General features: G+C 39.7%; 1 protein-coding gene, 1 long non-coding RNA gene and 1 pseudogene across 5 annotated transcripts; 2 read left to right on the top strand and 1 right to left on the bottom strand.

Annotated features, from left to right (window-relative positions):
* The first annotated feature begins 34,754 nt into the window (after positions 1-34,754).
* Positions 34,755-35,526, top strand: LOC145713797 (dynactin subunit 6 pseudogene; annotated as a pseudogene).
* A 12,211-nt stretch (positions 35,527-47,737) lies between these two features.
* LOC145714478 (uncharacterized) lies at positions 47,738-57,651 on the bottom strand. Of its 3 annotated transcripts, none has more exons than XR_014136867.1 (5): positions 57,566-57,651; positions 55,773-55,862; positions 52,857-52,963; positions 51,809-52,106; positions 47,738-50,330 (listed from the first exon to the last, which is right to left on the bottom strand). It is a non-coding gene; the product is annotated as an uncharacterized LOC145714478 (long non-coding RNA). The 3 variants fall into 3 exon arrangements; XR_014136865.1 differs by lacking the exon at positions 57,566-57,651 and adding an exon at positions 57,241-57,399; XR_014136866.1 differs by lacking the exons at positions 47,738-50,330; positions 57,566-57,651 and adding an exon at positions 57,241-57,400 and having other exon boundaries at positions 51,704-52,106.
* Positions 57,450-64,797, top strand: LOC145714477 (diphosphoinositol polyphosphate phosphohydrolase 3-beta-like). Of its 2 annotated transcripts, none has more exons than XM_081793995.1 (2): positions 57,450-58,704; positions 63,071-64,797. In XM_081793995.1, exon 1 carries the CDS (start codon positions 57,531-57,533, stop codon positions 58,464-58,466), a length of 936 nt encoding a protein of 311 aa, XP_081650121.1. In that variant the 5' UTR covers positions 57,450-57,530; the 3' UTR covers positions 58,467-58,704; positions 63,071-64,797. The 2 variants fall into 2 exon arrangements, with proteins under 2 accessions (XP_081650121.1, XP_081650120.1); XM_081793994.1 differs by having other exon boundaries at positions 57,455-58,465.
* The last annotated feature ends 7,292 nt before the right edge of the window (positions 64,798-72,089 follow it).

Below are 72,089 nucleotides of genomic sequence, written 5' to 3'. Positions count from 1 at the left end.
GATGCAATGCAAAGGAAAGGAAAGTGAAGCCCAGAGGTAAGAAGTTTCCACCCTACCTTGCTTACTTCCACAGAGAAGCTGATACAGGTAAAGAAGGAAGACATGCAGCATCAGCTGAGCCAGCTGTTTTCCAAGAATAGCTACTCTGCACTCATCAAAAGACTCTTCTTCCACAGCACGATGGAGGGAAGCTGTAGGGAGGAGTTGTGGGATGGACTCATGACCCCCAACCCTTGTGGCTGATCCTCTAGGAAGCTGTTTGAAGAGGAGAACAGGAAGACAAAGGCATTCCTGGAGGCAGCTTCCAAGCAACACCAGCAACTGCAACACAGGCGCCAGAGGTGGGCAGGGGGCACCCTTATAAGGGGCTAACTGTTGGGGAGGCAGGGAAGAGTCAGACTTCGACTTCTCCTGGAAAGGTGTCCTTGGAGAGAATGGACTGAAGTCCTCAGACTTACAAAAATCCCCACATATTTTTCAAACCCTCTTCCTTCCCTTCTGTTTTTTCTTCTTCCTCTCTTCCTCTTTTATCCTTCTTTTCACCTGGCTATGAGCTGTTTTTCCTCCTTCCTTCTCCTTCTTCCCTTCCTCCTCTATACAAAATCCTTCCTTTCTTCTCCCCCCTATTCCATCATCTGCTCATTCTTATCTACATCCTAATGTTGCTCTTCATTCTTAATCATTCTCTATGATCTTTTCCTTACCCCATTCCCTCACTCCTCTCCCTACCTTATCCTTCAACTACCCTCCACCCCTTTTTGCCCCTTTCCCCTCCTCTTATTCTTTCCCTCCCATCTCTTCTCTCTCCCCTCCTCCTTTTCTCTCTTCTCTTCACCCCCATCTTCTCCTCTTTCTCTATTTCCTTTTCTTCTTTGTAAAACCTTCATCTCTCTCTTCATCCTCCTCTATCCAATCATGTGTACAGGATGATGGCAGAATTGAAGAAGCTGGGTATACTGTTCCTCTCAGAAACTTGTATCATCTCAGAAGAAGGGGCCAATGAAGAAGAGGTAGGGAGGCCAAGGAAGGAGGAGGAAGGCAAAGGCAGAAACAGAGAAATGGAGACAATAGGGTTTTGTGCCCCTAAGTGCATGGATCCATGTGAAGGGGAAAGAAGACAAACATGGAGCTGCTACATAGGAGCAGAGGAGCTCATGAAAGCCTATCCAAGAACTTTTTCCAGAAAGGGCATTCCTGCAAGTGAGCATAGCTGGTGCAGAGGTACTGATGTGGAACCACTGAGGCAGTGGGAACACAGAGAGGTGCTAACTGAAGGGTGTGAGTGCTGAGATTCTGGAAGACTGGCACACCCCAGAGCCTAAGACTCCCACCCCACAACCTTCGTGTTCTCTAGGTACAGTGCCTTCCACGGACCATCCAATCCAGAAGCCCCCTCCAGGACCAAAGGAGACCAACTCAGAACCGATACTAGGAAGGGTCACTTACCTTCCTAGGAAGGGAGTAAAATAACCTTGTTTAAGTGTAGTCAGGAAATTAATGGCCTTTAAGCTGACCTGTAATGTACATCTATGGCATTTTTTCATATTAATGACAATGCATTCATTAATGACCAATCTTTTACTTCCATATTTGTAAACATGCCAATTTACTTCCTCTAGAATAAAGTGTTGAAGGGACATTGTTGATTCATTGATTCTGCATATTTAATCTTTTAAAAAGTTTATTTATTTATTTATTATGTATTTACTTATTTATTTATTTATGTTGAGAGAGAGAGAGTGCGCACGAGTGGAGAAGAGGCAGAGAAAGGGGGAGAGAGAGGATCCCAAGCAGGGACTCCAGTACAGAGTCCGATATGGGGCTCGAACTCATGAACAATGAGATCATGCTGTGAGCCAAAACCAAGAGTCAGATGCTTAACTGACTGAGCCACCCTGGTGCCCTGGCATATTTAATCTTTGACATGCCTGGACTTCCATAAACATTGAATCACTTCACAGTACTATTAGAAGTTTATAAGCATGAATGTTTCACCAAATCTACATCGTTTTAAAATTTTCATATAGGTGCCATCATTAGCTCCTTTCTACAGGTGAAGAAAGTATGGCTCCCAGAGATTTGGTAGCAATTATCAGATCTCTCACTGGTTAGTGGTGGAGCCATACTTTTCACCACAGAGATATTTCTGTCCAGTATCTATGAACTTCATTGAAATCCTGGGTATCATTAATCCTTGCTACCCTGAAGACCTAGACTCGCTCTTTATTCCAACACCTCATCTCTTTTTTCATGATCTATTAAGGGAATAAAAGAGCAAGAAGAGGGGCGCCTGGGTGGCTCAGTTGGTTAAGTGTCCGACTTCGGCTCAGGTCATGATCTCGCAGTTTGTGAGTTCGAGCCCCGCATCGGGCTCTGTGCTGATGAGCCTGGAGCCTGCTTCAGATTCTGTGTCTCCCTCTCTGTCTGTCTGTCTCTTTCTCTCAAAAATAAATAAACATTAAAAAAAACTTTAAAAAAATAAAAGAGCAAAAAGAAAACATAACTAAAGGTTTAAGCAGTTTTTAGCCTTTGTGCAAGTGTTTTTTTGTACTGATAGTAATTCTCCATTTGTTAAAATGACCAAAACAAGAAAACCAAGGCCATGTTTCTGATCGGAGAGGAGTCATTTTTATAATTTGGTTTGATGAATCAGGTTTGCTAGAGGTTTGCTGCTGCTTTCCCTATTATGTGAAAAACTTCCCTGGAGTCTTTCTGTGTACTCTGGACTTCTTGCCCTTGCTGTCACATCATTCTACCTCTGCCATTTCTGACGCTCATGATGTTCTTCCACAGGGCATTTTAGTTCCAGCCTGGTGAACCTCAGCCATTAACGCTCAGGCCTTAGTGGAGAGGATCCTGCTCTCTAACCTCTACCTCTTTACCCCAGGCATGGATTTGGGACTTTCCCAGATCTCCCACTTCACAGCAGATACCAGGCTGTGATATTTAATGAGATGTTATCCACACTTCTTACACTGTGGGGGAGAACTGTAATACAAATACCAGGACTTAAGACCAACTGTTCATAGACCTCAGGTCAATCAACCTATTCAGACAGGTCCATCCTGAGGTCTCTCACTATGCCAGTTTCTTGCCTGGATGCCAGCTTGCTTCCAAATGCCAGGGGCAGTTCCGAATCCCCACTACCAAGAGTTTCTATGAGACTCTACTTGGGGATCGTGGCCAATCTTGCTACCAACCCATAAGAGAATATTGGAAAACTTCCCTCATCTCAGTATAAGAAGGGGGGAATTTATAGTACTCTCATTTTAGGCTTGAGGACCCACCTTCATTTAGAATGTGTAACAAAAGATCATTCTTTTTCAGAAGAAACCCCATCCAGACACCACCTAGGAGGTGGTCTGAGATGTTTACAAAATAATCTGACAGTCTGTTTTCCCATAGTTAGGTTATTACCACTCTTAAATAACACAAAAGAGGTTGTTTCCTTCTTTTGTCTTTTTTCTATATATCCCGTTTATCATTCACTGGGATTCTATATAAATACCATGTGGTCAGCATGTTGTTTTCTTTTATTCATCCTCAGAGAAAATCAGAAGGCACATTATTATTATTAACATTCTCCATGCCCTTTGCACAGGATCGCACTAACCTTCCCCAAATAATAAAATAATCTGAGCAACATTCCCGTTCTAGCCATTGGAGTGGAAGCAGTGTGCCACAGCGGTTACAAGGTTGGGCTTTGAAATGAGACTGGGTGATAACCCTGCTTCCGCTATTTGTGTGCTGAATGGCTATCAGCATGTCACTGAATTTCTCTATCAATATCTTTGTTGATAAAACTGGGTAATCCTTATATCTAAACTAATAGGGACCTTGCTTTGATCATTAATTAATATAATTAGTTAATATAAGTAAAGTATTGAGAAGTGTTTGTCTTGTGGTTAAACATTAGCTATCACTGTATCACTGGTAAGCATATCTCAAATCTGTCATATTTCAACATTGCAGCACCATGTCCATACCTCTTGGAATTTATGTGACAACGACCACTAGTTTATTCAGTCCTTAGTCTTGTAATGTGAAGCCAGAATTACCCCATGTGAAAAAAGCTCCTTACATGAATAGGTATACATGTGGAAGCCTGAGAGAAAACCCAAGAATGTAAAACCTTTCCAATTAGTGTTCATGGTGGGGTGGCAACACTGAGACCTCAGGTAAATATATTTGTTTTCCAAGTTTGAACTACAAAACCAGGGAGGATATTTTCAAAAATTCTTTAAAACTTAAAGCTATTAAAATATTATGGTGTGCCTGGGTGGCTCATTCAGTTGAGTGTCTGACTCTTGATTTCAGCTCAGTTCATGATCCCAGGGTCGTGGGATCTAGCCCTTCTCAGGCTCATGCTTAGCGTGGAGCCTGCTTAAGATTATCTCTCCCCCTCTGCTGCTCTTCCCTGCTTGTGTGTTCTCCCTCTACAATAAAAAATAAATTAAAAATTATTAAAATATTATAATTACAGAAAAAGTTATCAATAAAAAGGTAATATTTGGTCAATTATCATCAGTACCCATTCCAGCACTGTTCACAGTAGAAAAAGTCTTACCAAGGGGATTATTCATATGTTAGATTCCATTTGCAAGGCTTTAACAATTGCTAGATAAATACAATGGGTTATCTTAGACTGATACCATCAAAAAGGTAAATTATATGCAAATTTCATGTTAGCTGTTCCCTGTTCCTTGAAATCTGCACTACTGGGACCATTTTCACTCTGCATCATCTTGATGGACCCAGGAACCAGACATTCACTAGGCATGGGCACATACGTATGCACACACAACTGCATTCCCTCTGACGAACACACCCACATATACACGTATCTCCTTTCTCAAAGACCTATGGCTTTGACGGATTTCACATTGTGCATGTGGCCCAGTGCTGGGCAATGCACACTGAAGGGAACTCTGCTGAGGTGATTTTTGTATATATTAATTTGTTTTTTTGTAATATGAAATTTATTGTCAAATTGGTTTCCATATAACACCCAGTGCTCATCCAAACAGGTGCCCTCCTCAATACCCATCACCCACCCCCCATCAAACCTCAGTTTGTTCTCCGTTTTTAAGAGTCTCTTATGGTTTGGCTCTCTCCTTCTCTAACTCTTTTTTTCCTTCCCCTCCCCCATGGTCTTCTGTTAAGTTTCTCAGGATCCACATAAGAGTGAAAACATAGAGTATCTGTCTTTCTCTGTATGACTTATTTCACTTAGCATAACACTCTCCAGTTCCATCCGTGTTGCTACAAAGGGCCATATTTCATTCTTTCTCACTACCACATAGTATTCCATTGTGTATATAAACCACAATTTCTTTATGCATTTATCAGGTGATGGACATTTAGGATCATTCCATAATTTGGCTATTGTTGAAAGTGCTGCCATAAACATTGGGATACAAGTGCCCTTATGCATCAGCACTCCTGTATCCCTTGGGTAAATTCCTAGCAGTGCTATTGCTGGGTCATAGGGTAGATCTATTTTAATTTTTTGAGGAACCTCCATACTGTTTTCCAGAGAAGCTGCACCACTTTGCATTCTTACCAACAGTGCAAGAGGGATCATGTTTCTTCACATCCTCGCCAGCATCTATAGTCTCCTGATTTGTTCATTTTAGCCACTCTGACTGGCGTGAGGTGGTATCTGAGTGTGGTTTTGATTTGTATTTCCCTGATGAGGAGTGACATTGAGCATCTTTTCATGTGCCTGTTAGCCATCTGAATGTCTTCTTTAGAGAAGTATTCATGTTTTCTGCCCATTTCTTCACTGGATTATTGGTTTTTCAAGTGTGGAGTTTGGTGAGTTCTTTATAGATTTTGGATACTAGCCCTTTGTCCGATATGTCATTTGCAAATATCTTTTCCCATTCCATTGGTTGCCTTTTAGTTTTGTTAATTGTTTCCTTTGCAGTGCAGAAGCTTTTTATCTTGATGAGGTACCAATAGTTCACTTTTTCTGTTAATTCCCTTGCCTTTGGAGATGTGTCAAGTAAGAAATTGCTGTGGCTGAGGTCAGAGAGGTTTTTTTTCCTGCTTTCTCCTCTAGGATTTGATAGGTTCCTGTCTCACATTCAGGTCCTTTATCCATTTTGAGTTTATTTTTGTGAATGGTGTAAGAAAGTGGTCTAGTTTCATTCTTCTGCCTGTTTCTGTCCAGCTCTCCCAGCACCAGTTGTTAAAGAGACAGTCTTTATTCCATTGGATATTCTTTCCTGCTTTGTCAAAGATTAGTTGGCCATACATTTGTGGGTCCAACTCTGGGGTCTCTATTCCATTGATCTATGTGTCTGTTTTTGTGCCAATACCATGCTGTCTTCATGATTACAGCTTTGTAGTAGAGGCTAAAGTCTGGGATTGGATTGTGATGCCTCCCTCTTTGGTCTTCTTCTTCATAATTACTTTGGCTATTTGGGGTCTTTTGTGGTTCCATACAAATTTTAGGATTGCTTGTTCTAGCTTTGAGAAGAATGCTGTTGCAATTTTGATTGGGATTGCATTGAATGTGTAGATAGCTTTGGGTAGTATTGACATTTTAACAATATTTATTCTTCCAATCCACGAGCACAGAATGTTTTTCCATTTCTTTATGTCTTCTTTAATTTCCTTCATAAGCTTTCTATAGTTTTCAGCATACAGATCTTTTACATCTTTGGTTAGGTTTATTCCTAGGTATTCTATGCTTCTTGGTGCAATTGTGAATGGGATCAGTTTCTTTATTTGTCTTTCTGTTGCTTCATTATTAGTGTATAAGAATGCAACTGATTTCTGTACATTGATTTTGTATTCTGCGACTTGCTGAATTCATGTATCCGTTCTAGTAGACTTTTGGTGGAGTCTATCGGGTTTTCCCTGTATAATATCATGTCATCTGCAAAAAGTGAAAGCTTGACTTCATCTTTGCCAATTTGGATGCCTTTGATTTCCTTTTGTTGTGTGATTGCTGATGCTAGCACTTCCAACACTATGTGAAACAACAGCAGTGAGAGTGGACATCCCTGTCGTGTTCCTGATCTCAGGGGGAAAGCTCTTAGTTTTTCCCCATTGAGGATGATATTAGCCCTGGGCTTTTCATAAATGGCTTTGATGATTTTTAAGTATGTTCCTTCTATCCCGACCTTCTCGAGGGTTTTTATTGAGAAAGGATGCTGAGTTTTGTCAAATGCTTTTTCTGCATCGATTGACAGGATCATACGGCTCTTGTCTTTTCTTTTATTAATGTGATGTATCACATTGGTTGATTTGAGAATGTGGAACCAGGCCTGCAGCGCAGGAATGAATGCCACTTGATCATGGTGAATAATTCTTTTTATATGCTGCTGCATTCAATTTGCTAGTATCTTGAGAATTTTTGCATCCATATTAATCAGGGATATTGGCCTGTAGTTCTCTTTTTTCCCTGGGTCTCTGTCTGGTTTGGGAATCAAAGTAATGCTGGCTTCATAGAATGAGTCTGGAAGTTTTCCTTCCCTTTTTATTTTTTGGAACAGCTTGAGAAGGATAGGTATTATCTCTGCTTTAAATGTCTGGTAGAATTCCCGTTGGAAGCCATCTGGTCCTGGACTCTTATTTGTTGGGAGATTTTTGGTAACTGATTCAGTTTCTTTGCTGGTTAAGGTCTGTTAAAGTTTTCTATTTCTTCCTGTTTGACTTTGGGAAGTGTGTGGGTGCTTAGGAATTTGTCCATTTTTTCCAGGTTGTCCAGTTTGTTGGCATATAATTTTTCATAGTATTCCCTGATAATTGCTTGTATTTCTGAGGGATTGGTTGTAATAATTCCATTTTCATTCATGATTTTATCTATTTGGGTCCTCTCCCTTTTCCTTTTGAGAAGCCTGGCTAGAGGTTTACAAATTTTTTTTTCAAAAAACCAACTCTTGGTTTCATTGATCTGCTCTACAGTTCTTTTAGATTCTATATTGTTTATTTCTGCTCTGATCTTTATTATTTCTCTTCTTCTGCTGGGTTTCGGCTGCCTTTGCTGTTCTGCTTCTATTTCCTTTAGGTGTACTGTTAGATTGTGTATGTGGTAATTTTCTTGTTTCTTGAGATAGGCCTGGATTGCAATGTATTTTCCTCTCACGACTGCCTTCACTGCATCCCAAAGCGTTTGGATTGTTGTATTTTCATTTTCGTTTGTTTCCATATATTTTAAAATTTCTTCTCTAATTACCTGGTTGACCCATTCATTCTTTAGTAGGGTGTTCTTTAACCTCCATGCTTTTGGAGGTATTCCAGACTTTTTCCTGTGGTTGATTTCAAGTTTTATAGCATTGTGGTCTGAAGGTGTGCATGGTATGATCTCAATTCTTTTCTACTTATGAAGAGCTGTTTTGTGACCCAGCATGTGATCTATCTTGGAGAATGTTCCATGTGCACTCGAGAAGTAAGTATATTGTGTTGCTTTGGGATGCAGAGTTCTAAATATATCTGTCAATTCCATCTGATCCAATTTATCATTCAGGGCCCTTATTTCTTTATTGATCCTGTGTCTAGATGATCTATCCATTGTTGTAAGTAGAGTATTAAAGTCCCCTGCAATTACCACATTCTTATCAATAAGGCTGCTTATGTCTGTGAGTAATTGTTTTATATATTTGGGGGCTCACGTATTCGGCACATAGACATTCATAATTGTTAGTTCTTCCTGATGGATAGACCCTGTAATTATTATATAATGCCCTTCTTCATCTCTTGTTACAGCCTTTAATTGAATGTCTAGTTTGTCTGATAGAAGTATGGCTATTCCAGCTTTCTTTTGACTTCCAGTAGCATGATAGATAGTTCTCTATCCCCTCACTTTCAATCTGAATGTGTCCTCAGGTCTAAAATGAGTCTCTTGTAGACAGCAAATGGATGGGTCTTGTTTTTGTATCCATTCTGATACCCTATGTCTTTTGGTTGGCGCATTTAGTCCATTTCCATTCAGTGTTATTGAAAGATATGGGTTTAGAGTCATTGTGATGTCTGTAGGTTTCATGCTTGTAGTGATGTCTCTGGTACTTTGTAGTCCTTGCAACATTTCACTCACAGAATCCCCCTTAGTATCTCTTGTAGGGCTGTGTAGTGGTGATGAATTCCTTCAGTTTTTGTTTCTTTGGGAAGACCTTTATCTCTCCTTCTATTCTGGATGAGAGACTTCCTGGATAAAGGATTCTTGGATGCATATTTTTTTTCTGTTCATCACATTGAAGACTTCCTGTGGTTCCTTTCTGGCCTGCCAAGTTTCAGTAGGTAGATCTCTCACTAGTCTTATCAGTCTCCCTTTATATGTCAGATGGTGTTTATCCCTAGCTGCTTTCAGAATTTTCTCTTTATCCTTGTATTTTGCCAGTTTCCCTATGATATGTCATGCAGAAGATTGATTCAAGTGACATCTGAAGGGAGTTCTCTGTGCCTCTTGGATTTCAATGCCTTTTTCCTTCCCCAGATCAGGGAAGTTCTCAGCTATTATTTGTTCAAGTACACCTTCATCCCCTTTCTCTCTTTCTTCCTCTTCTGGAATTCCTACAATACGGATATTGTTCCGTTTGATTGCATCACTTAGTTCTCTAATTCTCCCCTCATACTCCAGGATTTGATTTATCTCTATTTTTCTCTGCTTCCTCTTTTTCCATAATTTTATCTTCTAATTCACGTATTCTCTCCTCTGCCTCTTCAATCTGAGCTGTGGTCGCCTCCATTTTATTTTGCACCTCATTTATAGCATTTTTTAATTCATCACGAATATTTTTCAGTCCATTGATCTCTGTAGAAATAGATTCTCTGCTGTGCTTTATGCTTTTTTCAAGTCCAGCGATTAATTTTACAACTATTATTCTAAATTCATGGTCTGTTATATTGCTTAAATCAATTTTGATCAATTCGTTAGCTGTCGCAACTTCCTGGAGTTTCTTTTGAGGAGAATTCTTCCATTTCGCCATTTTGGGTAGTCCCTGCAGTAGCTCCAAACTGCAGGGCACTTCCCCTATGCTGTCTGGAGAAACTTGTGTTGGTGGGCAGGGCCGCAGTCAGACCTGATGTCTGTCCCCAGCCCACCGCTGGAGCCACAGTCAGACTGGTGTGTACCTTATCTTCCCCTCTCCCAAGGGCATGACTCACTGTGGAGTGGTGTGTCCCCTGTCTGGGATGCTTGCACACTGCCAGGCTTGTGGTACTGCTTGGATGGGATCTGGTGTATTAGCCAGGGTGGATCTGCAAGGTGCACAGTGGTGGAAGGGCAGGCTCCGCTCCCTTTGCTGCCCTGCTGTCTGGTGGTCCCCTGTAGGAGGGACCCTGCAGCACTGGGAGGGAGGCAGGCAGAGCCTTTTGGAGGGGTGGATCCACAGAAGCACAGTGTTGGGTGTTTGTGTGGTGCAAGTTTGGTGATGTGAACTGGTTACCTTTGGGATTTCGGCTGGGGGATGGGAGAGGGAGATGGCCCTTGCTAGCGCCTCTGTTCCCCACCGAGCTGAGCTCTGTCTTCCGGGGCTCAACAACTCTCACTTCCCAGTGTCCTCTCGCCCTCCCGCTCTCCAAGCAGAGCTGTTGATTTTTAACATTCCAGATGTTAAGTCCTGCTGGCTGTCAGTACTCAATGAGTCCGGCCACTCCGCTTTTGCAGCCAGACTTTGGGGGGCTCTACCTTACCGGGCGGACTGCCCCTGCACTTACCAGGCTCCCTTCCACCAGTCTGTGTAGCATGCACCTCCTCTTCGCCCTTCCTACCCTCTTCAATGGGCCTGTTGTCTAAGCTTGGCTCTGGAATGTCCCTTCTGCTAGTCTTCTGGAGGTTTTCTGGGTTATTTTGGCAGATGTGGGTGGAATCTAAGTGATCAGCAGGACAAGGTGAGCCCAGCATCCTCCTACGCCACCATCTTCCGAAAACCTTTCTTTGCTTTTAAAAAAGAGATGCTGTAAGAGAAAAAATCTTTCAGTCTTTGTATATTGCTCTGTCTGGATTTAGGACCAGAAATGCTGCAATCAAGCCCTAGTACCCTGGTGCTCAAAAGCACAAATGAAAATTATCATGGCAAGAGATTTACATGCAGAAACACTTTACTTTGTGTATAACAAAGATCATTATCAACACTGGCATACAAAGGTAGTTTAGATAGAACTATATAAAGTCAGAATTGAAATTCTCACTTGGCTTTCAGTTGAAATAACCAAGCCTAGTCAGTTGTGCTCCAAAGTCTTCACTGACACTTTATCTTAAAATAAGCTGTGCTACGAGTGTGAAGGACACAGAGATGATATATACGGGGTTTGTCCCTTGAGGAGTTCAACAATACAGAGGAATAACATAAGCATATCATTTCTACAATAATTTATATTGAATATCAACTGTGTGTTCAACTCTTTATTTGGCATTTTCCAAAGACCTAAGAGAAAAATTCTTATTCCTCGTCTTCAGTTGAAGACATAAGCTGAGATTTGTTTGGGTAAATTAGACAGTTAAGTGGTGGAACTTAGATTCGCATTCAGGCCTGTTAAACTCCAAAGTTGTGCAGGGATGCTTTTATCCATTCACCATGGAACCACTACTTATGTTTTAGTTGTTGAGATGCAGATGTCATTCCTGAGGAGAGAGTCACCTTCCTACCAACATAAGAGGACACTTGGGAAGTTGTGGCATCCCTCAAAAGACTAAGTCAGAGTCCAGAGAATCTATGCTGAAACCGACTAGCTTGAAGTCCAGCTACCTGACATTTTTATATATAAATAAGGATTAGGTAGCTTGGACAAAGGCAGAAGCATCAGAGTCCCACTCTGAGGATAATAGAAGTTTTACCTAGTTTGAAAAGCTTGGGAGCTTTTTGTCATTACTTCTTAAATGAGGTCAATGTCTAAGAGAAAGCAGTTCCTCTGGAAGCCAGGAAAGGGAAGGTGAAAGGCCTGCCTTAGATCCCTTTACCACTCACAGATGGGCAGAGCTTAAAATATAGAGGCTTCCAGCATTCCCCCCCCCTTCAAAGCTGCCCCCTGATCCAAGCCTTTTAACTTGTGCATATTTTAATAATTTATGGACAGAGGCAGGGGAGGTGAGATGAATTAAAATGGAGAAAATCAATTAAATTATTTAAAACAATTGCATTGGGTTGTACACTAGCAGGACTAAAGCAGACAATTTATTATTACCACTACTAGTTCTCTGGCCTTTAATAAGTAAGTTATTCTCTAGGACCTGTATGCTTATATGATTGCTTCTTTTACTAAGATATTCAATCTTTGAAAGGTAGGGCCTTGAGTGATTTGTCTTTACATATCCAATTTTCAGGACACTTCTTGAGATCTAGTAGGCATCAATGGATACTTAGTTGAATAATTAATTTATGGTGGTAACACTGGTTAGAGAAATAGCCTTCTTTCCAATTGGAGTTAGTTTAGTAGACCTTATCTGTGTAGGCAACAATATGTGAGATCTTTGTGTATCAAGCAATATGGTATTCTCACCTATTTTTCTACATCAACCTACACACACACTAGCAAAATTACCCATATAAATCATGACTTAAGCAACACTTTTTATACCTTATTTAGTCTTTCTTATATTACCTCGGGGTTTTTTGTCAGAGCCACACAGCTAATTACATTATATGCCTAATATTTTTATGTATATAAGAAAATTAATCACCGTAAAAGATAAAAATAAAAATAACTACAATGAAAGCAAAACATTAAAAATTTTTGAAAACTTATATTAACAAGAAATGCAGGGAATCTGAAATCTAATTGTGTCTTATGTAAGCTATTTCAATTAATCTTCACATTGTGTCGTCAATGCATGTATTATATGTGTGTGTGTATGTGTGTGCATATATATATGGCAATGCCATATTTCAAGCCTATGTCTATTTTATTCTAAAGCCCCAGTGTCATATAATATAGAAAGTCCCCAACTTACTCATGCCCCAGCAAGCCCCACGCTTTCCTTTTCTTTCCCTATCATAGTTCTTCACAATTTTCATTCTACTAACAATTTAAGGTACTTCCTTATTCTTGAGACTTCCTTCCAGAGCCATTAGCTAAATGCTGTGCATACCCAACACTGGTGCCTTTTTCCCCCATGTGATATATTAAAATACTGTACAGTAGATTTTCTAACTATTGGGAAAAGCAGTCCACCATGGACCCTGAGTGTCTCTGCATGTCCACACTATGGTGCCTAATTGGCCCCTGATATTGAGCAGTTTCTACCGCCAGTCACATAGGTAATTCAGGATATCAAAGTGACCTTAGCTTAGTTATTATGTAACTGCTTACTCCCTGGGAAAGGGAAGTAACCTGTTTGCTGCTTGCTACAAAAGGTGCAGAGCTCTTGATTTTTGGTTCCTCACCTGTGGTGCAATCAATTCACTGTATGTGAAGCTACCATCTGGGCCTTGTGGGATTTGGGGACAGGTAAACTTGTGCTACCATACCGACACTCTTGCTATTTCCTGTGCTGTGCATAATAAACATTTTGCTCTGATTCATTACGTCTGATTGTTTCCTTTTGACACCGACTTCTGGCAAGACAACGTGATTTCTTGCTTGGTTATCTCCACTAGAATTTTATTACTCCATGCCACTATCTATAGGGCTAAGTATATTCCCTGAAACTAACCCTCTGTAACAAAAAACTTCGCTTTTAACTATTTTTGAGATAAAGAGATAATTGCTATAATTTCATACCATTTACTAAGAATTGTGGCTTCTAAGGAGAGTTTTTGGTTCAAAGATGGCAACTTAGTGATAGAATGAAAACAGGAGCTGATAAAAAAAAACCAGATTTTCATCTTTGTTAGACAATATGAAGGATGACGGCTAGTAGCAGGATACTGGAGAGGCAACTGGAGTTAGAGGTTGTCAACAGGCAGTGGAAGCTCTGGACCCAAACATGGGGTGGTGGACATCCAAGGGAAGATCTTTATGAAAGATACTGATTTGTCTGTTGAAGTTTCTTTTTTTTTTAAATATATACTTGTCTTGTGTTTACCATATCTCAAGCACTATTCCAAGGACCTTAAGTCTTTTAGACCTAATTATAATGCAATGTGTTAGCTCCTACTATTACCTTCATTATATAGATGAAGAAACTGAGGAAGAGAGGTTAGTAAATGAAAAAATACATATTTAGTAATTAGTGAGAAGAGAGGAGAGACTCAGGGATGCTGTGTGGAAGGTAGAGTGTCAGAGATCTGACAGGGATGCTGTGTGGAAGGGTAGAGTGTCAGAGTGTAGAGTTTGATTGGACTTCTTTGCTTCATGAAGAACACTAGAAAGAGAAGTGTCATGTTTTAGAGGGGACTTTGTGGAATTTCCTCCTTGGGCCATGTTCTGGAAATGCTCTTGTTCATTTCCCCATAAAGCCCTACATGTGGATTAAATTTTGCTTTTTAAAATAATAAATATAGGGGCGCCTGGATGGCTCAGTCGGTTAAGCATCCTGCTCTTGGTAGTGGCTCAGGTCATGATCTCACAGTTTGTGAGTTTGAGCCCTACATTGGGCTCTGTGCTGACAGAGCAGAGCCTGCTTGGGATTATCTCTCTCCCTCTCTCTCTGTCTCTCCATGCCTCCTCTGCTCTCTCTCCCTCTCAAAATAAATAAATAAACTTTAGAAATTAAAAAAATAAATAATTATATTAGTATTAAATAATAAACACAGCAATTTTGCCCATCTACCAGTAATAACCTATGGAGCACCAAACATGACTGACATGCTGCATTTTAAGTAACATCGACTTTGTGAAAAGATGATGGCCTTTGATTTTAGGCAGAGCTAGGATGGAATTTCAAGTCTGCCATCTAATGCCATCCAATTTTGTAGTATCTATAAAAATGTTCACTCAGGTTAACTAGTGAAAATTCTTTGAAGGAAATGCATAAAAATCTATTAGCATATTGCCCAACATGCATTAAATGTGATTTTTACTATCTTTCTCTCCATTCTCCCTTATTTCCCATCTCACCTCAACCTCTTTTTCTCTCTTTAGCTACACTGAACTACTCTCTAGGATTCCTGAATCAGATGCACTCTTTTATCTCTGTATTTTTGTACATGCTGTTCCCCTTCTAAGAACTCCTACCTGCTCTCTGCCACTTTTTCCCTTGTCAATATTCCATTTCACCTCATAGAACTTAATTTTTCTCTCCTTTGAAGCTTTCCCTGATTCCCTGAAGCAGTGTGAGCTGGCTCTCATCTGTGCCCTCATCCCTATGTCTCTCATAAATGTCTCTTCCTTAGGTAGGGACCCCAACTCTAGTTATTTTACCCACCACATACCCTGTCCAAACTCCCTTTCTAAGCATGTGAGATTATAACTAGGATAGCATATCTGAAACTACAGCTGAGTCTGGGAAGTGCTAGACAGATTTTGGACATTGTCTACAAGTTGCATGCATGAATATTGGGAGAATCTTAGGTGTACTGTTCAACAGCAATGCTCTTTTGATGCCAAATAATTCTGTCAATGGTCAATTTGAAGGGTTAGGACATAGAAATAGAATTAAAATCGGGGTCTATGGTAAGCTAAGTAATAGCCTCCCAACGATATCCATGTCCTAATTACCAGAACTCAGGAATATACTTCCTTACATGACAATGGGGACATTGCAGGTATTGTTTAGTTAAGGATGTTGAGATATGTGAGATTATCCTGAATTATCCAGGTAGGCCAGTGTAATCACATAGGTCCTTTTGAGAGGGAGGCAAGGGGCTCAGAGTCTGATTTTTAGCCCAATAGGATCATTTCTGAATTCTGACCTCCAAAAATGTAGTAAGATAAATTTGTAAAGTTTTTAAGCCATTAGGTTTGTGGAAATTCTTCATAACAGCAATAGGGAACTCATTCAGGAACAATTGGGCATAGAATACAGGGTTTAAGGGTTAAAGATGGAGTCTGGTATGGGTCTCTGGAACCCTGTAGGTAGTAAAGTAGCTATAGTAGTTTGTATACTACAACTTGGACAACTGATACAGGCTATCCAAGGTCACTTTAAAATAAGGGCACACACACAGACACACAGAGTATATGAAAACCATGGGAAAAAACAAAATGTAATAATTGTCCCTAAATGGAGAGTGTATATTCTAGATACTATTAAAGGTTCCAGCACCACACATATGGACAATTTTGTTATATATGTATCTGTGGAATCCCTATGAATGACAGAGGAGTGATATAATAAAACTTAAATGAAAAAGAAACACACCTGTAATAGAGATTAATGATGGAATTGAACCATGACACCTCATGTGGTGGTGTTGGAGAGCTAGGTATACAGGGAAAGAATGGTTAGAAGCCTATCTCATTAAAGGGAACTTCCATCATAAGAGTAAGGATGTGTTGAGTATCCTGCCTAATGTGATGAGAAGACCCCAGTATGGGCAGGGCTGAGCAAATGTCTATCTTTAGTGGCAAAAACGATATAATTGTATGATTGTATGGGTGAGTGCTGGTGGTAGGCATTGGGTAAGATGGTGCATAGACAGTAGCTTCAAATAACCACCATTTTATTACCTCTTAGATTGTGTGTTGGTTGTTTCTTCTACTCCACTTGATACTGGTGAGTCATCAGTCATCCTACATACCACATACATAAACATGTGTATGTGGTATGTATATATATACATGTATATATGTGTATATATATATATATATATATACACACACACACATATACCATATATACATATATATACATATACACACACACACATGCACATATATATATACACACATATACATACCACATCTTTTTTATCAATGGACACTTGAGCTACTTCCATAATTTGGCTATTGTAGATAATGCTGCTATAAACATCAGGGTGCATGTATCCCTTTGAATTAGTGTTTTTTTTATCCTTTGGGTAAATACCTAGTAGTGCAATTGCTGGATAGTAAGGTAATTCTATTTTTAACTTTTTGAGGAACTTCCACGCTGTTTTCCAGCGTTTGCATTCCCACCAAAATCCCTCAACAAATAGGTTTAGAGATAACATACCTCAACATAATAAAAGCCATACTAGGTACACCTAACATCATTTTTATTGGGGAAAAACTGAGAGCTTTTCCCTAAGGTCAGGAAATAGACAAGGGTGTCCACTCTCATGACTTTTATTCAAAATAGTACTGGAAGTCCTAGCCACAGTAAGCGGATAACAAAAAGAAATAAAAGGAATCCAAATCAGTAAGGAAGAAGTAAAACTTCCACTATTTCCAGGGAGGAGGAGCCAAGATGGCAAAACAGCATGGAAGCTTTCTGTATGTCTCACGTCCATGAAATACAGCCAGACTGACACTAAACCATCCTACACACCTAGAAAACTGACTGGATGATCAACACAACAACCTGAACCACAGAATTCAACAGGTATGTGGCACGGAAAAGTGAACTTGGGGAGAAGGCACAGGAAGGGATGTGCTTTTGTGAGCAGAGAGAGGATGGAGACGGGGCAGGGGGAGAATCTGGGAAAAGCACCCCTCCCCAAAAGCAGCTGGAGAGAAAGTAGAAAATTGGAAACAGCTACAGGGACTAAACTAAAAAGGGAGAAAGGAGAAAGGAGAGGGTTTAAATTCCATTAAGACTGTAAACAAGGGGAGTGCAAAGCCTGCAACTCCACGCTTGATACCTGGTGGTGCTCTGGTGGGAAGGGCGAATCCCCAGGAGCAGAGTGGGGTCTGGCAGGATATCAGGCCACACAGGGAAAAGTGGTTCCACTGCTGGAAGGACATTTGGTAGAGATTGTTGAAGCCACCTGGTCCCGGCAGACCCCAGAAAACAGCCATGTTCGCTGGTGCTGGAACAAGGTTGTTAAGGGTGAAACCTGGTGCCAGATGTGTGTTGTGATTTTCCATAATCCCTGAAACGCGCTGCTACACTATCTCGCGAACATTTTCTGGGGCGGGCTACCACCTGGCCGCAGTCTCAGGGCACTGGCAGCAGCAGGATCCAGCAAGCGTTCCTGGGTGCAGTCGACATTTGGCCATTACTCATTCGGCCATTGCTCGGTGAGACCCTTCCATAGAGGGGTGGAACAGGTCAAAGCCGCAGTCCTTCAGAAGTAAGGGGCTGGGGAAAACAGCCGCATCTGAGACAAAACTCGGAAAAGAGGTACTGCCTGGGGCCTGGTCACAGAGAGTGAAAAAGCAGGGAGTGGACGAAAGCTGAAGACAGAGGATGGGTGGGTGACTGTTGATGCGGGAGAACAGACTGGGTGGCTGGGTGGCACCATTTTCATCGCTCCGGCGCATGGGCATATGCACATATGTGCACCACAACACTCAACCACAGTAGGCTAGCAGCGCCATCTAGTGGAGAGCAGAGCTGTTACACTGAACTCTGTCCAGCTGGGCCAACTTTACTCTTCAAGAACACAAGTCTCACCACCGGCTTACTTTATGGACTATAAAGCGCTACATAGACTGAATTCTAGGGGAAAACGAAGTAATTTCAGTCTTATTTCAATTTGTTAGCAGGTACATCTATTCAATTTTCTTTCTTTTTTTTCCCTTTTACACTTCTTTTTCTTAAATACAGAAAGAGAAAAAAATTCATTTTTATTTTCAATTTTTATTAAAATATTTTTATTTAACTTTTATTACTGTATTTTTTACTTTTGTGTAAATTTTTTCAAATTCTATTTTACTTCCATAATTTTACTTTAGTCTACTTCAGTGTATATACCTTTTAAAAATTTCAAATTATCTTTTTTCTTTTTATTTTTTTCTATTTTTTATTTCTTTTCTTTTTCTTGAATGCAGAAAGAGAAAAATTTCATTTTTACCTTTAATTTTGATTAAAAATATTTTTTTCTTATTTTCACATTTTTTGCTTTTATGTAAATTTTTTCAAATTCTATTTTACATCCATCATGTTATTTTAGTCTACTACAGTGTATTCACTTTTTCAAATTTTCAAATGATTTCCTTTTTTCCCTTTTTTTCTTTTTTCTTTCTTCTCTTTTTCCCCTTTTTGTTTCTTTTCTTTTTCTTGAATATAGAAAAAGAAAAAATTCATTTTTTAAAATTTTTATCAAAAATATTTTTCTTTAATTTTTTCTACTATATTTTTACTTCTGTGTATATTTTTTCAAATTCTATTTTACCTCCATCATCTCATTTTAGTCTACTTCAGTGTATTCATTTTTTCAAATTCTCAAACGATTTCCTTTTTTTTCTCCCCCCGCCTTTTTTTTTCTCTAATCTGTCAAACCACTTTCAGCACCTAGACAAAAACACACCAAGGAACTAGCATCATTTATTCAATTTGTGTGTGTGTGTGTGTTTAATTTTTTAATTTTAATATTTTTTTATTTTAATTTTTTTTAATTTTAATATTTGTACCTCATTAATTCCCTTTCTCCCTTCAAAATGACAAAACAAAGGAATTCATACCAAAAGAAAGCGCACAAAGAAACGACAGCCAGTGATTTAACCAACACAGATACAAGCAAGAATTTAGAATCACGATAATAAGAATACTAGTTAGAGTTGAAAATAGATTAGAATCCTTTCTGCAGAGATAAAAGAAGTAAAAAATAGCCAGAATGAAATTAAAAATGTTGTAATGGAGCTTCAATCACGGCTGGATTCAGTGGTGGCAAGGATGGATGAGGCAGAACAGAGAATCAGCGATATAGAGGACAAACTTATAGAGAATAATGAAGCAGAAAAAAAGAGGGAGATTGAGGCAAAAGAGTGCGATTTAAGAATTAGGGAAATCAGTGACTCATTAAAAAGCAATAACATCAGAATCATAGGGGTCCCAGAAGAAGAAGACAGAGAAATAGGGGTAGAAGCGTTATGTGAGCAAATCATAGTGGAAAACTTTCTTAACCTGGGGAAAGACACAGACATCAAAATCCAGGAAGCATGGAGGACCCCCATTAGATTCAACAGAAACCCACCATCAACAAGGCTTATCATAGTCAAATCCACAAAATACTCAGGCAAGGAGAGAATCATGAAAGCAGCAAGGGAAAAAAAAGTCCTTAACCTACAAGAGAAGACAGATCAGGTTTGCAGCAGATCTATTCACAGAAACTTGGCAGACCAGAAAGGAGTGGCAGGATATATTCAATGTGCTAAATCAGAGAAAAATATGCAGCCAAGGATTCTTTATCCAGCAAGGTTGTCATTCACAATAGAAGGAGAGATTAAAAGTTTCCCAAACAAAAATGAGTTTGTGACCACTAAACCAACCCTGCAAGAAATTTTATTTTATTTATTTTTTTTAATTTTTTTAACGTTTATTTTTGAGACAGAGAGAGACAGAGCATGAACAGGGGAGGGTCAGAGAGAGAGGGAGACACAGAATCTGAAACAGGCTCCAGGCTCTGAGCTGTCAGCACAGAGCCCGACGCGGGGCTCGAACTCACGGACCGCGAAATCATGACCTGAGCCGAAGTCGGACGCTCAACTGACCGAGCCACCCAGGCGTCCCCCTGCACGAAATTTTAAATTTTTTTTTAACGTTTATTTATTTTTGAGACAGAGCATGAACGGGGGAGGGTCAGAGAGAGAGGGAGACACAGAATCTGAAACAGGCTCCAGGCTCTGAGCAGTCAGCACAGAGCCCGACGCGGGCTCAAACTCACATACCGTGAGATCGTGACCTGAGCTGAAGTCGGACGCTTAACCGACTGAGCCACCCAGGCGCCCCATGCACGAAATTTTAAAGGGGACTATCTGAGGGGATAAAAGATGAATATATATATACCAAAAGCAACAAAGACTAGAAAGGACCAGAGAATACCACCAGAAACTCCAACTCTACAAGCATCATAATGGCAATAAATTCATATCTTTCAATACTCACTCTAAACGTCAATGGACTCAATGCTCCAATCAAAAGGCGTTGGGTATCAGAATGGATAAGAAAACAAGATACATCCATATGCTGTTTACAATAGACCCACTTTAGACCTAAAGACACCTTCAAATTGAAAGTAAGGGATGGAGAACCATCTATCACGATAATGGTCAAACAAAGAAAGCCGGAGTAGCCATACTTATATCAGACAATATAGACTTTAAAATAATGACTGTAAAAAGAGATGAAGAAGGACATTATATCAAATTAAGAGGTCTATCCACCAAGACCTTAAAACTGTAAACATTTATGCTCCAAATGTAGGAGAACCCATATATATATAAATCAATTTATCACAAACATAAAGAAACTCATTGATAGTAATACCATAAGAGTAGGAGATTTCAACGCCCCACTCACAGCAATGGACAGATCATCTACTCAAGAAGACAATGCCTTTGAATGACACACTGGGCCAGATGGACTTAACAGATATATTCAGAACATTTCATCCTAAAGCAGCAGAATATACATTCTTCTCCAGTGAACATGGAACGTTCTCCAGAATAGACCACATACTGGGACACAAATCAGCCTTCAACAAGTACAAAAAGATCGAGATCATACCGTGCATATTTTCAGACCACACGCTATGAAACTTGAAATCAACCACAAGAAAAAATTTGGAAAGGTAACAAATACTTGGAGACTGAAGAACATCCTACTAAAGAATAAATACGCTAACCAAGAAGATAAATAGGAAATTAAAAAGTACAAGGAAACCAATCAAAATGATAACACCACAGCCCGAAACCTCTATGATGCAGCAAAGGCGTTCATAAGAGGAAAGTATATAGCAATCCAGGCCTTCCTAAAGAAGGAAGCAAGTTCTCAGATACACAACCTAACCTTACGCCTTAAGGAACTGGAAAAAGAACAGCAAATAAAACCCAAAAACAGTAGAATACAGGAAATAACAAAGATTAGAGCAGAAATTAATGCTATCAAAACAAACAAACAAAAAACAGTAGAACAGATCAATGAAATCAGAAGCTGGTTCTTTGAAAGAATTAACAAAATTGATAAGCCACTAGCCATTTTTATCAAAAAGAAAAAGAAAGGGACCCAAATAAATAAAATCAAGAATGAAGGAGGAGAGATCACGAACAAAACAGCAGAAATAAAAACAATAATAAGAGAATATTATGAGCAATTATATGCCAACAAAATGGGTAATCTGGAAGAAATGGATAAATTCCTACAAACATATACACTACCAAAACTGAAACAGGAAGAAATAGAAAATTTGAACAGACCCATAACCAGTAAGGAAATCAAATTAGTAATCAGAAATCTGCCAAAAAACAAGAGTCCGGGGCCAGATGGCTTTCCAGGGGAATTCTTCCAAATATTTAAGGAAGATTTAACATTTATTCTCTTGAAAATGTTCCAAAATAGAAATGGAAGGAAAACTTCCAAACACTTTCTATGAAGCCAGCATCACCTTGATCCCAAAACCAGACAGAGACCCCGCTAAAAAGGAGAACTATAGACCAATTTCCCTGATGAACATGGATGCAAAAATCCTCAACAAGATATTAGCCAACCGGCTCCAACAATACATGAAAAAAATTATTCACCACGACCAAGTGGGATTTACACCTGGAATGCAGGGCTGGTTCAATATCTGCAAAAAAATTAACGTGATTCATCACATGAATAAAAGAAAGAACAAGAACCATATGATCCTCTCAATAGATGCAGAGAAAGCATTTGACAAAATACAACATCCTTTCTTGATAAAAACCCTCAAGAAAGTAGGGATAGAAGGATCATACCTCAAGATTATCAAAGCCATGTATGAACGACCCACTGCTAATATCATCCTCCATGGGGAAAAACTGAGAGCTTTCCCCCTAAGGTCAGGAACACGACAGAGATGTCCACTCTTGCCACTGTTATTCAACATACTATTGGAAGTCTTAGCCTCAGCCGTCAGACAACACAAAGAAATAAAAGGCATCCAAATTGGCCGGGAGGAAGTCAAACTTTCAATCTTCGCAGATGACATGATACTCTATATGAAAAACCCTTAAGATTCCACCAAAAAACTGTGAGAACTGATCCATGAATTCAGCAAAGTTGCAGGATATAAAATCAATGCACAGAAATTGGCTGCATCCCTATACACAAACAATGAAGCAACAGAAAAATAAATCAAGGAATTGATCCCATTTACAATTGCACCAAAAAACGTAAAATATCTAGGAATAAATCTAACCAAAAGGTGAAAATATCTATACACTGAGAACTATAGAAAGCTTATGAAAGAAATTAAAGGAGACACAAAAAAATGGAAAAATATTCCATGCTCCTGGACAGGAAGAACAAATATTGTTAAAATGTCAATACTACCCAAAGCAATCTACATATTCAATGTAATCCCTATTAAAGTAACACCAGCATTCTTCACAGAGCTAGAACAAACAATCGTAAAATTTGTATGGAACCAGAAAAGACCCCCAATAGCCGAAGCAATCTTGACAAACCAAAGCAGGAGGCATCACAATCCCAGACTTCAAGCTATACTACAAAGCTGTAACTATCAAGACAGTATGGTACTGGCACAAGAACAGACACTCAGATCAATGGTACAGAATAGAGAACCCAGAAATGGACCCACAAACGTATGACCAACTAATCTTTGACAAAGCAGGAAACAATATCCAATGGAATAAAGACAGTCTCTTCAGCAAGTGGTGCTGGGAAAACTGGACAGCGACATGCAGAAGAATGAACCTGGACCACTTTCTTACACCATACACAAAAATAAACTCAAAATGGATGAATGTAAGACAGGAAGCCATCAAAATCCTCGAGGAGAAAGCAGGCAAAAACCTCTTTGATCTTGGCCACAGCAACTTTTTTTAAATTTTTTTTAACGTTTATTTATTTTTGAGACAGAGAGAGACAGAGCATGAACAGGGGAGGGTCAGAGAGAGAGGGAGACACAGAATCCGAAACAGGCTCCAGGCTCTGAGCTGTCAACACAGAGCCCGACACGGGGCTCGAACTCACGGACCGTGAGATCATGACCTGAGCAGAAGTCGGACACTTAACTGACTGAGCCACCCAGGCGCCCCCACGGCAACTTCTTAACATGTATCTGGAGGCAAGGGAAACAAAAGCAAAAATGAACTACTGGGACCTCATCAAAAAAACAAAAAAGCTTCTGCACAGTGAGGGAAACAATCAGCAAAACTGAAAGGCAACCTACAGAATGGGAGAAGATATTTGCAAATGACATATCAGATAAAGGGTTAGGATCCAAAATCTACAAAGAACTTATCAAAGTCAACACCCAAAAAACAAATAATCCAGTGAAGAAATGGGCAAAAGACATGAATAGACACTTCTCCAAAGAAGACATCCAGATGGCCAACTGACACATGAAAAAATGCTCAACATCACTCATCATCAGGGAAATACAAATGAAAACCACAATGAGATACCACCTCACACCTGCCAGAATGGCTAACATTAACAACTCTGGCAACAACAGATGTTGGTGAGGATGCAGAGAAAGAGGATCTCTTTTGCATTGTTCGTGGGAATGCAAGCAGGTGCAGCCACTATGGAAAACAGTATGGAAGGTCCTCAAAAAACTAAAAATAGAACTATCCTACGACCCAGCAATTGCACTACTAGGTATTTATCCAAGGGATACAGGTATGCTGTTCCGAAGGGACACATGCACCCCTATGTTTATAGCAGCACTATCAACAATAGCCAAAGTATGGAAAGAGCTCAAATGTCCATTGATTGATGAATGGATAAAGAAGATGTGGGGTACACACACACACACACACACACACACACACACACACACACACACAATGGAGTATTACTTGGCAATCAAAAAGAATCAAATCTTGCCATTTGCAACTACGTGGATGGAACCGGAGGGTATTATGCTAACTGGAGAGTATCTTATGCTAAGATATTAATAGACATTTCTCCAAAGGAGACATCCATATGGCCAATAAACACGAAATGATGCTCATCATCACTTATCATCAAGGAAATACAAATCGAAACCTCACATGAGTTAAAATGGCTAAAATAAAAAAAAAACACAGGAAACAACAGGTGTTGGTGAGGACGGGAAGAAAAAGGAATCCTTGTACACTGTCAGCCATAAAAAAGAATGAAATCTTGGGGCACCTGGATGGTTCAGTCAGTTAAGCGTCTGACTCTTGATTTCAGCTCAGGTCATGCTCTTGTGGTTCATGAGATCGAGCCCCACATCGGGCTCTGTGCTCTCTCTCCTTTCTCCCTCTCTCTGCCTCCCTCTCAAAAGAAAGAAAGAAAGAAGACAGAAAAAGAATTTTAAAAAAGAACTAGGGGTGCCTGGGTGGCTCAGTCAATTAAGCGTCAATATGGCTCAGGTCATGATCTCAAGGCTCATGAGTTTGAGTCCCGGGTCAGGCTTTGTGCTGACAGCTCAGAGCCTGGAGCCTGCTTTAGATTCTGTGTCTCGCTCTTTCTGCGCCCCTACCCCCACTCACACTCTGTTTCTCTCTCTCTCTCAAAAATAAACATTAAAAAAGTTTTAATAAATAAAAATTAGAAAGGAATGAAATCTTGCCATTTGCAATGACATGGATGAAGCTGGAGAGTATAATGCTAAGTGAAATAAGCCAGAGAAAGACAAATGCCTTATGATTGCACTCATATGTGGCATTTGAGAAACAAAACAAACAAGCAAAAGGGGAAAAAATGAGAGAGCTAAAGCTGGAAACAGACAATTATAGAGAACAAACTGATGGTTACCAGAATGGAGGTGGGGTGGGGATGGGTAAAATAGGTGATAGGAATTAAGGAGTACACTTGTTGTGATGAGAACTGGGTGATGTATACAATCATTGAATCATTAGATTGTACACCTCAAACTAATATAACAATTTATGTTAACTAACTGGAATTAAAATAAAACTTTTAAAAAATTAAAAATATCTATCAGCTCCATGAGCAGAAGAGTTACTTTTTCCTTACTATTTTCTAAGATATCCAGCGGTGACTGACCAAGTAGTTGCTTAATAGATATGTCCTGAATCAATTAATACTCCAAAAGCAAAGTGGTGCAATAACTATGACACACTGTGGAATACTCTGCCATGAAGGGAGTAAACAAAATGAGGTAGTTTTATTTGTATTTGAGAGTGATAAACCCCAAACTGTACTGTTGAGTAAACAAAATCAAATTATTCCAGAATCATAAGTGTAATTTTGGAAGGAAAAACACTCTCTCATTTCCTGCCCCTAAAGTTTTAAGAGTTCTGTATATAGGGGATTTTGACGTTTTGTCATTATTTATGTTGCTAATATATTTTCCAGGTTAATTTTAACTTTATTTATTATGGGGTTTTTTTTTTTGCCATGCAGAAATTGTATTTAAAAATTTTTTTATGTAGTCAAATTTCATTCACCCTTATTTGCCTCTAGCACTGCATGGTATTTGTTTACATTTAAATTACTGATCTATTTGAAGTTTATTCTATATGGTGTGAAGCATTTAATTTTATCTTTTCTTTTTTTTCCTCACATGGCTATCCAGTTGTCCAAGCACCATTTATTTTAAAAGTCCACATTTGTACTAGAGTATTGACATCCCACCTTTATCATATACCAAATTCTATTCCATTTTTATCTAGGTCTATGTCTGGATATTCTATTCTATTTCACTGGTGTGTCTATTCATAAGCTAGTTCCACATCGTTTTAATTATAGAGGCTCTACGGTGTGTTTTAATATATAGTGGGGCTGGCATCCGGTTTTAGCTTTCCTTTTTTAGTGTTTTCTTGGAGATGCTTGAATGTTTATTTTTCCAGATGAAGTTTAGTATCAATTTGTCTAATTCCATAAAGCATGTTGGTATTTTTATTGATATGGCATTAAATTTAAAAATTAACTTAGGGTGAACTGACTTTTTTAAATGTTTATTTTTGAGAGAGACAGAGAGACAGTGAGTGGGGGAGGGGCAGAGAGACAGGGAGACACAGAATATGAAACAGGTTCCAGACTCTGAGCTGTCAGCACAGAGCCTGACGCAGGGCTCCAACTCACAGACTGTTCATGGACTGTGAGATCATGACCTGAACCGAAGCCGGGCGCCCAACTGAGCCACCCAAGCACCCCAGGGTGAACTGACATCTTTATGATGAGTCTTACTATCACAAAGGATGTCTTTCTATTTGTTAGAGTCTCAGTGCCTTTTTTTTAAACATTTATTTATTTTTGAGGGAGACAGAGCATGAGGAAGGGAAGAACGGAGAGAGAGGAAGGCACAAAATCCGAAGCAGGCTGAGACTCTGAGCTGTCAGCACAGAGTCTGATGCGGGGCTCGAACTCACAGACCGTGAGATCATGACCTGAGCTGAAATCCAGTCAGATGCTTAACCCACTGAACCACCTAGGTGCCCCTCTGTGCCTTTTATGAGGGTTCGAAAGCTTATCTCATATAAGTTTTACACATTTTTTGTTAAATGTATTTCTAAGTATTTTATTTTGCTACTTTTGTTAATGAAGTTTTCTCTACCATGGTATATCCTCTAATTATTTGTGTAAATTAAGGCTATTGACATACATATGTCAATTTTATAGCCTGTTCCTCTAATGAAATGTTATTATTTGAATTATTTTTACCATTGGCTCTCTATAGAGTTTTCCAGGTACGTTTGTTTTTTAGGTGTACTTTCATATTATCTGCAAATAGAAATATTATATCATCTTTTCTAATCTATAAGCCATTAATAAATTTCTCTTGTCACTGCATTGGCTAATACTTCTGGTAAAATTTTGAATGACAGAGAAGAGTGTTAACAACCTTAACTTGTTACTAATATTAGTGGAAGTGCATCTAGATTTTCTTCCACTGAAAAACTATTTACGAATTTCTATTATATCAAGAATGGGTGTTGAATCATACTGTTTTCATCAGGGTTAAATATTAAAGTTAGACTTGCTTTATCTAAAAAACTAAGCAGCTTTCCTTAGTTTTAAATACTATGAAATACTGTAAAACAATTATACATCAATAGAACAGTCTGGTCTTTGAAAGTTTGGTAGAATTCCCCTGTGAGGCCATCTGTACCTTGAGTTTTTTTGATGGAATAGCTGATAACTCTATCTTTCTTCTAAGAAAATTGACATGTTTAGGCATTATATCACTAATAGTGCAAATTTTGTTAACAAGATTTCCCTAGGAAATTTTTCATCTCATAAAGTTTTAAAGTGTACTTTCATAGAAGTCTGCAAAGTAGAATGAATGATTTTTTTTAACATGCTAATTTAATAGTTATTTCCCCCCTTGTAATTTCTTGTTTTGTATTGTCTTTGTTTTCTCCTTTTTTTCTTTATTTTATTTTATTTAATTTAAAAAAATTTTTTTTCAATATATGAAATTTATTGTCAAATTGGTTTCCATACAACACCCAGTGCTCATCCCAAAAGGTGCCCTCCTCAATACCCATCACCCACTCTCCCCTCCCTCCCACCACCCATCAACCCTCAGTTTGTTCTCAGTTTTTAAGAGTCTCTTATGCTTTGGCTCTCTCCCACTCTAACCTCTTTTTTTTTTCCTTCCCCTCCCCCATGGTCTTCTGTTAAGTTTCTCAGGATCCACATAAGAGTGAAAACATATGGTATCTGTCTTTCTCTGTATGGCTTATTTCACTTAGCATCACACTCTCCAGTTCCATCCACGTTGCTACAAAGGGCCATATTTCGTTCTTTCTCATTGCCATGTAGTACTCCATTGTGTATATAAACCACAATTTCTTTATCCATTCATCAGTTGATGGACATTTAGGCTCTTTCCATAATTTGGCTATTGTTGAGAGTTCTGCTATAAACATTGGGGTACAAGTGCCCCTATGCATCAGTACTCCTGTATCCCTTGGGTAAATTCCTAGCAGTTCTATGACTGGGTCATAGGGTAGGTCTATTTTTAATTTTCTGAGGAACCTCCACACTGTTTTCCAGAGTGGCTGCATCAATTTGCATTCCCACCAACAGTGCAAGAGGGTTCCCGTTTCTCCACATCCTCTCCAGCATCTATAGTCTCCTGATTTGTTCATTTTGGGCACTCTGACTGGTGTGAGGTGATATCTGAGTGTGGTTTTGATTTGTATTTCCCTGATAAGGAGGGATGTTGAGCATCTTTTCATGTGCCTGTTGGCCATCTGGATGTCTTCTTTAGAGAAGTATCTGTTGCATCCATATTCATCAGGGATATTGGCCTGTAGTTCTCTTTTTTTACTGGGTCTCTGTCTGGTTTAGGAATCAAAGTAATATGGGCTTCATTGAATGAGTCTGGAAGTTTTCCTTCCCTTTCTATTTCTTGGAATAGCTTGAGAAGGATAGGTATTATCTCTGCTTTAAATGTCTGGTAGAACTCCCCTGGGAAGCCATCTGGTCCTGGACTCTTATTTGTCGGGCGATTTTTGATAACCGATTCAATTTCTTTGTTGGTTATGGGTCTGTTCAAGCTTTCTATTTCCTCCTGATTGAGTTTTGGAAGAGTGTGGGTGTTTAGGAATTTGTCCATTTCTTCCAGGTTGTCCAATTTGTTGGCATATAATTTTTCATCGTATTCCCTGATAATTGTTTGTATCTCTGAGGGATTGGTTGTAATAATTCCATTTTCATTCATGATTTTATCTGTTTGGGTCATCTCCCTTTTCTTTTTGAGAAGCCTGGCTACAGGTTTGTCAATTTTGTTTATTTTTTCAAAAAACCAATTCTTGGTTTCGTTGATCTGCTCTACCGTTTTTTTTAGATTCTATATTGTTTATTTCTGCTCTGATCTTTATTATTTCTCTTCTTCTGCTGGGTTTAGGCTGCCTTTGTTGTTCTGCTTCTATTTCCTTTAGGTGTGCTGTTAGATTTTGTATTTGGGATTTTTCTTGTTTCTTGAGATAGGCCTGGATTGCAATGTATTTTCCTCTCAGGACTGCCTTTGCTGCATCCCAAAACATTTGGATTGTTGTATTTTCATTTTCATTTGTTTCCATATATTTTTTCATTTCTTCTCTGATTGCCTGGTTGACTCATTCATTCTTTAGTAGGGTGTTCTTTAACCTCCATGTTTTTGGAGGTTTTCCAGACTTTTTCCTGTGGTTGATTTCAAGCTTCATAGCATTGTGGTCTGAAAGTATGCATGGTATGATTTCAATTCTTGTGAACTTATGAAGGGCTGTTTTGTGACCCAGTATATGATCTATCTTGGAGAATGCTCCATGTGCACTCGAGAAGAAAGTATATTCTGTTGCTTTGGGATGCAGAGTTCTAAATATATCTGTCAAGTCCATCTGATCCAATGTATCATTCAGGGCCCTTGTTTCTTTATTGACCGTGTGTCTAGATGATCTATCCATTTCTGTAAGTGGGGTGTTAAAGTCCCCTGCAATGACCACATTCTTATCAATAAGGTTGCTTATGTTTATGAGTAATTGTTTTATATATTTGGGGGCTCCGGTATTTGGCGCATAGACATTTATAATTGTTAGCTCTTCCTGATGGAGAGACCCTGTAATTATTATATAATGCCCTTCTTCATCTCTTGTTACAGCCCTTAATTTAAAGTCTAGTTTGTCTGATATAAGTATGGCTACTCCAGCTTTCTTTTGGCTTCCAGTAGCATGATAAATAGTTCTCCATCCCCTCACTCTCAATCTAAAGGTGTCCTCAGATCTAAAATGAGTCTCTTGTAGACAGCAAATAGATGGGTCTTGTGTTTTTATCCATTCTGATACCCTATGTCTTTTGCTTGGCGCATTTAATCCATTTACATTCAGTGTTATTATAGAAAGATACGGGTTTAGAGTCATTGTGATGTCTGTATGTTTTATGCTTGTAGCGATATCTCTGGTACTTTGTCTCACAGGATCCCCCTTAGGATCTCTTGTAGGGCTGGTTTAGTGGTGACAAATTCCTTCAGTTTTTGTTTGTTTGGGAAGACCTTTATCTCTCCTTCTATTCTAAATGACAGACTTGCTGGATAAAGGATTCTCGGCTGCATATCTTTTCTGTTCAACACATTGAAGATCTCGTGCCAATCCTTTCTGGCCTGCCAAGTTTCAGAAGAGAGATCAGTCACGAGTCTTATAGGTCTCCCTTTATATGTGAGGGCACGTTTGTCCCTTGCTGCTTTCAGAATTTTCTCTTTATCCTTGTATTTTGCCAGTTTGACTATGATATGTCGTGCAGAAGATCGATTCAAGTTATGTCTGAAGGGAGTTCTCTGTGCCTCTTGGATTTCAATGCCTTTTTCCTTCCCCAGTTCAGGGAAGTTCTCAGCTATGATTTCTTCAAGTACCCCTTCAGCACCTTTCCCTCTCTCTTCCTCCTCTGGGATACCAATTATGCATATATTATTTCTTTTTAGTGTATCACTTAGTTCTCTAATTTTCCCCTCATACTCCTGGATTTTTTTATCTCTCTTTCTCTCAGCTTCCTCTTTTTCCATAACTTTATCTTCTAGTTCACCTATTCTGTCCTCTGCCTCTTCAATCCGAGCCGTCGTCGTTTCCATTTGATTTTGCATCTCGTTTAAAGCGTTTTTCAGCTCCTCCTGACTGTTCCTTAGTCCCTTGATCTCTGTAGCAAGAGATTCTCTGCTGTCCTCTATACTGTTTTCAAGCCCAGCGATTAATTTTATGACTATTATTCTAAATTCACTTTCTGTTATATTATTTAAATCCTTTTTGATCAGTTCATTGGCTGTTGTTATTTCCTGGAGATTCTTTTGAGGGAAATTCTTCCATTTGGTCATTTTGGATAGTCCCTGGAGTGGTGGGGACATGCAGGGCACTTCCCCTGTGCTGTGGTGTATAACTGGAGTTGGTGGGTGGAGTCGCAGTCAGACCTAAAGTCCCACCGCTGGGGCTACAGTCAGACTGGTGTGTGCCTTCTCTTTCCCTCACCTAGGGGCGGGATTCACTGTGGGGTGGCGTGGCCCGTCTGGGCTACTTGCACACTGCCAGGCTTGTGTTGCTGGGGATCTGGCGTATTAGCTGGGGTGGGTAGGCAAGGTGCACGGGGGCTGGAGGGGCAGGCTTAGCTCGCTTCTCCTTAGGTGATCCACTTCAGGAGGGGCCCTGTGGCAGCGGGAGGGAGTCAGACCCGCTGCTGGAGGGTTGGCTCCGCAGAAGCACTGTGTTGGGTGTTTGCATGGAGCAAGCAAGTTCCCTGGCAGGAACTGGTTCCCTTTGGGATTTTGGCTGGGGGATGGGTGAGGGAGATAGCGCTGGCGAGCGTCTTTGTTCCCTGCCAAGCTGAGCTCTGTCCTCCAGGGGCTCAGCAACTCTCCCTCCCTTTGTCCTCCAGCCTTCCCGCTTTCTGAGCAGAGCTGTTAACTTATGACCTCCCAGATGCTAAGTCGTGATTGCTGTCGGAACACACTCCGTCAGTCCCCTCCGCTTTTGCCAGCCAGACTCGGGGGCTCTGCTTGGCCGGCAGGCTGCCCCTCCTCCCCGGCTGCCTCCCGCCAGTCGGTGGAGCGCGCCCCACCTCTCCGCCCTTCCTACCCTCTTCCGTGGGCCTCTCGTCTGTGCTTGGCTCTGGAGACTCCGTTCTGCTAGTCTTCTGGCAGTTTTCTGGGTTAGTTAGGCAGGTGTAGGTGGAATCTAAGTGATCAGCAGGATGCGCGGTGAGCCCAGAGTCCTCCTAAGCCACCATCTTCCCTCCCTCCCCTCTCCTTTTTTTTTTTGACTGTGTTAGCTAGTGGTATGCCTATTAATATTTTTCAATAAACCAAGAAAAACAATGTTTTTCTCTTTTACATATCATTACTACTTTATACTTCCTTGTTTTATATTTATTATGTTCTTCCTTGTAGTTTTTAATTTTATCTTACTGTTTTCTTAACTTTTTGAGATATAAAATTAATTCACTTCTTATTACTGTTTGTTATTGATAAAAGAGTAAGACTGAATTCTCCTCTGACCATGGTTTTCATGTATGACAAAGATTCTGATAGATATATACTAATTTCACTATATCTCTTTTTAAATTCCATAATTAGCATTGTAGTCTCCCCATACCCAAGTGTTGTTTAGTAGGTAGTCAATTAATTTTTAGGAGGAATGCCATTTAAAAGAAAACAGAGGCTTGGAGATAATATTGAAGGCCTAATATTCATGTCATTGGAGTCCCAGAAATAGAGGAAAGAGTACAGTGTTGAAAGATTATTAGATAAACTAATGGCTGAAAACTTCTTCAAATTGGTAACAATAACAAACCAACTAATTTAAGAAGATCAGGGAATACATGCCCATACCCACAATAATTAAACTGCTGAAACACAGCACAAATAAAACATATTAAAGCACACAGAACAAAAATGACACACTACCTATAAGAGAACGGCTAAACTCAAAAATACAAGAAACAAGTATTGGTAAGGATGTGGAGAACAAGGAACCCTCTTGAACTGTTGGTTGGAATGCAAACTGGTGCAGCTACTCTGAAAAACAGTATGGAGGTTCCTCAAAACTTTAAAAATAGAACTACCCTACTATTCAGTAACTGCACTACTGGGTATTTATCCAAAAAATACAAAAACACTAACTCAGAAGGATACATGCACTTCTATGTTTATTGCAGCATTATTTACATTAGCCAAATTATGGAAACAGCCCAAGTGTCTATCAATAGATGAATGGATAAAGAAGATGTGAGATACACACACACACACACACACACACACACACACACACACACAAAATGATTAGTTTTTAACATAGCTCCTTAAGTAGTTTTTACTTTTTTGCTATAAGAACCAGTTGAATGTGTCTGATAATTACATTATTTTATCTCAAAGTGTAAAGATATATTTTACTCAAGTTTATACTCACAGAATCAAGAATATGATTTCAAAGATGAATGTAATAGTCACGTACAAGTGAACACATCAACCTCAGCAAGGAACAGACAGCTCTCTGGCTCCGATTTACATTTTGGGATATTCCTGCTCTGTGCATTTCTGTGGTCCACTTCCCCTGTGCCCCTCCATAGTATTCCCACTATAGTCCCATTTTCATTTCAGAGCCTACAGGTTGTTTTTTGTCTTTGTTATTTTCAAAATTTTATTTATATACTAGTTAGTTGACATATAGTGTAATATTGGTTTCAGGAGAATTTAGTGACCCATTACTTACATATAACACAAAATGTTCATCATAACAAGTGCCCTCCTTAATACCCATCACACATGTAGCCCATTCCCCACCCACCTCCCTCCATCAAGCCTCCATTTGTTCTCTATTGTTAAAGTCTCTTGTCGTTTGTTTCTCTCTCTCTTTTTTTCCCCTTTCCATGTGTTCATCTGTTTTGTTTCTTAAATTCTACGTATGAGTTTGGTTTTATTTGTCTGCTTCCAACATGAAGTTGTGAAATCCATGATTATGACAAAAAATGTTTCTTTCATCTGGGCATATCCAGGGTCCAGAACACCTATGGAAATATGGTAGGCAGAAATATTTTCTCTCATAATAAATTAATATTTTATAGATGAGACAGATCGGGAAAATGTGCACTTGCAATAGGACTTAATATAGTGGGTGATATTTTTGTAGATATAGTTTCTTCTCAAGCAAACTTGTAGGGTACTGTGAGGCTTTCTGGGATAATCTCATTAACAAAAAAAATTTTTTTAGCAGCACCACCTGCTATCTAGTAAAGCTCTCATTATAAAGCCTGACTTAGAACAGTGTTTTCCCAACACCTCAATCATTCATGTGATATAAATTTAGTACTTAAAAGATATACTCAAATACATATTAGTATTTCTTAATACTTTCATTTATATTCTATCTATCATCTTTTAGTCAAACTCAATGTAAAGGAAATTTTATATCACTACTGAAAATACAAAACATGCATTATATGCTATGGTAAATATGTTCAGAAATTAATTCCATGAGAGACAGGGGCCAAACTATGGTGGAGAAGGATGCAAAGACAGTGAAGTTTGCTCTTGGAGCAGTTGTGTGTGTAGAAAGTGAAATGTGGGTGATGTAACTATAGGACCTAGGACAGTGATCCACTCTAAAGCACAAATTATTGCAGAAGCCAGGCCAATAGGTATTGGTGAGGGTTACCTAATAGAAGAACAGGTAGGTGCTTATCATAAATGCTCGACCTGATAATATCACCCCTAATGCTGAAGATCTGGAACTAAAATATCTATGATCATTGGCACTAATAATGTGTTTGAAATTGGCTGTTATTCCCAAGCCATGAAAATGGAAGACAATAATGTTATTGAATCAAAAGCCAGTGTGGGCAGAAAGGTAATATTGAGAAGCGGTTGCATCATTGGGACTTGTTGCAACCTGAATACATTTGAGGTCATCCTTGAGAATACAGTGATCTGTGGTGCAGATTGCCTTCACGGGGTGCAGACTGAGCAACCACAGCCCCAGATACCACAGCTGGATTTCCTGAAGATAACCTTGCCAACCTACCACAACCTAAAGAAGACTATGAAAGGAAGGTCAACACCAGTAATGTGTGAAGACAACAGTGAGATACCTCCTAAAGACTTGGTAATAAGATACCCCCAGAGAGTTAAACTACTTAAGTCAACATGTGGCAAGGTAGTATCAGTTTATCTATCAAGACTTACAGTACCTCAAGACTCACCACTTTTGGTTCAATTGCAAGCTTAACTGAACCACCTTCTGATTTGCTAATATGGCCTCCAAGCTATCATTCAGAGAAAGGAGGAACTCTGGATGAGAGCACCAGAATTCTACTCTGCACATAGTAAATTTAGAGAAGCTTTCTTATTTATACATTAGTCTAATATGAATATGGTTTGTATAGTTTGGCCCCCAAGTCTGCCAATTGTCTATGAGTTCTAAATATTCTGATAAAATAGTTTCTGACTCTTTAGGACAAAGAACCAATCAAAGCCCAGACAGTGTATTGTGCAGACATCACTCTTTGGGGCTTCTCCACAGCCAGACTAACAGCCTTCTCTTACCAACTATCTCACTGAAACTGAACTCAAACTTCATCACAGACATTCTAGGCAATTATGCTAAGCGGTAGGACAGACCCTGACATGCTTGTGACATAAAAAGCAGCAGCTGGCAGGAAGATAGAAATGATTTTATCAATAGCGACTTACTGCAATGTGGCCATAGCTCTTGCGTCAAGATAACAGACTTTCACCAGGTGAATAGTATCAAGTCTAGAAAGGGTACTTCACACTGTTCTCTTATTCATCCATGAACACACAGTATAGTAGTTATCTATGCTGTGTAGAAAATTACCCCCAAAATGTAGAAGCTTATTATCTTTTGAGCATTTACTATCTTACACAGTTTCTGCAGATCAAATATCTAGGAATGGCTCAGCTGGCAGTTCTGGCTCAGTGTGCCTCATGAGGTTTCTTTCAAGAAGTCAGTCAGACCGGTGGTCATCTGAGGACTTGAGTGGGGCTGGATGGTCCACTTACAACATGACTGCCTCACAGGGCTGTTGGCAGGAGGCCTCAGTTCCATACCAGGTGAGCCTCTCCACAGGGCTGGTGGGTATCCTCATGACATGGCAGTTGGCTTCCCTCAGCTTCCTTCAGATCCAAGTGAGGAAGGACTCAATCCCTAAAGTTGCACACCATCACTTCCACTTCATTTTATTTCTTAGAAGCAAGTCACTAAGTCCATCTCACAGTCAAGAGGGAGGGGATTAAGCTCCACCTTTTCTACCTTTAGAAGGGAGGAGAATCTAAGAATTCATGTTCATATACTAAAACCACCATCACAAACACACATATCCATTTATACCTGGTATTCTCACTAGTGCACAATCAGCACCTCTCAAGGGTTTCCACATTGAGGAAGATGGGTTCAGGAAGGACTTCTCTTTATTAATGGGAATGGTACATGACATCATCCGAGGTCTTCACCCTATAACGTTCTGTAAATACCACCATCTTAGACATTTAAATTTTTGTCCCAAAATATACCATATATTTCATTAAGCATAATTTAACTTCTCTAGACTTAACAGAAATTATTATAAATAAAATCATGAGGGATAAAAAATTTAACTCCATGAAATAAAAATTATAAAAGTTTAAAATTAAGAATGAAATATAAATAATACATGTAACTGATTTCCCTTTTACTAAGCATTCTGTAAATGCTGTGTCATTTAATCTTCCTAATAGCCATTTTGTGTACCACTCAATTGTTCTTGGTTTCCACCTCTTGCCTGAGTGCCACTTTTAGAAAATAGAAAAGGGCGCCTGGGTGGCTCAGTTGGTTGAGCGTCCAATTCTCGGTTTCAGCTCAGGTCGAGATCTCACGTTTCATAAGTTCAAGCCCCACATCAGGTTCTAAGCTGACATCATGGAGCCTGCTTGGGTATCTCTCTCCCTCTCTCGCTGCCCCTCACTGGCATGTGCTGTCTCTGTCTTTCTCAAATTAAATAAACTTATATAGATATAGATATAGATATAGATATAGATATAGATATAGATATATAGATATATAGATATAAAGAAAATAGAAAAAAGAATGCTCAAACAAAAGAACAAGCTCTTTGAAATTAGACAGGATTTAATCCTAATACCTGCCATCTACTGCTATCCAACATTGTAAAGTATGAAAATCCCCACTACTGTTCCTCATAGAGGAATAAATAAATATGTAAAACAACTAGCACAGTGCCTAACAAATAGCAACACTCAAAACTACCAGCTATAATTATTGTCATTATTGTTTAAAAACAGAAAAGAACATTAATGATTTTAGATTGGAGCTTTACACATTTGTCACACATTTTCTCAGATGTTTAAAACCCTCTTTTCTTGTCAAAACCACTAGGCCCAGAGAAGTTAAGTGATATTTTCTTGTGGATTCTACTTTCTAATTTCCTTCCTGAACCCTCAGCCTGTATCCTACTCTACTTCCAGCCATTACAAACTACTCCAAGTTCCCTGAAACCAGCAAGTTCTCACCTCCACATTCACTCTTTCTTCTGTACACACACATGCTGGATGATTCTCTATTTGTTAATCAAGCTTTAATTTCTCCACCATTCTAAATTTTATGAGTCCCTTTGTTCATTGTCTCTCCCCCTAGAACCAAATATTGATGAAAGCAGGGGACCTGACTATTGTGCTCTCAGCTGTACCCCCAAACCCTGAAAGACCTATAGTAAATGACCACCCATAAATATTTAATGAATTAATTATCTGTCCCTTGAACCAGTCTAGGATACACAGTTTGGTGCATATGGGGCTTCCACTTGAACTCTGGGAAACATGGAAACTGGGGAGGGTTATCTTTCTGGGAACGCCTATCATCCAAAGAGGCAATACAACTAAGGCTTCAGGCTTCTAGGCTCAGACCAGTATGGAATAGGTCAGCCTTTATCTCCTCCTCTTGTTAGTTATCATGACGAGCTATTAGAAACTGCTCAACACATTCATTCGTTCATTTATTTATTCATTTATTCAGCACACACTTCTTGGATGTCTCCTATACTGATAGGCACTGATTTAGGGGTCAAGGATAAGTCATAAACAAGTTACTTCTATGAGGCCACAGGTGGATGAACGGGCAGACAAATACCTGTCTGCTTATAACACGGTGCTGTTAGGACCATGACAAGGAAAGTACTGGGTTCTAGTATCAGGTTCTAGGAGTGGTTGATGTTCTTCATTTCATGTTGTTTGTCTCTAATACTGAAGCCTCAGTCATCAAGTCCTGAGGCATCCTTCTGGAATATTCTTCATGTTTCTATTCTTGCAGGCTCTGCAATGCTTGATCTGGCCTGGATTTCACAAGACAAATACTGGAATCCTGAGGTTTTTTGCCAGAGGTGGATCTTATCAACATCCAGAGTATTTGATAATAATAATTAAAAAAATAATGATAATATCAGCTACCGCTTGTTTTCAAATATACTTATAGATTCTTATTTTATTCATTGGTTTATAATCCATTATTATTATTATTCATTGTGATGCTCAACATGTCCCATTTTAAAACATTACCCATGTGGGGCTCCTGGGTGGCTCAGTCAGATGAGCATCCAACTCTTCGGTTCGCTCAGGTCATGATCCCACAGTTCATAAGTTTCAGCCCCACATTGGGCTCTGTGCTGATGGTGCGGAGCCTGCTTGGGATTCTCTCTCTCTCTCCATCTCTCTCTTCCCCTCCCCTGCTCATGCTCTGTCTCTGTCTGTCTGTCTGTCTCTCTCAAAATAAATAAATAAACTTAAAAATAACGTAATAAATAAATGAAACATTACCCATGTGCCAAGCACAGTACTAAATGCTTTCTTTACTATGTCTAAACCTTGCCACATACCCATTAAGAAATTCCTATTTTTTATGCCAATTCTACATATTGGGTAACTGAAGTTAAGGTAAATGTAGGGAATTGTCAAGTTATAGTTCCAGTAGAAAATGGTGGTTCAAAGTGCAGGCTCAATTCTAAATACCATTCTATACTAAAAGAAACCTGGTCTCCTCGGAAAAATGGCTGATTCCAGGGCTGGCACAGCAGAAGTACAAAAAGAGGCAGGAACATCTTGCTGCACCAAAAACGGTTTCAAAGAAAAATAGACACATATCAAGAAGACACAGGAGCAGGAATCAAGGGGCTTTCACTGGCCAAATCTGGGGAAATTCGAGCATCAAAATAAATCATGATTGTAATGGGTTATTATACACTGAATAAAATATATATCCATGAACCAATACTGAAACATATGAAGACATGAATAATTAATAAATGACGGAGAGAGAACAGCTCTTCGTTGCAGAAGAATCCTCACCAGTAAAATGGGGGGGAAATACTGGAGTTGGAAACACACACTTTTTACACCATCATATATTAATGGATTCAGTCAAGAATCGTCAATGGGTCATAGAACACAATATTACCATAGCCTTCAAGTATCTCCACACAAAATATTTAAGTGAACAATGGGAAAATATTAACTTTACATTAGAGTAATCTGATGAATACTACCTTAGCCAAGAGATCAAATTTAATATTGCCAATTACAGAATAAATGGATATCATGTGCCAACTTATATAATGCACTGCGGAGGATATAGTATCACTTTGTGGTATTCCTGACAGAAACGCATACGTGGAATCTAATCATAAGCATAGAATCAGGTAAACCCAAGTTGAGGGGCACTCTAGTAAATGGTTTATACTTCTCAGAATTGTTATGGTTGTGCGAGACAATAAGTTTGAGGACTTATTCCAGAGGGAATAAGAATAAAGTGTAATAACAATGAAATAAAATGCATGATAGTAGACTGGAGAGAAGAATGGACAAACCATAAAATTTATAAAATTTTCTACAAATAGCATTATTGAGATAATTGGTCATATTTGAATAAGGTCTATAATGAGATGTATAATACAGATATATAACCAATGTTCATGTGTTGATTTTCATAATTGTAGTGTGTTTATGCAAAAGGATGTCCTTGTTCTAAAGTATTTAGAATACTAAATATTTAATGTATCTATAGTTTACTGTCAAAGAGATTAGAAAAATTTGTATGTATGTGTATCTTTGTGTAGTGTGTGCAAGGAGAAGAAAAAGAGGAGGGGAAAAAGAGAGTGAAAGACAGGGAGTGAGAAAGATAGTGAAAGATAAAAAATATGCAAAATATTAACAATTGAGGTATTTGGGTCAAGTAAAAACAGGAGTTTCCTGGCCTATTATTTCAATGTTTTGTAAGTTTGTAATTATTTCAAACTAAAATGTATCTCCCCCACAAAAAGCATGTGGGTTCTGAATACCGATGGGATAAACGCCTGGCTCCTTCATTTATTAACTCTATGATCACAGAAATGTTACTTGATCTCTGATTCAAAGTTTTTGACCTGTAAATAGGGATAATCATTGACCAATTGCAATTACATGAAATGATACATACAATATGTTTTGAGCAGTATTTTGGACCTAGGGAATACTCAATAAAAATTAAATCTCTCTACCATTTTTGATTTAAAAAAAAAAAAAAGTCTGAAAAGTACATCATTAACCTAACATTTCTGGTTCCAAGTACTCAGATCTAACCATGTCACTGAGGTGCCCACCAGCAGTCAGACTCTATGGGCTCCTGGGGCATTTAGAGCTCAGTAAAAGGTAGCTTTCATCACGATTGGAACTATTAATCCCAGCACTTCTGATCTTAATGCCTAGCCTCTTACCACTCCACTTAGCTGCCTAAGTGTGTTCTTGGGGGTCAAGAAATCCTCACGTTAACATCTAGTATGTACTAAACTCACTAGACTTGTATATATGCCTTCTACATTGTTCAGGGAGAGCTGAATTATTTTTGACCCTTCCTTCTGACTAGTACAATGTATTACAGTAACAGGATCTACCATTTATTGGCAGCCTCCAAAGTACCATACTTGACAACCCTGGGAGCAGGTTTTAAATATCTCTGTCTCTTTAAGGATTAAATACACAGGTTCAGAGAGGTAGAGACTTGCCCCAGACACAAAGCCAGTAAGAAGTGGCACATAGGATATCTCACCACAATACGCATGCTCTTACTACTATCCTGGGCTGTCTTCAGTCCTAACAATGTACCCTATCAATTAACCACCACCTTCCAAACAGACTATCCTATCACTTAAGGTAAAGAATACCAGTTGGCCTCACGTTTACCCTGGCATCTAGTTTGCTTCTAAGCACATAGTAGGTCCCCAAGTACCTACCTGGGAAGAGGATTTCTCTCTAACCTGGGAAGAGGGAGTACCTTTAAACATTTAAGGAGTCTCTAAAAACAAGCTTAAAAAAGGGTGGTTTGCTAACTGTACAGTAAAAACTCAAAGCAGAGATGTGATGCCATAAAGCTGGAAAGAACTCAACTAGATATTTTAGCATTGTTTATAAAGATGGTGAAGCTACAATAAGCAGCAAGGAAGAGATACTGAACATTTGTCAGGATGGTAGTAGATATCTTGCTCAGGAGTTAAAAAGCTGGAGTGAGGGAGGGGAGCATCATGCACTCTGGGGGTATAATAATATATGATTTTATTGGTTTGGGTGGTGATTACATAGGTTTTCACTTTATATTGTTCATCATCGATATCTGAATATATATTCTATGCACTTTTTTGTATGTATGTATATGGTATTTCAAAATTGAAACCAAAAATTTAAAAAATAGATTAGGAAGGTCCCAGCTCAGAGAAACACCAAAAATTGAATAAAGGTATTTATATGGCTACATGAAGAATGTGTCAGTCAGGAGGAGTGGTTGGTCATCCATGAAAGGAAATGCTTTTTTTAAAAATTTTTAAAAATGTTTATTTATTATTTTTGAGAGAGAGAGAGAGTCAGAGTGCGAGTGGGGGGAGGGCAGAGAGAGAGAGAGAGAGAGAGAGAGAGACGACAGAGAGAGACAGAATCTGAAGCAAGATCCAGGCTCTTAGCTGTCAGCACAGAGCCCGACACAGGGCTCGAACTCATGAGCCATGAGATCATGACCTGAGCTGAAGTGGGACTATCAACCGACTGAGTGACCCAGGCGCCCCTGAAAAGAAATACTTTTAATGCCTATCTAAGCACTGTGTAAAAATTGTCTCTACCAAGTGAGTGGCATTATTTCTGGCCTCCTTGTTAAAGTATTACTCAGTGTGAGATGCACATACTGGATGATGTTAGCTTCATGCCTTGACAGAGAGAGTTTTCATGCAAGATGTCTACTCTTGCCCCATCTTCTGGATCCTAAATTACATTAATTTGTTTCTTTTCACTCTGCAAGAACTGAGTACCAGAATGCATCTCCCAAGCAGGTACACAAACACTCACACGCACACATACATCCTATCACACCAGTGCACTGATGTGTTTCAGGGGGACATTGTGGTGACTCTACATCCATTTGATGTTGTATTCATCTAAATCAGTCACAACATATCTAATATTTTGATAATCACTGGTTTCGAACTGGCCATGTGACCAAATTCAGTCCCATATACTGGGGACGATGGGGGTGTATATCTTCTGGAAAGCATTTTGTCACAGCTTCCTGTCTCACAAAAAAGGGACACTGGAAGAGATTTTTCCTTTCTGCCTAAATACCACCATGCCTAGATATGAGGCCTGGAATTGCTACAGACATCTTGGGACCAGTCTGGTGGGACACTGAGGATGGCAGAGAAAATAGAGGGAAAGAATCTGAAGCCTGATGAGCCAGAGGCCTCCATGTCTAGAACCCACCCTATTTTGATTTTCAGTCTATTTGGCAAATGGACCGAATATTTAATAAGTAATACCTAACTTCCAGGTACTACTACTGGCCCTAAAAATGCTGTTGTAGACAAAGAGACAAATGTCTTTGCCCTCATAGAACTTATATGTTTGGATAATTGTACAAACAATAAATAAAATAAATAACTAAGATATACTACATGTAGGAAAATGATAAAGCTATGAAAAACATTAGAGTAAGTTAAGAAAGATCTGGAGTGATGAGAAATTGGATTTTTTTTTTAAAAAAACGGTCAGGATAAGCCAACCTTGGAAGGTGATATTTGCGAAAAGACTTGAGGAGATGATGGGATGAGCCATTAAATACATGGAGGAAGGACACTTCAAAGCAAAGAAAACAGCCAGTGAAAAAGCTTTTGTGTAAAAGTGTAACTATTGTAGCTAATGTAGACATGAGAGATCCTGTGGGAGTATAGTTGGATTTTACACAAGTAACACAACGTCAAATCATGTACAAACTTCTAATCCATGTAAATACTTTAATTTTTGCTCCTCTCAGTGAGATGGAGAACAATTGCATAACAGTGGCAGGATCTGACTTGGATTTTAAAAGGGAGGTGGGTGTGGGATGGGCTAGATGGCTGATGGGTACTCAGGAGGGCTGTTGGTATAATGAGCACTAAGTGATGAATCACTTGCAATTCTACTCCTGAAAACTATATTGCACTGTATGTTAACTAACTAGAATTTAAAGAAAAATTTGCATTGAAAAAAAAAAGAAAACAAAGCAAAAAAAATATTTCTACACTGGTTTACATGGATATTCATTACATTCTGAAATATCTCGGAATAAAAGGATACCTCTGGTTGGTGTGATTTAGACTATACATCAGAGACAAAGTTATAGGAAGATAAACCAGTAAGGATGCTATTACAATAATCCAGGCAAGAAACTGTAGTGGCCTTGAGTCAAGTGGAAGCAGAAGAGGTGGCAAACTTGTTCACATTCTCAGTCTATTTAGAACACGGAATCAACAGGATTTCTGCGTAGACTTAATGCTAAAATTGACCCCAATATCTTTAAGTGAGCATCTAGAAGCATAATGTTGATGGTAACTGAGATGAGAAAGAGCTAAAGGAGATGAAGTGAGGGGTGAAAAAAGAATTTGTTTTTTCATGGTTAAAACCAAAAGGTCTATAAGACACGCCAAGTGGACAGTTGGATATAGACTTTGGCATTTAAGTTGGAGATGTAAATTGTAGAGAGAAAAGGGCATCGATGGCATATAAAGTCACAATACTGGATGAGATCACCAAGGGAATGAGTATAGGCATAGAAGAGAAAGGGATCGAGGATTGAGTTCCCAGGCAGGTCAATGTCAAGAGGTCACAGGAAAGGAGGAGACCCAGCCAAGCAGATTGAGGAGGTCAGAGAACAACCAGGAAAGTACTGTCCTGGAACCCAGGTGGGTATATGTCAAGCTGGCTTTGTTTCGCTGGAGGGCCCTGAATGGTACACCAGGAAAGAAGGTCCTTCCAGGAGGAGTGAGCGATCAACTCTGTCCAAAATTATTGATAAGTCAGCTGAGGAGAGGACTGTGGGATAGCCATTTGATTTAGAAATACTGATGACATTGCTACCTTGACCACACAGTTTCCTTTTCATAGAAGTTGTATAAGCCTGATTGGCGTGTGATTAAGACAGAATGGGAAAAGTGGAAGCAGTGAGTGTAGAAAACTCTCTCTCTGGGAGGTTTGCTATCAAGAGGAGGATAAAAGGCCCTGCAGGTGGTGGAGGGAGTAGGTAAAAAGGTTTTTTGATTGTTTAGTTTTGGGTTTTGTTGTCTTTTGTTTTTAAGAGGAAAATAACACCAGTTTGTATGCTGGCAGGAATAATCTAGCAGAGGGTGGAAAAGTGATGAATATCATACAAATGCCATGAGATCATGGATTTCTTTTTTGATTTAGCCAATCTACATGAGAATTCCCTGATACTTGCAACTGAAAGAATATTCACTAAGCGAGTGAGCAATGTACTGGTATGTCTAGGACTTTGCTATTTTATGCTTATTGAGCAGGTATAATTTATAAAAGTACTCTCTTTCATTCTGGCTCAGATGATAAATATTATGAACTAGTTTGGATGACAAATTACATAGTCACATGAATTAGTTAGGAATATCGGTACTGAAGCCATAGATTCCGATCACTTACAAGCTGTCGCTTACAAGCTGTCATGACAGAAAAATTACTTAATGTCTGTGTTCAGGTTCTTCATATGAAAATGGGGCTACTGATGACACATATGTCATGGCATTTTGCTGACCAAATGAGGTAAAACACCTATGGAGCTTACAAAAAGGATTTGCCAAATATGGTAAACATGTCATAAATATAAGGTATTATTAAATTTGCATGCAGCATGATGCAAATTTCCCCTTTGCAGTCAAGAATGTAAACTGCTCATGGATCAATTTTCCCTTTCATACATATAACCTTAAAGGTAATTAACATGCAACTAAATGTGAAATCATTAACAGATGCATTTTATAGTTAGGAAACATGGAAGTAGAGTATTTAACTAAGATACAAAGGAAATTTAAAAAGAAATGTTAATCGATGGACTGTGTCAAGAGGCTTCGTGTTATGTATAAATTTATATGTCAACATGACTCACCCAGAGGGTGGCCAGATATTAGGTCAAACACTATTCTGAGTGTGTCTGGCAGGGCATTTATAAATGAGGGTAATATTTGAATAGGTATACTGAGTAAAACAGTAAAAAAGTAAAAAAAAAAAAAAAATTGCCTTCTCCAATGCGGGTGTCCTGTATCCAATCAGCTTAAGGCCTACATGGAACAAAAAGGCTGACTTTCCCTCAAGCAGGAGGGAACCCCTCCTGCCTGACTGCTTGAAGTGGGACATTGGTCTTGTCCTGCTTCTAGACTCAAACTGAAGATCAGAATTCATGACACCTGATCCCAGCAGCTTTTGGACTGCAACTCACATCACTGCCTGTCCTGGGTCTCAGGAATTTTGACTTGGCCTGGAACTACTCCTGCTCTCCTAGCTCTCCACCGTGCCCACAAACGTGTTGGGTCTTCCCAGCCTCAAATTCTTGTGAGCCAAATTCTTATAACAAATCTCTCTCTCTCTCTCTCTCTCTCTCTCTCTCTCTCTCGACAGATAGACAGATATAGATGATATAGATATAGGTATAAGTATAAATACATAAGTAATCCTATTGAATCGGTTCATCTGGAAGACTCTGATTATTACACTTTGGAAGGTACAAGCCACTTGTTGAAGTACAACTACATGATGACATGATGTAACTCAGTAAAGAGTGGGCAGTATGTTCACAAGACTCAGATCATCAGGGTCACAAAAAAGGCCTTCATAAGTAATTACCTCATGGTTATTAAAGGTTGTGGTAGGTAGAATTCTAAGAATGGTCTCCCAAGATTTCCCATCATAATCCCAGGTACCATGAATAAGACGAGTTATCTTGTACATATTTGTGTTCGGTTACATGGCTAGAGGGATTTTCCAGTTACAATGAAGGTTATTAAACAACTGACCTTAAAGAGAGATTATCCAAAAGAGCCTAATCTAATCACAGGAGCTCCTTAAAGGCACACACTTTTCTGTGGCCAGCAGCAGAAGGGAAGCAAGAGAGATCTGAAGCACAAGGATTTGACACACTATTGCTTGCTTGAAGATGGAGAGAACCACATGAGGAGAAATACAGGCAGCCTCTAGAATCTGAGAGCAGCCCCAACAACATCCTGCACCACAGGAGCTGAATTCCTACAACCACCTGGATGAGCTTGGAAAGAGCTTCCTCTCCAGAGCCTCCAGGTAAGATCCCAGCCCAGCTGACACCTTGATTTCAGCCTTGTGTGACCCTAAGCAGAGAACTCGCTGGATCTACACATGTCTGACCTATAGGAACTGTGAAATAATACACATGGGTTGATTTAAGATGCTAAAGTTGTGGCAACTTGTTATGCAGCAATAGAAAACTGGTATCAGGCACTTAAGTTATTAGTGTATTGAATCTGTTGTGGTTAAGGTAATTCTCTATCATCCAACTTTCTGGAGAGAATGAGAAATAATTTCTCACCCAGCCATAACCGCATGTAGCTCTAAGGTGCAAATTAAAATAAGCACAGCCAGAGTCACAGTGCAGAGAATTCTAATTCTTGTGTAGTGAAGACTAATTGCAATTTAGAGGCAAGAACAGACAGCTTGAAGTGTGACAGTAACAATGAGGACATTTCCTGGTAAGATGTGTGCCATACTCGGTGTGAAGGACTTGCACGCTAGAGCTGCCCATTCAGCCCCTGCCCTTCAGATAAGGCAGAACATTAAGTTCCAAGGATCTCTTATGGGGCAACAACAGACATGCACAGCCAGGGGAATTGCAGGTAGTGGCTCTGAATTAATTTCAAATAGATTATTATGAAAAAGGGTCTCATGTCATAGACATTCTTTGAGGCTTTAGAGTCAGACAGACTGGCTCCAGCACTCTGTGATCCCAGCTGAGTTCCAGAATTCTAATTTGTTAGGTGTGTGTGTGTGTGTGTGTGTGTGTGTGTGTGTGTGTGTGTGTGTAAAACACTTCCTTGATAAACAATGTTGACAAATCTTTACAGATCCCTGGGGTTAAGATCTGCCTGCATGATTTTCTGTACTAAGACAGCTGGATCAGCTTGAATGATCCCTCTAATCCCAGAGCCTTCCACAGTGTGTGGGACATACGGATTTTCTGACTTTCATCCCAGTTCCCTATGCTCAATAGCTTCTAGTACTAGTGTATGACCTCCCGGCCTTATAATCAGTGTCGGCCTTTCTAATAATCTCTCAGTTTCTGAAACGTCCTCTCGGTCGGAGAAGTTCTGCAATTCCCCTAGGCTTTGCAAATGCAAACTGATCTATACACAAAAAACACACATATCAAGAAATTTAACTGAAGAAATTAATCAATAAATATAAGACTGGTAATGTGATTATTGTTTTGGTGAAAATTATGTACATTCAGGAACATGGAATCAAGTCTGTGAGTCCCCAAAGACTGCAATTTTCAGCTACAGGCATGCATGTTCACAGTCACAAGGACTCAGTTCCCCTGATCGGACTCCTGCTCCTATTGCCTTTATTCTTTCTCAGTCCAATTCTTTGTCTCCTCTTCCTCTTTTCCTGTTCCGCACTGCAAATGTACCCTGTGGTGACTTCTAATTCACAAATTACATTCCACTTTTTGTTTTTTATCCTACAATGTACTTAAGTGCTGGAACCATGTTTTATTTCTTCTTTGCATATCTTGTATGAAGCACACTACATGAAACATGGTAGGCATTGAAGGTTTGTTGAATTCATCTATTTCACACAGAAACATTGACAGCAAAAACACCCACTTCCAGTCTGGATGTAGTGCAGTAGATGTTTTCTGTATCAGTACCATATGTGTGGCTTTTGAGTATCAGGTGCCATGCAAACCCTTCTAGAAGGTGGGATGTGTTGGGGGAATAGAAATCTGGTCCATCTGTCCATGTGCCTCTACATAGCACATAGCATACTTTTCATCACACAATATAGCTTACAGCAACAATTTCCAGGACTTAGTCATGTCTACGCCTTTCCATATCTGCCACCCCCAACTGTAATGTTATAAACTTAGTATTTCATGTAAAGGAAAAGTATTACTTGCAAGAGCAAAACTCTAAAAGTAAAATAGAGTGATAATATCACAATAGTAGAGAATGTTTTCATTAACGATGACTTTCACAAACACAAAATTTTTTTTTCATTTTTTTTTTAAATGTCAGGATACGCTGACCAATGCAGTCAATGGATTGTGACTGCAGTCCTAATGTCAGCTCTGCCACTCTACTCACGTGTCAGGGCCAACGTATCTATCTTTCTGGGCCTCAATATCCTCAATTGTGAAATTGGAGTAACGGTACTTATGTCATAGGAATTGTATGACAATTATCAGCAAGATAAGCAAAAGACCTGAAACATGGTAGGCCCTCGAAGAGCTTTTATTGGGTCTTCTATTATAGTAGCTAAGAAACAAAGAAACAAAAAACCAAGTAGGATTCCTTTATGAGGATTTTAAGAATTATAGACATCAGAAAGTTCATCCAAAGCAACAAATCCAGGATACTTCCTTTGAGATGTAGGCTGGTAGAAAAAGCTATTTGATCAAAGTTAAAGTGAACTTCAGAAGCTAAGAGTCTAATTGGTGTCCTCTACTAGGAGATACAATATTGTACTTTGGGAAAAAGAACAAAAGCAATAATTTTTGAACTTGCCTTGAAGTAAGTAACCCAAAGGAAGATGGAAAAAAAGAAAAGGAAATGCTGTTTTCTTAACAATATCAAATTTCAGAGAAAGTGCTTGGCTCAGAACCCCTGGTCATAGCTACTCTACCATAGTGCTCACTAACGGTGCATCTTTCCACACAGGCTGATTTTACTGGGGGTACTCAAAGCTTTTACTCTGAAAGAAGGGATGCAGCTGTTTTCCTTTTCCCAAATTGATGCCAAACATCATTTGCATGTGCCTTGTTATCTTTATCTAAGGAGCCTATGAAATTTGTGGAACAGCTCGGTGACCCTGAGAAACCTGTTTTGCCTCTGAGGGAACTGGTCTAGTGGTGTCCGGGCCTGTGGGTGCTCAGTGTCATTGATAAGGAAACTATCTTTCCTCCTGGGCAGGTCTGATACCTTTGTGGAAGAGAAGGGCGTCCTGCCAAAAATAGGGTTTTTGTTTGTTTGTTTGTTTGTTTGTTTGTTTTAAGAATAGGGTTCTTGCACAAAGAAACCAGCTCTGCAGCCGAGGACCTTCCTCAGGATCCACAATCATCAAAAGTCATGAAAGAGTTATAAATCACAATTACTCTGTTCCTTCAGAAGGACGCAAAACAGTCAACTTTCATCTGCCACAACCAGAACCAGTGTTGAATATACCAACACTGTGCCAAAGAAGCAGGGGACAGAATCCTGGGAAGAGAGCTTCTGAAATGCTGGCAGACACGATGAAATGGTGGATGAAATGGTGGAGGTGAAACAGCAGAAAATGGAAGGGGAACAAACAGGACTGCTGGGGGCAAGTTAAGCAGGGTCGGCCTCCACTGCAGACTTTCTGGGGTGTTATCATCAATGAGCCCCAAGTTTCCACCTCATGTAGCTACCATTAGCTTTCAGATCCTGGGCAATTTCCACTATGTCCTTGATCTCAATATCTTCCCTGAAGAAAGAGAAATAGGAATGAGGATATTTCCTTTGAAGCATTTTTTTGTAGGATCAAATGAAAGATCAATGAAGAGCCTAGTGCAGTGGCCATCATTATGTACACTATTACTTAACATGAACCTCAACATTTATTTCAACTACATCAGTTCATTGCCTTCATTTTGTCTGTTTAATTATATAATTATCTTTTATTCCCAAAGATACAGTTTTATTTTGAAACATATTATGTAAATTATGGTACACATCCTGCACAGATAAAGCCATCCAGTGATGAATGACAAAGATCTGGAAACACCACTCTACATCCTGCTGTGCAGGAAGAACAGTGTGCTAGCCCTATGAGGGATCCACAAAAAATGAGGCAGACTTCTAGCCAGCAGACATCTCCCAGCTGACTAGCCTAGTTAGCATGGCAGCTGATCCATACATGGTGCTGACACCAATGGCACCTACTAGAATAACTGCAGTTTGGAAACAGAATGTTTGCCCTACCAGTGTCACTTTCAAAGGATCAATTAACTAATTAATTCAACAAATATTCAGCGATGCCTTTCCACTTGTATCAGAAATTGTTCTGGATGGTGGACTGACAAAGAACAATGAAACATGGCCCTTGCCTTCAAGGGTGTCACAATGTAGCAAGGGAGACAGATAGGTCCATTATACCAACAGATAGGGTCCGGACGACTACAATGTGTGCTCAGCAATGTTCTGAGCTGCTCTTGCCCAGTGGGCAAGAGACAAAGATTCCTAAGATCAAGAGGTTCTAGTCAAGCAGGAGCTATGGTGGGGGGGAGGAGAGAGAAATAAGCAATCAACATAATAAACAAGTAAATAACACAGTGTTTTAGGTGATAAGTGTAACTAAGAGGCAATTCAGGCCAAGGTAAAGGGGATCAGGAATATGGGGTGGCGGGGGGGAGATGAATGCACTTAGCAATATACAATAAGGGTGGAGGGTGCTTACAGTTCCTTCCTGAGGATTTAGCATTCCACTCTGACATGTGACAGAGGAACACTAGAAAGGGTTTAGGTGCTGAATGAGAAGAATGCACAGGGACAATGTCAGTGAAAAGGAGAGACAGAGCAGTCAGGGAACTAGAGGTAGTGACCAAAGAAGCAGGAGAAATAAAGGAGTGCTGCCTCTTGGAGAGAACGGAAGGACTCACCTGGATTTGACATCCATTCATCTTTGTGTTCACGCCCTTGGTTGCCCATCTGTGCCATTACTCACAGAACACAGAAGTAAAAGTCCTGTATTTACCCTGTGATACACTCATGGATCAAAGGGAAAAATTTGAGAGGTATTTTTTGCTCAGATCACTTTGTATTTGGGAGATTTTACTGAATTTTCGAGCACAGACACCATATGAAGCCAATTCTGTATTTGAGGGAAAAACAGAGCATCCAAGATACACAAAGAAGCAAAGACTCTGGGAACACATGGGGAGTGATTTGAAAGACACAACTCACCCAACCTCTGCATGTGGAGATACCTATGTTCACCCATCTTTCACTTCCTATCACCGATAAAGAGTTAACAGGTACAGTAATAACTGGCCTTTGATCCACGTAGCTTCTGGAACACTCTCTCGCTCAAACAATGTATTTTGAATCCCTCCTGGACACCAAGTTCCAGGCACTGTGCTGACTCAGGGGCAACAGGTATGCTTCAGGCTGGCTCCCAGTCTTGAAATTTCTTACAAACACACAGGCCAATCATTACAGAGCTCCTTGATTAGAGTGATGACAGAATTAACGTCAAGGGAGCCTGGAAAGGAAGAAAAAGAGGGAGATAATTTAACCCCAGTGTAAAGGGAGGGTGAGCACACATGGTCAGGAATATCTTTCCAGGCAATGTGAGGTTGGTAAAGTAGGTACTTTTGTAATCCCCACTTCCCAGACGAGAAATAACATAGTCAGAAATAGTCCTTTGCTAAAGGCTGCATAACTACTCGAGAGAGCCAGATTTAAAATTCTAGGTCATTTGATTTCTAAAACACTGTATGTTCTCTCATTGACTACTACTAAAATCACTGAAACGATTTACTTTAGTACATCTTTTTTTTTTTTTTAAGTTTACTTATTTATTTTGAGAAAGACAGAGACAGCGCGAGTAGGGGAGGGGCAGAGATAGAGGGAGAGAGAGATTCTTAAGAAAGCTTCATGCTGCCATCACAGAGCAGGACTCAGACTCAAACTCTTGAAACCGTAAGATCGTGACTCGAGCCAAAACCAAGCGTCAGACACTTAACCAACTGAATCATGCTCCTCTCCCTTTAATACATCTTGCAATCTTTTCAGGTATATTGTGGTCACTCTCCTGAAAGCTGGTTCCAGCTGTGGGTACTAAAAGGCTCTGGGAATGCCTGTAACATTCTCTATCCCAGGAAACAGCGGGTCTGGAGAGCCCATCTCTCTTAGAATTGTAATCTATCATCTCACTAAGTAAGGTGCTCGACTTTCCACAACGATGCTTCTTGTGTTGCTGTCACTTTCCCATCTGCCTGCTCCTTCCTACCTGAGAAAAAAGGCAGAAATATGTATCGGACTGTTGGTCTCAGAACAGATCCCTCCAGTGTTAGAACATTACAGAGAAGCTATGTTCTCCTGGGTGCCTGGGTCTTCCTGGCAGGAAAAAAAAAGGAGAGAAGAGTAAGTCTGTACCACAGGAATGGCACGTACTGTGCATCTCAGCAACTCTCAACACACGTGAAATTTGTCACAGTGAAAGGAAGGGGATTACCTCTAGAGTCAGACAGACCAAGGTGTGAACCTTGGCTCCCTCACTTACTGTCTTACTGAAACCCATCTCAGCCTGTTTCTTAATCTGTTGAAGGGGAATTTTGATACTCATTGTTCAGGTTTGTTAGTAGATAAATATTAAGTGTGTACAAACAATCAGACCATCAATAAATCAAAAGCAATGTCTAGAGTGATGACAAAATAGAATATCTTCTATTCTGTATCACTTAATTCCATTTTCTGTGTGTAGAAGTTATCGAACTTCAAGTTGTCAAGTAACATGTCAAGGTGACACACTTGATTGCTGGGAGTGAGGTAGGCACTCAGGTGTTCTTTTCCGTATATTGTGCGGGAAATGGAAAATACCTTTCTTTGAACCCAGTGACTCTTAGCAAATGAACACCTTACATAAGAAGTCAACTCTGAACATCATCAAAAAATGACACAACAAACCATAGCTCTTGGCAAAAATAATCCTTTTGATAAGACATGGTGATGTTGTGAGAGCATAGGCTGTAGAGACACGAAGACTTGAATTCAAATACAAACTGCACTCTAAGTCTTTCTCTTCTAAGAATTGCAAATAGTAACCTCCTCTTTAAGATTTAATGGGCTGTTAGTTAAATAGGATACAGAGATCAACACAGGGCTTGGCATACAGACTGTCCTCGACAACTATCAGGTTTTAATTCATCCCTTTCCAGGGCAAGTTCACTGTCAACCTTTCCAAGCAGAGGTTAAATTTCCACTATGAACCTTATTTTCCCTCTCTTTTGTTTTTGGTTGTATTTTGATGGGTGGCAGTTACTGGTTGTACCAGCCAGTTTCTGCTGCACAACAAACCATCCAAAATCTAGTGACTGTAAACAACCAATTCTTTTGGTCACAATTCCGCAGCTCGACAATTTCAGCTGGGCTTAGCTGAGTGGACATTTTGCTGTTCTCAGAAGGTGTGTTTATGCATCTGTGGTCAGTGCCCTGTCTGCTAGAAGGCTCTGCTGGGGGCTAGATGGTCTATGACGGCTTCACCCACCCACATTTCTGGCAACTGGTTCACTGTCAGCTATGGTGAAGGGGATGCATGGGCCCCGGGTCTCTCATCACCCACCTAACTCATGCTTCTTGTTATCTTGTGTCAAGAGCAGCAAGAGAGGGCAAACTCCGGTGTGCAAGCAGTTTTCAATTCTCTGCTTGCTTCACACTTGCTATTGTTCCATTGGACATAGCAAATTTCCTCGCCAAGGCCAAGGACAATGTGGGAGGAGATACAGGCAGGCATTCACATATTACAGTTGTTACTGTAACAGTCTACTGTTAAAATAGTTTGTGAAATGACCATGTTTATCATCAGAAAAATAGTTAACTATGGGTACACCAGATACTAGAATGCAGTCTCTCGAAAAGGATTTTTATTCTTCCATAGAAAAAAATCAAAGCTATCTCGCCCTATTCTCTAACAGGTGAATAATAAAATCATTGTATGAAATTCTTAAAAAAAACACATTTGAAAATATTCTCGAATTGTACTAAATCTGTAAGCTGTGGATCTCTTTATCCGGAAGTGTGCTATGACTTTGCCAGTAGGAACCCAGCCTGTACCTCTCTCCATACTATAAAGTCGCTCTACTCTCCCTTCCAAAAAAATATGCCTCCAACAGAAGCCTACTGCATAGGCACACTCTGATGTGCAAGTTATGGACTAGACTAGAAGGCAGCACCTCTGCTGAGACAAGGACAAGGAGATAGGTACTGGTAATAGTGAAGGAACTTGTGATGTGGCTGGGGCCGAGTTGGGCCACCCCTTCCCGCAGACACCAGCCCAATCTCCCAGCTTTGCTAGAGTTCCTCTTGATTCATTCAAATCATCTTTCAAAGCTGAGTCCAAGTTCTATCATTTCCTACTACAATGTCTTTACCTACGCTGTTCAGGATCCCTTGGTATTTTATTTGTTGTGTGGTGGCTGATAACTGCTACTATGAATGCCATCATTTCCCCATTATATTTTCTATATGATTATTGCTGGCATACATGAAAGCTTTGGTATTTTCAATATTAGTATTTCATTCTACCACTTAAAGGAATTCACTCTTATATCATTTCTTAGGCTTTTCCCAAGAATATATTCCCATCGCTTGGAAATAATGAAAATGTTGTCTTCTTTACTAAAGCAATACTTTTTTTTTTTCTCTTTACAATCTAATTGCACTGGAACGACCATCTAAAGCGAGCTTTAATAATATTGGTGATAATAGGTATATTTGCCTAAGTCCTGATTGTGATGGAATTTTTTTCTAGTTGTTCAACACCACTGGTGTATTTGTGTATTAGACACACTGAGGACTACAACCTTCTAATATCTATTTTCCCAGTTTGTTTTTAATTACGGGGTGTCACATTCCTTCAAATGTTCTTTCATCGTCCATTTATCCTTAAAATATGGTCAGTAGTAGTAGTATCTCTATTGGTTGAAGTCATTCTCTTTATGTCTCCATTCTATCATTTTCTTCATATGCAACCCACACATTTGTGTCATATTATGCTCTAGATATCACAGGTGTCTGTTGCCACTGGGAACAGGATCGTTTGTATGAGCCATTCTGGGTATAAATGGAGTAGAGCAGACCCTGGGAAGCTGATCTAACTTGTTATTTAAAACTGGGGCTGTATGTTTCCTCAGTACTTTGCACTTACATTTCAGATTCAGTTTCCCTTTGATGCAGGGATTCTTTCGCTGGAAAAGTGAGTTTTCAAGATCCTGCTTGCTTGATGCCAGCAGAGGGTCTGTGGGTAAGAGAGAGGCAGAGATGCCTAAGTTGCAGTATGGCAAAAGTTGGGGGACATCAGAGGCCTTCTCCATAAGGCTACTGTTAGAGCAGGGAAACAGTAAGAAAAAATGAAAAAGTGGGGGAAGCCTTTGGGGTTGTTACATATTGGGCTGTGAGGGGCCACTTCCTGGCCAAGAGGACAGCTTGAGCACACAAAGAGGTGACAGAGCACCAAGTGGCCTTGTTGGAGGCCCATCCCAGAAGGCTTGTAAACATCCCACTGTAAAATGAGAAGGGATTTCCATAGGCATGTTTTCCAAAACCCCAAGCGGTACTTCTCAATGAGAAAGAGAGAGGAGGGTGGAGTGGGTGGAGGGTGGAGACTGTTGGCATTTAATAAAGGGCTAATTGGGGTGGTTCTGCAGCTGTTGGGTGAATAGGACTCCAAGTACAAAGGGCTGAAACAAGTAGGAGAGAAGTTTACTGATAGGAAACTGAGGAAAGATGTCAGTAGGGGTTCAAGAAAAGTGTTAAGTGATGGGCTGTGCCAACATGCCAGGCAAGGTGAAGAACCTGCCACGCTGAATAAAGGAAACCTCATTTTGGAAGGTGGGGGGGGGGGGGGGGGGAGTACGGTGGGGGGGGGGAGCAGGGCAGAGGGAGAGAGAGAGAGAATCGTAAGCAGTCTCTACACTCAGCGCAGAGCAAGACTGTGGCTCGGTCTCACCATCTTGAGATCAAGACCTGAGTGGGAATCCACAGCTGGAGGCTTAACTGACCTTGCCACCCAAGCGCCTCAAGGAAACCTTATTAAAATGGGAGTCCATAGGCCAGCAGGGGGAGCTTTCACACCCTACCGCTGCAATCAATTGTGGACCCCAACAAGGACAAACAGTGCCTTGCATTCCCAGCAGGAAGAAGTTTACTTTCCTACTCCAGCAGGAGGAAGGAGGAATTTCTCCTGCCCCAGCAACAAGCTCAGCCAATAGGAAAATACCACAACTCTGCCACTTGAGAAACTGTCATCACTCTGAACTGTCGTTTTCCTGCAATGGACTTTTCCTTCGCAGGAATCCCTCCCAACTTCCTCTTTTTCCTACAAAGGAAGGTTCCCCTGCTCGGATCTCCAGACTTGCCCAAGGTGTGCCACGCTTTGCGTGTCCCGAATCGCAATTCCTCTGCTACTCCCAAATAACCCCATTTTGCTGATAAACGAACTGGCTGTTTGACCTTTAAGGTGGACAAACCCGTTGAAGAAATAGAACGGCATGCTATGACTCAGCAAAGATTAGGTACTGTTTTGCCAGGAATACTGAGGGTCATTTAGACAACCCTGGGCCCTCCTAAAACGTAAGGAGGTACCATTTGTTATGGACAGTGATGATGCCCTTTACCTTATCGCGGGTAAAATAAGTGCACGTGTTTCATGCAACCTGCTGGACAGGGTGAGGAGAAACGTCTGGCCGCGCCACGGCCAAGTTCGACTCAAAAGGCACACGTGGAAACGATCCCGGCCCAAGTCACGGTGCAGGGATTGGCGAACCGAAGTCCCGCTGGCAGGAGATTCCCAGCCCGCGAGGTGCGGGGCGCCTGCGCAGTGGGCCCCCGGCGCCGCCGCGCGCGCTGCGGGAGCCACGAGACCCCCGCCCCCGCCCCTCGCCCTCCAACGTGAACGCGCACGTGAATGGGGACACGGACGCGCACGCGAATGCGCCTCACCTCGCTCAACCCCTGCCCGGCGGCTGAGGAGGGAGGGGGGCGCGCGCGGGAGTCGCGGGTGGGCTCTGTGCGGAGTGGCGGACCCGCTGGCGGCGGCGCGGGGCCGGGGTCGCGGGCTCCGGCTCCGGCGCGGGCGCGGGCGCGGGGGCGGCGGCGCCTCGTCCAGTCAGGCGGCGGCGCTCGGGACCCTCTGGCCGCACGGGGGGACGAACTGACTGACGTATCTCGCCCGCCCCCGTCCCCGCCCCCCGCCCCTGCCTCATCTACCCGGGGCTCCTGGCCAGAGCGCTTTCTCTCGCTGCTCCTCTCTTCGGCCCTTTCTCTCTCTGGCACCTCGGGCGGCTGCGGTGGCGGCGGCGACAGCGATCCCAGCAGCAGCGAGCGGCGGGAGCGGGCGGCCGTGACGATGAAGTGCAAGCCCAACCAGACGCGCACCTACGACCCGGAGGGGTTCAAGAAGCGGGCGGCGTGCCTGTGCTTCCGGAGCGAGCGCGAGGACGAGGTGCTGTTAGTGAGTAGCAGTCGGTACCCGGACCGCTGGATCGTGCCGGGCGGGGGCATGGAGCCCGAGGAGGAGCCGGGCAGTGCGGCTGTCCGAGAGGTGTTCGAAGAGGCGGGAGTCAAGGGGAAGTTAGGCCGGCTCCTGGGCATTTTCGAACAGAACCAAGACCGCAAGCACAGAACGTACGTGTACGTACTGACCGTCACCGAGATTCTGGAGAATTGGGAAGATTCGGTTAGCATTGGAAGGAAGCGAGAGTGGTTCAAAATCGAAGATGCGATCAAGGTTCTCCAGTGCCACAAGCCCGTGCATGCCGAATATCTGGAGAAACTAAAGCTGGGCGGCTCCCCAACCAATGGAAACTCGGTGGCCCCGTCTCTGCCACAGAGCGATCCCTAGTATGTACCGCTCCTGCACAGACTTCTGCTTTCCGCCTACTTTAGAATAAATAGTGCCCGGAGCACCTCTGCTGCCTAGTGCGGTCTCTCGGGGAGGAGGGGGGCTTCTTTTGTTTCCTTGGCAGACCTCTGAATCACGCTTGCAAACTGTCTCAGTTGCCAGGCACTGTTTTCAGACAATTTGCACGTTTTTCAGATGCCTTGAAAATCGCTGCTTCGTAGGACTGTAACAGATTTCGGTAAGCCTAAACCACGTGGGTTTGTTTGTTTGTTTGTTTTTTTAAAGGTGCCTTAACTGCTTGCTCAGCTCTTAGTGTGTGTGTGTGTACAAGTGTGTTCACGCTGTGGGTTGTTCTTTTCTTTTACGTTTCCACACACGTGTGTATGTGCACGTGTGCATTTTTGGTACCATAGCCTTGCGGTTTGTTTTGTAGTGAAGGCCTTTTAAATCTGAACATCTTGGTGGTGTGGCATCTTTAATTTTTTTTTTTTTTTTCTTAACCTCCTTTCTCATTCACAGCATTAACGCCAGCCCTTCTGTGATGGCAATTGGTTTAAAGATCATTGATGGATTTTTTTTTTTTTAATATTTAAGAAATTTCACATCTTGTGGTCTTTCCTTACTGGGCAATAATTTTGTGTTCAGTGATGTGATCTAATTTGGCCTTTTCAGAAGTTTCTTTACTCATAGGTACATAATTTGATTTTCAAAAAAATTTCACCAGTGGTAATTTTTTGCTGCTTATTTGAAGTGGCCATTTCCCATACAGCCCAAATGTACTTTAACAAATATTACTTTAGACAGTGAATGTCTTCTTGGATAAGTATTGTTAACCAAACACATCCTGATGTGTACATGTTATCATGAAAACTGTGTTCGTAGGGAGTGATTTCGTGTTCAACTTGCAATTTCATTGCCCATTTCTTAATACCCTAGAATAACCATGGTTCTCCCAATATTAACTAGTTTTTGAAAGAAAGTTATTTCACGTATTTGAATTGAGTGGACATTCCAGTTAACCTTCCTGACTACCAATAACCATAGGCATGGAATTTATATGGTTATTACATTCCAATCCAGTGATGTACCTTTCTTGATACTTGGCTGGTATAGACTTCTTAAACTGTCAGGACACCTGTACAATCTCTATTAAAGATTTAGGATTAAATGTTTTCTGTCACAGGACAAACTTTTTTTGAGATATCTAATTAAAAGCTCTTGCATTTGCTTCAATATGTGTTTGAAATCAGGAATCTTACCTAAATTCCAAAGGTCTCTCTTCTGAAACTACCTTTATTCTCATAGCCATTCAGCAGTCAGGTAAAAGTACAACCTCCTTTGTGAAGAGGATACTAAGGGTGGAAAGGTGATGGCATATATAACACTTAAACATTTTTAAAACATTCCAGTAGTAAATAATGAGTATAAAATAGAAAAGAATTTAAACATTTACATAATTAAATAATTTTAACATTTAAAATATTTGTTAAAGCAACCTGTTTTCAAAAACAATTACTGCTAAAAGTGTAACAGGTACCTTTTGTTAGAAATTCATATTTTACTGTTTTACATCATACAGAGCAATGTACAAATTCCAACACTACAGCTTAATCAATTTTTACATAGTGAATACATGCATGTAACCAGAATCCAGTTCAAGAAATTAACATTACCTGTAACTCAAAAACCCATTGCATTTCTACTCCTGATCAGTACTCTGATTTCTTTTAAGACTATAGAATAGTTGTGTTTTTGAACTTTATATGTTGACTTATAGAATGTATACTTTTTTGTGCTGCCCTCTTGTGTTCTTTGTGTGTTTTACTCTTCAAAATACTCAAATACTTTTCTCCATTTGGTTTGCACTGTACTTCTACAAATTAAAATGTTTATATGATTGCTATTAAAAAGTGGGTTCTGGGGTGCCTGGGTGGCTCAGTCGGTTGAGCGTCCGACTTCAGCTCAGGTCACGATCTCACAGCCCGTGAGTTCGAGCCCTGCGTCGGGCTCTGGGCTGATGGCTCAGAGCCTGGAGCCTGCTTCTGATTCTGTGTCTCCCTCTCTCTCTGCCCCTCCCCCGTTCATGCTCTGTCTCTCTCTGTCCCAAAAATAAATAAACGTTAAAAAAAAAATTAAAAAAAAAGTGGGTTCTGTTGCACTTTCTAAAGTTTGGTGCCACTGTTTTGGAAACAAATCTTCCTACAAATTTAAGCACAGATAAAGTACAAGTTTCAGTTCACAAAACATTTTTGGCACTAATGATCTCAAAGTAAATTTAAAAATGAGTTTTTAAGGGGCGCATGAGTGGCTTGGTCGGTTAAGTGTCCAACTTCGGCTCACGTCATGATCTCATGGTTCGTGAGTTCAAGCCCTGTTGGCTCTATGCTGACAACTCAGATTCTGGATCCTGCTTCAGATTCTCTGTCTGCCTCTGTCTGCTCCTCCGATGCTTGCACTCTGTCTCTCACATTGTCTCAAAAATAAATAAACAGTAAAAAATTTTTTTAAAGATGAGTTTTTAAAACCAGCGACATTTTCATTTGAATTATATAGTTTGATCAAATATAATTATTGAATATTTTTCTGTTTTCCCTTAAAAGTGATATATATTGTATATCTCTTTGAGCACATTTAATTTCAAACAAGCAGACTTTCACTATTCATAAAATCTCATTTAGACCCAAAGATATCTTTTCCCAATAACCTAGTTTTTCAACAAGATTCTTAAATACCTCCTTAACACATCAGACATATTGGATCTTTATTTTATAGATAAGTTTGTTGATAAAAATCCCTTCCACCTGAAATTCTGTCACAAATACTTTGGAGGCTTAACTTGTTATTCTTAGAGGTAATAATGCATCATTTTATTTGGTTCTTAAGTATCTAAGACAAAAATGCACAGTATTCATACTAACCTATTACTAAGAATTATTAGCCTGTAAATATGTTGTGGGCTTTTTTTTTTCTTTCCTTTTTTTTTGACAGAAACATCTAGAATAAGTCATGATATTTTCAGCATTGACTGTCAGGTTCGTTTAAGTAGTTTTTGTGAAATATTCTCTGGAGCCTAGCCTTGTCAGAATAGTTAAAAGGTCCAAGGAGATACTCTTTTACTCTTTAAGACCAAGAGTCTGAGGCCAAAGCAGGCAACCAGAGGTAGTGTGTAGAAAATTTCTATCACTTCAGTGCCCCAAAGATTGATGCACAGTTGGGATTTTTTTTCCTTCCAAGAGTGTTAAAAAGTCACTTGTAGGGGCGCCTGGGTGGCTCAGTTGGTTAAGCGTCCGACTTCGGCTCAGGTCACGATCTGGTGGTCCGTGAGTTCGAGCTCCGCGTCGGGCTCTGTGCTGACCGCTCAGAGCCTGGAGCCTGTTTCAGATTCTGTGTCTCCCTCTCTCTGACCCTCCCCCGTTCATGCTCTGTCTCTCTCTGTCTCAAAAATAAACATAAAAAAAATTAAAAAAAAAAGTCACTTGTACATTATTTGTTTGGTTTTTCAGCCCTCCCCTTGATAAAAAAGGGAAAAGAGTACTCTCCACAGATAATTAAGGTTTGCAGACATGCATCAGAAATTTCTTTTCTGTATGTTTTATAAATAGCTTACATTTCCAGCTGGTCAAATAGTTTATTCTTCCTAATGTATAAAGAGAAAACATTAGAGGTTAATGCAAATACATAAGTATACTGGAAATAATGGGTGCTCTGTCTATAATGTATATTTTTTTTCTAGAAATGTCTGTATGTACACACACACACAGAGACACACACACAAGATATATTTGACCGAGTAAGGGCTTTTTACTTTCAGATGTCCCATGGGGGAGAGCTTCCAGAGAAAACCAGAGTTTTATCAATATTTTCTTGGTAGTTGTTTCCTTATAAACTGTTATACTGTATTTAGCAGATTTTAAATGTTCATGGGCAAACAGTACTATAAGAAGTTGGAAAGTCACTATGGTGATAGAAGTAAAACATGACGTTTCTATGAGACAGTTTGGTGTGATAGAAACTACAGTTAGGGCTTGAAGTCAGACAGACTTAGGGTTGAAAACTGGCTCCAGTTCTGGCTCACACTGACTTTAGCCAAGATATCTATCTGATGCTCAGGTTTTTTTAAATATATAATTTATAAAAATTTGAGACAATAAAAATAGATACTTTATAAACCATGAGAATACTTTCCTGGCCACTGGGATAAGATACTTTCTTCTGTGTCATGGTTCTAACAGTTTATTGTACTTATTTGCATGGTTGTGCAGCTAGACCATAAACCCTTTGATGGGTGAGAACTAGCCTGAATTATTTCCATAAGCCTACAGTCCAGAAAATGGAATTTAGAATTTTTTATGTCTTACATGACCACCCACCTTTTTGCAAAGTTTGTAGTATCACTGCTTTCCTGCATTTTTTATTTCATAATATAATAGGTAACTCCTTCAGCTGCTGATCTAAACTCACATTGCATCTGCATTAGATAATTCTGTGAAGGCTTTCCAAATGCAGAGTGATGCAGATCATAGACTCTTTGTAAATTTGTCAATTGGAGGAGTTCTTAAATTAGTATATAAGCCTGCTAATTATACGTTGGTTTCCTTTTCCAGATGAACAGCAAAGATCTTCAGGATGGCTTTGAAAGAATCATTGATGTGAACCACTGATCAATGGAATTTTCAAGTGGAGGTGAGCGTTTCTGAAAATGTTTCCAAGGAGACAGCTCATCTGATTTCCCTCCTGTATCTTGGGACACTCTTTACCTGTCTATGCCACTGACTTTTCTTGCCCTGGTTGTTGTACTATTGTACATGAACAGACTCTGATTTCAGCACCTATAGCCTATTGTTGTGCTTTTTTGATGTATCTGCCTTCTCCATTAGACTGTGATATCATTGAGAGCAAAGACCACATTTCCTTACTGTTTGCATATTCTGCATATGAAACACTACTTGAAATTTGATTGACATCTCTGAAGGTTCTTTGAATTCACATTTTGTAATCACTATGTGGCAAAACATTCCCCTTTCGATTGGTGCTAGTAGAATATATGCTGTGTGGGCACCAAGTGTGAGGCTTTCCCATATCAGGTGTTTCAGAAACTTTTCAAGGCAGTTTTAAGTTGTTCAAGGACAAGAATTATTACCCATAATTCTCTCTCATACCACAAAGTGGCTAGCACCATTTTGAGATTTACCCCATCATTTAAGGACAACATTTTGTAGAACCGGTCCTTTGTGTAACAGCTTTAGTGTTTTTGTACTGTTGTTACTTTGCTGAAAATTTTATTCAAAAAATATCACTTGCTATAAAACTATAAAATAAATACAGTAAACACAATATAAACACAATATAATATTGTGAATTTTTATAAAAAATAAATTTTAAAATGATATATTTGATGTTTTTGCAATGCCCTAACTACTTCTTTCATGTGATCTTACCATTCCTTTGAAGATTGTTTTTCCCAGTTTATAGGTTCAGGATACTGTATTTGATGCCAGAGCTAACAAAAACTGTGGTACAGGCAGTTTCCAAAGTTAATTATACCACTTTGCCTAGGTTTATTCTGCCTCTCTTACTGATACAGTTGGCCAATTTTCATCCCCTTTTCTGACACACTCAGCTGGCTTCTCATTCTACCTGGCTTCTGCATATGAGAATGTGGAGGAGAGTCAGCTAAATTGTTGTCACTTAGAAAAGGCATTGAAGAAAAAAATCTTCTGTAGGGGGGAATAGAAGATGAAGAATTTAAATAGAGAGGACTTGGGTCAACTGTGTCCAGGAGAGCAACTTTAAGGAAAATGACAAAGATTTTTAGAGATAATTTTATGGAGTTTTGCCATGGGGTTTGTAATGTCAACACTCTTACCCAGCTTCATACAGAGGCCCCAAAGTAGCTTTAATATGGTAGTTTTCTTCTTTTGCATTTATAAAGCAATTACATAAGCAAAAAATGTGAGCTCCGTTTTAGTGTTATACCTTTACTCATGGTACCAGTGAAATAGATTGTTTCCTTAATCCTTACAGAATTTGAAATTGCACATCTCCCAATTTATTGGGTTTTTTTAAGATGTGATATGGTACTGTGGTTATGTTTTTTTAATCCTTATCTTTTAGAGAAATGTACTGTAAATTTTACAGATGAAATGATTATGCTACTGATATTTGCTTCAAAATAACCTGGGGGTGGGGTAGATGAGCATATAGATAAAATGAGATTGGTAATAAATTGATAATTTTTGAAGCTGTGTGACAGATATTTGGGAGTTCATTATACTCTTCTCTATACTTTTGTATATATTTGAAACTTTCCATAATAAAAATTGAGTAACAATTTCTCTGTTGTTTATTTGTAGGCCCCTGCAATCCCAAAGACTTAAGTAGGGAAGGCTGGTTAAAAGACAAATCTACAGCCCAGATAAGCACTCATCCCTCCTCACCAAAAACCTAGGTTTTCTTCCTGCTAAACCTATTGGCAAACTTGCTCTTCCCTCAATGTGAATTATTTCCTTGAAGGTCTCCCAGTTCCACATGTAAGAAGACTTTTAGTGTCATCAGCATGCCAGACATGACCAGAAAACTTTGAACCTCAATGATGGACATAAACTTGGGTTCCTGATGAGACAACACTCCTATTCTACAACTTATCTTTAAAAAATTATTTTTTTCTGATTACAAAATTAATTTTTTCTTAATTTCATAAAATTTGGAAAATTCCCTCTAAAACACATGAATAAAAAAAATCACACATGATCCCCCTACCCAGAATAACCATATTTGAAAAATTTGTATGTGTGTATATGTATACATATTCCAACCTTTTTCTTTTCAAATATAAATATATGTAACCTAAACAGATGGCACAGGTGAGCCTCTTCCACCAGAATATTTTCAAAAATCCATGACCCCTTTTATTGTTAAGCACCCACCACATAGGTACCTTGCTGTTCCTCAGAATTTTTTAGGCTAATGCTCAGGGCCATTATGGAATTTTTGCTACTTCTGTCCTGCATAAGTACAGCAGGCATAGCATGAAACTTGGGTCTGAAATCCAGACCGTGCCCTGTACTCAGCAAGTCATAATGCAGGACACAATAGCCCTGTTTTGGTTTTGGTTGTTTGTTTCCTAATTCCCACACAAACTTTCTACTCAACAAGCTGGTGGCAATGGCGGTGCGGGGATAGGCATCGATTCAGAGGAGGTGCCCCTTTAATAAATCACACAGTTGTAATCTGGCTAAAAGTAGGCTTGCTACTATCTTGTTTTCCAGAAAGTTCCTTCTGTCTTCTCTGGATCCTCAGCAAGCTACTGTATCACTCTCTCTCTCTCTCTCTGTATCCTCTGATCCTCATGAGGTTGCTGCACAGTGGTTTTCAACTGGTAAACAATGACACCACTACTCTGGACTCTAATAATGAAATCCTGTTCTGCCTCTTGTACCTTTTTACTCCAGAATGTGCCCTCATCTTTCCCCAATTTCATATAATACACAAGAGACCAGACCATAACTTCTAATAAGATTTTACTGAAGATTACCAGATTGCATGAGGAGCATGTAGTAAACACAATTTACAACTATTTCACAGGTCATATATTTTCTAGGTTCCCATGTTAAACTGGTTCCCTACCATAGGCTGACTCCAAATGAGCTAGGGATGTCCTTCTACCCTCCACCATTCCCCTCATCACTACCAGAAGCTGAGAGTGCAGTTTTAAATCATGTACAGTGTTTACCATACCCATGGAGAAAGGAAAGCTTTTTCTGCAACTTAATCTCCAAATAGTATTTAAGGTATCTCAAATTTATAGTCCCAGAATCAAAGATGTGAATCTGAAATTAATAGAATCAAAAGGTTAGAATGCGATTGGCTGGGGGGATAGAAATTCAGTTTTATATTACTCCAAAACTCATGCTCTATATTAAGACAAAGAACAACAGGACTGACCATATATAGTGAATTTAGTACTCCACATTTTCCAAGATTGTAAACATGGGGAACCAAAAAACCCAGCCATGGTCCAACAAGACTTAACACCTTTCCCTATGTAAGCCTAACAACAGTGTGAAGATGCAGGCCAGGACCTCTGGAAGTTTAGACTTATTTGGGGCCAGTACTGAGGGTATAGAGGACTTAGAACAAGATTGGTAACAATTCTCCCTTTCCCTTTTGTCTACCCACTCAAACTTAGACCTTATTTTTTGGCTGTTACAAAGACATAAATAGACTGCGAGTCATTCTTAGTACAGGTATCCTCCACTTTTAGTAAGTTCACATTAGGCCACTTCTCTCTTATGAAAGACATAATTATTACAGTAGTCCCCCCATTATCCATGGGTTTGCTTTTTTTTTTTTTTTTTTAATTTGAGAGAGAGAGATCGTGTGTGTGAGCAGGGAAGTCTGAGCTACCCAGGCTCCCCCATGGCTTTGCTTTCTAAAGTTTTAGTTACCCACAGTCAACCACGTTCCAGGAACAGATGATCCTTCTGACCTTCATCAGAAGGTCCATAATAGCTGAATGCTACATCACAATGCCTACGTAAGTCACCTCACTTTATCTCATCCTGTAGGCTTTTTATCATCTCACATCATCACAAGATGAAGGGTGAGTACAGTGCAATAAGATATTTTGACAGGCCATATTCACATAAATTATTGTAGTATATTGTTATAATTCTTGTATTTTATTATCAGTTATTGTTCATCTCTTACTGTGCCTAACTTATAAATTAAACTTTATTATACGTATGTATGTATAGGAAAAAACATATATATATATAGGGTTTGTTACGATGCATGGTTTCAGGTATCCACTTGGGGGTCTTGGAACGTATCCCCTCTGGATAAGGAGGGGCTATTGTACCTGTTTTTGCTAAATGAAAGAAATCTGAAGAGAATTCTTGCTTTCATTTTTTTTTAAGGAAAAAAAGCAAAAATAGTGTTCAGTGTTTGTTTTGCAGCAACACCCTATAGGGCAGCGTGCACCCCAGTAGTGAGAGTGGCCCCATGAAGTTCCTTCCCCAGGAACTATACTTGGCATCTCTGCATCAAAATACCATAGCTTTGAACTGTGTCTGTGAGCAGCTGTATTTTATCTCCATTACATCTATTAGCAAGATGTGTCTTAAGGTATCAGAAAAGCCTAAGAGAGGTTATTTTTTGGGTCTGGGAACACTCAAAATTTTTTCCATATAACTTAATTGTAAATACCTCTCCACTTTTTGCCAGCTTAGGAAAGGTTTCATAGGAATGCTCTACTTTCAGATAGTGAGGGAAACTTAAATATGCTATATATGGTACCAGCAATGGCATCTGTCTCCCTAGTGGACATTTTAGGAATTACGCAATCCTGGATGTATTCTTATTCAGTGCAAGGAAACCCTTCCCAGGAACACTGTGCTACCCAAGAACATTCCACTGTCCAAATCTATTTATTATTACCTTTTTCTAATCCTGAATTAAATATTAATATGTTATATATGTGAAGAAAAGATTCTCTATCATGTTCCAATCAGTAAAATTTTTAGTTGTGTTTTTTCATCTAGCCTGGTAGATAAATAGGAAAGTACTTATATTTATCTAGTACCTCCAGCCTTACAACTGAGCTTTAGTTGTGATAAACTACTCAGAACTATTAGAACTTTAGGCTAAGAATTCTGTTAACGTCTAGAGATACATTAATTGGGCAAATCAGACATGGCCCATATCTTCACAGAGCTCTCACTGTATTGGGGAGACAGATAATGAAACAAGAAATCTCAGAAAAATGTACCAAATGTTTTTTTATGATAGTGGGGATTCAGCGGGTGCTTCCAGCACATAGTAGGGGAACTAACTTAGTTTAGTGGGTTTGGGGAGAGATTCTCAGAGGAAATGCCATGTAACTTGACACCTGAAGGATGAATAGTCCTAGCTAGGAGAAATAGTTGGGAGAGTGTTCCAAAAAGAGAGAAGAGTAGATGTGAGCTTCTTGAAGCTGGATAAAAACATGGTACTTTTAGGGGTGCCTGGGTGGCTCAGTCGGTTAAGCATCAGACTCTAGATTTCAGTTCAGGTCATGATCTCATGGTTCTCAAGGTTTGAGCCCTTCATCAGGCTCTGCACTGACCATGCAGAGCCTACTTGGATTCTCTCTCTCCCTCTCTCTCTCTCAAAATAAATAAACTTAAAAAATATTGTGCTTTTAGGAACAGGAACTTGCTTATTATGTCTAGAACATAATCTGAAGGTGGAGAGAAGAAAAGATCTAGAGGTGAAGACAATGGGCTAAGAAAAAGCCAGATTATAGAGGGTCTTATGTAACTTGTCAGAGATTTGAGAGGAGACATGACATCAATTTGTCTGAAGAGTAGAAAATTGTTTGAAAAAAGAGAGGAGACTGTGGTAATTGTCCAAGTGAGAAATGATGGTGACCTCAACTAACATGTTGACCATGTTGATAGAAGTGGATACATTTTTGGGCACCTGGGTGGCTCAGTCAGTTAAGCGTACAACTTCGGTCATGATCTCACAGTTCATGGGTTCAAGCCCTGCATCAGGCTCTGCACCAGAGCCTGCTTGGGATTCTCTGTCTTTCTCTCTCTGCCCCTGTCCCACTATCTCTATCTCAAAATAAATAAACTTAAAAAAAAGAAGTGGATACCTTTTAGAAATGTATAGGGTTTAAAGGGACATGAGTTGATTAACTGGATGTTGAAAATGAAAGAGATATATCACTGATATATCTCACTAGAGCAAGAGGGTTGATGGTACCATTCCCTGGGGCAGAGAATAGATGAGTTAATTTTATAACTCTTAGTTTCCAGTAACCAAAGGATATTAACCTGGAGATATCCAAAAGGCCAGAGATGCACACAGATGCAGTCTAGGAAAGAAGAATGAGCTGGAGGTAGAGATTTTGGAGTCATCAGTAGGTGGGCAGTAGATGAAGAAGTGGGTATACCCAAGTTCATCTAAGGAGAGAGTGTAGACAGGACAGCAAAGAGATCCCTGAGGAGTATCAACATTTAAGTATGGGTTCAGGACTTCAGAATGGTTGTATGAGGATCTTGGTGGACCCATCCCCCTGTGAAGTACCATTTAATTGGTGACAATTTTACACACACACGCACACAAAGTTCCTAGAAGTTGTCATAAGGGCATACAGCAAATAATAAAGATTTGTTCAAGAAAATCTAGTAAATCTCTACAAAAATAGAGTCTGTGGCATTTGAGGTATTCCATCTCCCCCAGCTCCATGTACAAGCTCTACCTGAAATATAGATGTGCCCAAGAAGATGGGGGCTCCCTATCCCCTCAGTTGCTACTCTAGGGTTATGCCTTCACACCAAGAGGAGAAGGACACCAGGTGTCTCTGTACCCTTGCAGCCCCATGTTGCAGAAGTCCTATTACAGGCAAGCCTAGGCTAGAGGACTAACTTCCAATTACAGAGTGAGGTCTCAGCCTTAGGCATGACAGGCCAAGAATAGCAGGATTCCATTCTCCTCTGCCATAATACATTTGTAGGGTGAAGTAGGGAAAGCTGAAATAACCATGGACTGCCATCTCCACCAGTGCCCAGTTGGGGGTGTTACTGCAGGAGAAGCCTGCTATACCCACCTCTTGTTCCAGTACAGTTGTCTGGAGTTTCTGCCTAGGAAGAGAGGCAGGCCATGAAAACTAAGCACAGCAGCGTTGCTTGAAAGGACTGAATTTATTTGGAAAAGAACCTAGAAATATTCATGCCAAAAAGCATTGTTTAAAACAATGGGAATCTTAAAAGTTAGCAATTAGGAGGGGACTGGTGTTCCAGGATACTAGTAGCAACAAGGGAACAATACTATAAAACAAGTAAAGTAACATATATCTAAAGACCACTCCACCAAACAACAACAAAATATTCATTCCTGTCAAGTACACAGAACATTCCCCAAAACAGACCATATGCTAGGCCATAAATATTCCTCAATGGATTTTAAAGACTGAAATTATACAAATTATGCTCTCTAACCAAAATGGAATTAAATTAGAAATCAACCATAGAGAAAAATGTGGGAAACTCACAAATATGTGGAAATTAGGCAATACATTCCTAAATAACCAATGGGTCAAAGAAAAAATCACAATGAAAATTAGAAAAAACTTTGAGATGGATAGGATCAAAACACAAAAACTTGAGCTGCACCTAAAGCAGTACTTAAGTGAAAATTTGTAATTATGTTTCTATTAAAAGAAGACCAAAGTAAACACAAAGCAAGCAAAAAGAAGATGACATATGGGGTGCCTGGCTGGCTCAGTTGGTAGAGTATGCAACTCTTGATCTCAAGAGTTGTGAGTTAGAGCCCCACATTGGGTGGAGAGTTAACTTTAAAAAAGAAGGTAATACAAAAGAATGGAATTAAAACTAAATGAAGCATTATGAAAACAATAGAAAAAGTTGGCTCTTTAAAATGATCAACAAATCTGTTTCTTAAATTCCACAGGTGAGTGAAATCATACGGTATTTGTCTTTCTCTGACTTATTTCACTTAACATAATACCCTCTAGCTCCATCCATGCCATCGCAAATGGCAAGATTTCATTCTTTTATATGGCTGAGTAACGTTCCATTGTACATACCATATCTTCTTTATCCATTCATCAGTTGATGGACACTTGGGCTCTTTACATAATTTGGCTGCTATAAATATCAGGGTGCATGTATCCCTTTGAATTAGTGTTTTTGTATTCTTTGGGTAAATATGTAGTAGTGCAATTGCTGGATCGTAGGGTAGTTCTACTTTTAACTTTTTGAGGAACCTCCATATTGTTCTCCAGAGTGGCTGCACCAGTTTGCATTCCCAGCAACAGTGCAAGAGAGCTCCCCTTTCTTCACATCCTTGCCAACACCTGTTGTTAATCTTATGTTGTTGATTTTAGCCATTCTGACAGGTGTGAGATTATATGTCATTGTAGTTTTGATTTATATTTCCTTGATGATCAGTGATGTTGAGCATCATTTCATGTGTCTATTGGACATCTGTATGTCTGCTTTGGAAAAATGTCTATTCATGTCTTCTGCCCATTTTTTAATTGGATTATTTGTTTTTTGGATGTTTAGTTGTATAAGTTCTTCAAAAATTTTGGATACTAACCCTTTATCAAATATGTCATTTGCAAATATCTTCTTGATTGAATACGTTGCCTTTTAGTTTTGTTGATTGTTTCCTTCACTGTGCAGAAGCTTCTTGTTTTGATGAAATCCCAAATGTTATTTTTGCTTTTGTTTCCCTTGCCTTAGGAGACATATCTAGAAAGAAGTTGCTATGGTTGATGTCAAAGAAGTTACTGCCTGTGTGCTCTTCTAGGATTTTTATGATTTCAGGTTTACATTTAGGTCTTTCATCCATTTTGATTTTATTTTTCTGTATGGTGCAAGAAAGTGGTCGAGTTTTATTCTTTTGCATGCTGCTATCCAGTTTTCCCAACACCATTTGTTGAAGAGACTGTGCTTTTCTCATGCATATTCTTTCCTGCTTTGTCAAAGATTAATTAACCATATAATTGTGGATTCATTTCTGTGGTTTTTATTCTGTTCCCTTCATATATGTGTCTATTTTAGTGCCAGCACCATACTGTTTAGATCACTACAGCTCTGTAATATAACT

The sequence above is a fragment of the Panthera onca genome, chromosome X (assembly GCF_046562875.1).
Source record: "Panthera onca isolate mPanOnc1 chromosome X, mPanOnc1 haplotype 2, whole genome shotgun sequence".
Taxonomy (NCBI): domain Eukaryota; kingdom Metazoa; phylum Chordata; class Mammalia; order Carnivora; family Felidae; genus Panthera; species Panthera onca.
This window is presented reverse-complemented; position numbering and strand designations above follow the sequence as displayed.

Coding starts and splice junctions, on each gene's coding strand:
- LOC145714477 (XM_081793995.1), top strand. CDS start 57,531: ATGGGGACACGGACGCGCACGCGAATGCGCCTCACCTCGCTCAACCCC.